General features: G+C 42.0%; 2 protein-coding genes across 4 annotated transcripts; both read left to right on the forward strand.

Annotated features, from left to right (window-relative positions):
- The first annotated feature begins 11,001 nt into the window (after window positions 1-11,001).
- On the forward strand, window positions 11,002-38,389 carry LOC138750464 (microtubule-actin cross-linking factor 1-like). Of its 3 annotated transcripts, none has more exons than XM_069912523.1 (8): window positions 11,002-11,375; window positions 21,758-21,967; window positions 26,187-26,415; window positions 26,648-26,964; window positions 27,826-27,993; window positions 30,672-30,795; window positions 32,322-32,417; window positions 37,175-38,389. In XM_069912523.1, exons 1-8 carry the CDS (start codon window positions 11,178-11,180, stop codon window positions 37,180-37,182), a joined length of 1,350 nt encoding a protein of 449 aa, XP_069768624.1. In that variant the 5' UTR covers window positions 11,002-11,177; the 3' UTR covers window positions 37,183-38,389. The 3 variants fall into 3 exon arrangements, with proteins under 3 accessions (XP_069768624.1, XP_069768626.1, XP_069768627.1); XM_069912525.1 differs by lacking the exon at window positions 11,002-11,375 and adding an exon at window positions 14,029-14,907; XM_069912526.1 differs by lacking the exon at window positions 11,002-11,375 and adding an exon at window positions 16,207-16,263.
- An 11,828-nt stretch (window positions 38,390-50,217) lies between these two features.
- On the forward strand, window positions 50,218-52,548 carry LOC138750460 (uncharacterized). Its single transcript, XM_069912519.1, has 2 exons — window positions 50,218-51,844; window positions 51,950-52,548. The coding sequence occupies exons 1-2, from the start codon at window positions 51,302-51,304 to the stop codon at window positions 52,364-52,366; spliced, it is 960 nt and encodes a 319-aa protein (XP_069768620.1). The 5' UTR covers window positions 50,218-51,301; the 3' UTR covers window positions 52,367-52,548.
- The last annotated feature ends 19,541 nt before the right edge of the window (window positions 52,549-72,089 follow it).

Below are 72,089 nucleotides of genomic sequence, written 5' to 3' on the forward strand. Positions count from 1 at the left end.
TCATCTCCTGTTTTGCAGATTTCTGGGGTGTAGCATTCCCATGTTAATCCTCCAGGCCAGACTATCCTGTTGTTTAGATCTGAAATTAATTCATCCCCAGATATTTCTAATCACCATTCGGTCCCTGTCTGGCCAATTTCTGCTGTTCTCTTTAACACCTCCTCGTGCCTTAATCTTCCTCCTAGACTGGTTTTCCATTCCCTTTGATTCTTGCGGGCCATTCTTTGTTCTGATCTGGCCTGTGTCTCCTGTGCTACTTCCCACCTCCTTCAGTTGAGCATTCCTCCTAAATCGTTTTATGCATATCCTCTCCCTGTATCTTGGGAGCAGCCAATTTTGTTCAGCCAACTTTGCTCCATGCTGTGACAGCCACTTAGCCACATTCCTCTTTCCCTGACTCATGCAGTACAAATAAACTTATTGATTAATCATTTATTTCATACTGTTTTAACCCCTAGATTCCAACAGTCCCCCTTTTGGTCTCATGAAAATGAGACCAACCACCAGTTAACTTATTAGATAGAGAAATCCGGGTTACATGCCAGGGTTGGCATTTCTGATCCCTTGTAATCATTACACTCTTGAGAGGGCAGTAGGGACAAATACATGCCTTGGGGTCTGGGGATGTCTCTCTGTGACAGCGCTCGTTGAATGAGGCACTGGAGGCAGGGAAGGATGCATGGGATCAGAATCAACGCCAAAACCACAAATCCAGCAACTAGCACTATAGTATGTATCCATCCCCAGTCTCCAGAGAACAAATTTCCCAGCCATGCGCTGCCCAAGGGTCGCCAGGTCTGAACCGGGACGTGAGCCAATTTGCGAATACCTGAAGAAATCTCCTTTACTGCTTGCCCATTGTCATCGATTTTTAAACAACAATAAATTCTACCATCAACAGTCCCCGGAGTCCAATATGTTCTTTAAAGGGACCCGTTCAGAAAGTTCTGAGTCCGTAGTTGCTCACAGGTTCTCAGTCGCCGCCGTACGAATCTGTTCCAGTGTCCGTGCTGGTGGGTCCGTGGCTGCACACTGACTCCAATGATACCACGTCTCGCCTTTTCCCTGTAGTCGAACCGCGTGGGACGTCCTCTCCACCCCTCGGTAGGGTCCTGTCCACCTGGGCTCCGACCACTTTCTCTTGATGACCTTTAGCAGAATCCACTCCGCGACTGAAGGTATCGGTGTTTCCCCTTCTCTGTTGGGACTTGTGACCTGTTGTGAAAAATCTGACACCAGAGCCGTTAGTTTATCATAATACAGCTTGCATCCCATTGAACTTACCTCATTCTTCGTAGTCTGACTTCCGGCTCCCGGTCCCGGGAACTGGTGCCCCGTTCGTAGTTCATATGGAGTGAATCCTGTCACAGAACTTACCGAACTCCTTATTGACATTAATGCCAGAGGCAACGCATCCACCCAATTTAGTTTGGTCCGTGCCTGTACTTTCCCGATCTTACCTTTTATTGTTTGGTTCATCCTCTCCACTATTTTCTGCCATGTTAATGCCTTCATGGGTAAACGTAACATTTGGAGCATTCAGGATCTTTTCTAGTCTCGTCTGCCTTAACGAAGTCATTGTAAATGCTGTGGAGCTCACAAATGCTACAATACTATGTGTTGTTAATACTGTCAGGCCATGTCCCATTACTATGTGTGCCACCTTTTGTAGAATCTTTGCTACTCCTGCTGCATGTCTTGTACATGGTGGGTGTCTGTCTTCCGTTGGGTCTAGTGTGATACTCCCATACATGAGCACACATCTTCCACCCCCTTTTTTCTGAAAAAGAACACCATCAATTGTGTGTGCTTTTTCAGAAACATCCAAAAAGAAAGGTAGTTTATAATTTGGAATCGCCAAATCTATAGCTGTGGTAAGAGCTTGCTTCAATAGAATAAAACTCATCTCAGCCTGTGCAGTCCAATCAAGTGTAGCTCCCAGATTCCTCATCCCCTGCTCATTCACCAAAGTTCGCAGTGGATGTGTCAACTCACCATACGATGGGATAAACTGCCTACTATAACCTGACAAACCCAAAAACAAAAGCATCTCCTTTACTGTCTTTGGTTTTGGATGATGTAGAATTAGTGTTTGATGTGCCGGGGAAATCCCTGTGCCTTTCGCTGAGACCATTCTCCCTAAAAAGGTGACCACCTGCCTGCAGCATTGCAGCTTTGAGCGAGAGACTTTAAAGCCTGCCTTAAACAGCTGCACTAGCAGGAGACAGGTGGCCTCCAAACAGGAAGCATGATCAGGTGTTGCTAATAGGATGTCATCTACATACTGGATCAGAACTACCCCACCTGGCAGTGCTAGCCCCCCCAGCTGTTCTTTCAATACCTGATTAAAAATTCCTGGAGATAAGATAAAGCCCTGCGGAAGCCTAGTATACAGCAACTTTCTTCCTCTATACGTGAATGAAAACACATCTCTTAATGGTTCTGCCAGCGGCAAGCAAAAGAAAGCATTCGCTAAATCAATGCAAGAGAACCACTTGTGGTTAGGGGTTAAAGCAGTCATGGCAGTATATGGGTTTGGTACTGGAACTGTGGGTGTTCTCACAATACCATTGATGCGCCTTAAGTCATGGGCCATCCGATATTTGCCCGTGTCTTGTTTAGGAACCGGTAAAATGGGTGTATTCCAACTAGAACGCGAATGTTCCAACACCCCTGAATACATAAGGCCATCAATGGTCTTTGCCAAACCTTCCTCAGCTTCAGGTTTGTGGGGATACTGCATCTGCCAAATAGGGGTGTAATCTGACAGTTCGAAGGTTATGGGATCAACCTGCTGACAAAAACCCACATCTGCTGATCCCACTGACCACAGGTTCTCAGGGAGAGAGTCTAGCATAGGGGCTGAGTCGGGGTGATCCATCTTCTCCCTACCATGAAATCGTTCAATCTGTCTATGCTCAAGGAGGACTTGATCATATGTAATGGACCAAATTCTGTATGCCTGAGCAGATGAGGAGAACTGCACTGTCGGTATTTGGGTGTCAGACCAGTCCCTTAGGGACTTCAAGTTCCGACACATCGGTCCCAAATCTTTTGCCTGATGAGTAGTGCCAATTGCAAGGGTGACATGAGGAATGGCCTCACCTGCCATCTCATACCATTCCAGCTGTTCAGATGTCAGTGCCACCGCAGCGGCCACTCCCTCCTTTCCTATCACTATGTAGTCCGAATTAATTTCCCATTGCCTGCCCTCTACCTCTTCATAAAAGGCATGCTGATACATTTCATCCCCATCCCTATCGTAAAAGAGGGTCATATGGGGAGGGTCCGAGGGAGGGGTATACGGGTGTAACGTCTGGATCCACGGCTTCCATTGATTATAAAGCTTTAACAGCCCTCCCTTCTGTGGGTTCTCTGGTTGCAACAGCCCCCAGTAAATGTCAGCCCATAGTCCCTCCGATGCGGATCCTCCAGCTGCCGCCAACAACATCTGAGAACCGGAATGCAGTGTAGTTACTGAACAGTTCATAGAATATCCATTTGGAAAGGTGACCTCTATTCCGCTGGGTCCACAAAGGATCGATGCTCCGCACTTGACCAACAGGTCTCTGCCCAAGAGATTGGTAGGGCACCTGGCTGACAAAATGTACTGATGTGTAAAAGTCTGTCCTGCCACAGAAGTGACTAGTGGTGTAGAAAACGGCAGATGTTCTGGTGTACCCGAGAACCCTATCAGCTGGACGCTAGAGGATGATGTTTTATCTTGAAACTCAGCGCCAGTGAGTGTTGAAAACCTGGCTCCTGTATCCACTAAAAACGATACTTTCATGTCCATGACTTTCATCTGCAGGAAAGGGTCTGCCAACCTAGCCTGCTCGTGGGTACTCGGGCTCCGTCACTGTGGGCAATATTGCTCCTCCTCTGTCAGCAAAGGGAATTGTCTCCTCGGAGCTAGAGCCGCATAGGGTGCCTGATGTACCGGGGGTGGCACTGACGATCTCTGGGGCTGGACCCAAGGCTCCTGTTGTGGTGGTCCATAGCCCCTTGCCCCCGGGTCCCGAGGCTCCCAAACTAGGGGACAGTCTCTCTTCAAGTGTCCTGGCTGACCGCATCCAAAACATACGGCTGGCTGCCTTCGTGGAGCACTCCGAACTCTCCCTCTTACTCGGAATCCCCCCATTGGACCTCCCATTCTGCCCCCATCGGTGGGACCCGGTGCCCAATATGGGGCCGGGTGCCAATTAGTATCATTCCCTTGTGGTGGCTGCGGTGGCTGCTGAATCATCTGGTTCGCACCCTTTGAGGAAATCTTTTTTTCCTCATTTGCCTTTTGCCTAGCCTCTGCCAATTGAAGCTTAAGGAGTTGCCAGACTCCGTAGTTTGTTTGTCCTCCTTTTGCTTAGCCCTGTAACGTTTCAGGTGATGGGTCAAATATTTTTCCCATTGCTCATTCGAGCAGCCAGGAATATCAGGGTTATTATCTAACGTCTCCCTCACAACAGCTGGCAGTCCGCTTGTTACTGCAGCCCTAAAGAGAGTAGTCTGCAAGGGATCTGCGGCCGGGTGTACTCCTGCTTTATTGGTCCAATTCTCCTTACACTGACTCAAAAAAGTAGAGATCTCCTCATCATCCTTTATGGAAAAAGTCAGGGACTGCATGACACCGGGGGGAACGGGAAACTTATCCCGCATTGCCCTTCCTATTGCCGTAGCATGGTTGGCAAATGGCTCAGCATCGAGGCACCTAGTGATTCCTGCGATCATTTCTACCTGCTGAATCTCCCACAGCCCAAGCTGTTTCCCCAATAATGCTCTCCAATCCCCTATGGCTATCTTATGTCCCATCGTAAATTGGCAGAACTTTCCCATCCACGCTCCACCTCCCTCAGTCGGAGGTGGCATTTTGTCCAAAATACAATTCATGTCAGTGAATGAGAAGGGTTGATACCTTTCCCCAATTTGCGGACCCTCATAAATTAGCGGCATCTGTCTATATCTTTCTGGAAGCCGTACTTCCCCCCTTTCCCGCAACGCATATCCCAAAGGGAAGCGAGGGTTCTCCTGACCCTGTCTTCTGTGTGTGATCATGCTTCCCTCTCTGCTTCTCCTAAGTACAGTAACAGCCGGATTTTTTCAAACCCTCGTGGTACCTTCCCCTGACTCTGCAGCTCTTTCCAAATCTGTTCGTACCGTTCCCTAGCCTGTCCTTCCTCTCCCTTCGGTCATCCTCCCAGTAATTGATTCCTTGTATTTTCCCACTGTCTGTCTACAGATGGGGGAACTCCTCTGTCTTCCCCGAACTCTTGCCCTACATCCCTTATTACTCCTTCCATCTCTGTTCCGATTTTTATCCCTTTAGACCTCGTACTCCCTGGCTCTCTCTCCTGGTAGGATTTTGACACCCTGCACTCTACTTCGCCCCTTTCCACGTTATATAACCACCAGATGACCAGCAGCTCCCTGAAAACAGGTGTTCCCCTTCAGGGATGATCAGAGAGAGAGCCAGCTGGGGGATTATGTGTCTCGTGGTTGTGTGAAGTGTCTATTGTTTGTTTTGCGGTTAGCTTGTTAGTACACTGATGCCTCACTGTGTGACTGCCTATCCCCACTGTGTTTCCCTGATCCGTATTCTAAATACCTTGCCTCTATGCCCTCTCTACCCTGTAAAACAGTACAATCTGTAACCTCTGCTACCCCTTTTTCAGAAGTACTTAAAACATCGAGAGTAATACAGTGATATACACAGCAACAATACCAGCGTGCATGAAAAAACAGTTAAATGCCGAACACCTTATACAGATACTTATTACTATTATGGTACACGATTCTTAAACAAATACTTATTACACACTATAGAAACAAATAACTATAACACAATACACCTTATACGGATACTTATTATACACTACTATGGTACACGATTCTTAAACAAATACTTATTACACACTATAGAAACAAATAACTATAACACAATACACCTTATACGGATACTTATTATACACTACTATGGAACACGATTCTTAAACAAATACTTATTACACACTATAGAAACAAATAACTATAACACAATACACCTTATACGGATACTTATTATACACTACTATGGTACACGATTCTTAAACAAATACTTATTACACACTATAGAAACAAATAACTATCACCCCATACACCTTATACTACTTGGCCAAGTGTCTAAATCTACCTCTCGAGATTGCTACAAGGGGCTCCAACCCCGTTGTACTAGAGGGACCTCAACCTCCTTAGAGGGATTCCAACCGGACCTCAACCTCCTTAGAGGGATTCCAACCTTTTCCTAGAGGGACCTCAACCTCCGTAGAGGGATTCCAACCTCCTTTTCCTAGAGGGACCTCAACCTCCGTAGAGGGATTCCAACCTCCTTTTCCTAGAGGGACCTCAACCTCCGTAGAGGGATTCCAACCTCCTTTTCCTCGAGGGACCTCAACCTCCGTAGAGGGATTCCAACCTCCTTTTCCTAGAGGGACCTCAACCTCCGTAGAGGGATTCCAACCTCCTTTTCCTCGAGGGACCTCAACCTCTGTAGAGGGATTCCAACCTCCTTTTCCTAGAGGGACCTCAACCTCCGTAGAGGGATTCCAACCTCCTTTTCCTAGAGGGACCTCAACCTCCGTAGAGGGATTCCAACCTCCTTTTGTTTTATTCTTGTCTTTAACTAGGTCTTTTGCAGAGTAGTGACAACACACAATTTTATCTTTGCCAATAGCAGAACTTCGTTTGAACAGGCGTCTGCTTACCTCACTCTGTTGAATGGTCACTTGTTGTTATCATCACACCACAATCGACCGGTGTTTCGTATCTTTTCTTCCGTCACTTCTCCATCTTCATCACGTCGGGGTCACCAAATTGTTGGACTCTGGCTTTAATTTATTTACTCTTAATTTAGTCTATGTGTGAACTGAGTCCAGCGCGTTCGTTGAATGAAGTGATAGGAGAAGGTATTCGGTTCAACAGTCAGTTTATTACACCACACAGCACAGCACAGCACAAGAATAAAACTTAACAGAGCTCTGGGTCAGTCTGTTAGTTCATAGGTCACCTGCCAGTGAGCTACTCCCCGAGACTGACCCCTATTGTCCAGTTGGCACAGTTTATATAGGTCAATCTTATCACACAGAACAAAAGTTGTTTTCCCTGCTAGATCTTTTTGCATAAGGGTTATCACAAGTCATCTCCTGTTTTGCAGATTTCTGGGGTGTAGCATTCCCATGTTAATCCTCCAGGCCAGACTATCCTGTTGTTTAGATCTGAAATTAATTCATCCCCAGATATTTCTAATCACCATTCGGTCCCTGTCTGGCCAATTTCTGCTGTTCTCTTTAACACCTCCTCGTGCCTTAATCTTCCTCCTAGACTGGTTTTCCATTCCCTTTGATTCTTGCGCGCCATTCTTTGTTCTGATCTGGCCTGTGTCTCCTGTGCTACTTCCCACCTCCTTCAGTTGAGCATTCCTCCTAAATCGTTTTATGCATATCCTCTCCCTGTATCTTGGGAGCAGCCAATTTTGTTCAGCCAACTTTGCTCCATGCTGTGACAGCCACTTAGCCACATTCCTCTTTCCCTGACTCATGCAGTACAAATAAACTTATTGATTAATCATTTATTTCATACTGTTTTAACCCCTAGATTCCAACAGTACTCGCTCCAGTTCTGTTTGACATTTTCATCTCTGCTCTTCTGCGCCATGCCTTTCCAGAAGCTTCAGGCACAGCGCTGCACACAAGGAGCTCCAGAAAACTTTTTAATCTGTCACGGCTCCGGGCCAGGACATAAATCAGAAGAGTTATGATTTGAGAACTGCTCTATGCAGATGATGCTGCCTTCATGGTTCACTCCCAGCCAGAGCTGCAAGTATTGTGTGATGCATTTGCATCTGCCTGCACTGAATTTGGTCGGAAAATGAGCCTGGGCAAGACGGGCATCTTTAGCCAACAAACCCACGACACTCCATCAGTTACGATCAATGGGTCAGTGCTCGCCAACATAGACAAATTCTGCTACTGAGGCTTCACTGTGACAACAACGAACTCACTTGATGCAGAACTGGACACAAGCCTGGGAAAAGCATCCACTGTCTCCGTGCCCATGTGTGGGAAAACTGCCACCTCTCCACCAAGTTGAAAATCCGAGTCTACGAGGCCTGCGTGCTGAGTATGCTTCTCTACAGCCTTGAATCCTGGGTCACATACATAAAGCATGAACACTGCCTAACGCATTCCATTTCTGCTGCCTCAGATCCATCCTAGGCTACTCATGGCACGACAGAGTCACAAACGTCCAAGTCCTGGAGAAGACTGGAGGTACGGACCTCTACTCAATCATTCGCGCTCACTGCCTGCGGTGGGCTAGCCACATTGTCTGTATGCAGGATGGCCGATTGCCCAAAGATGTCCTCTACGGTGGGCTACCAGATGCTCCCCGCAATGTTGGCCGCCCACGTTTTCACTACAAAGACGTAATCAAGTGCAATCTCCAGTCATTCCATGTCAACCATACTGACTGGGGGGACCTCGCCGAAAAAATCGCACTGCATGGCATTCTGCGATTCGCAGTGGAACATCACAATGTGCCAACGACTACAAAAAGTTCCGTGAGGGCAGAAGAGCGACAAGACACCGTGTTCATGTTCACTTGCGAAGGGATGGGCCACGATGTTGTCAATGAATTGAACAGGAGACTGTGCAGCCGCAGAGGCTGAGGGAGCATAGGAGGAGAATTCACAGACCGTGGCTCTGAACAGAGATTGTTTTGATTCCCTTTCTACTCCAATAGCTCAGTGCTTAGAGCACTGGCCTTGTCAACCATTCCTTGCTGGGGCCTCATTTCTGCAAGGGGAGCTGGACAAAGTGGTGACTCTCCGTCTGCCTAAAATAAAAGGAGTCTTGAACCTTGAACCTCAGTCAGAAGTGAGGAGCTGTTTGGAAAGGCTGGGTGCTGAAGCCTATCAGCTCCTCTCTGAGCGGTGAAATGGATCGGTTCCAATTTGCAATCGTAGCAGTAGGTCTATGGTGGATGCCATCTCACTGGCACTACACAAAGCCCTGGAACTCCTGGACAGCAAAGATGCATACTTCAGGATGCTTTTTATCGACAACAGTTTGCCATTTAACACCATCATTCCCTCAAAATTGATCAGCAAACTCCAAGACCTTGGGACTCAACACCCCACTGTGTAATTGGATGCTGAATTTCCCTCTCCTCCTGTCCACAATCAGTGAGGATCAGTAAGAACATCTCCTCTACAATCTCCACCAGTACCAGAGGGCTGTGTTCTTAGTCCCTGCTTTCTCTCTATAAACTTATGACTGCGTGGCTCAGTACAACAAAGCCAATGCAACTGATGCTACCATGGTAGTGGATTATATATAATGGGGCGATGAGACAGCATACAGGAGGGAGAATGAAAACTTGGCTGAATGGTGCACGAACACCCAACTCCCACTCAATGCCACCAAAACCAAGGAGCTGATTGTGGACGTCAGGAAGGGAAATCCAGAGTTGTATGGTTCAGTGATCATCAGGGGATTAGTGGTGGAGAAGGTGAGCAAATTTCAGATCTTGAGAGTCATTATCTTGGACCCAACACACAAATGCCATTGTGAAGAAAAGACATCGACACCTGTACTTCCTCAGGGATTTGCGGAGGTTTGGTACGACATCAGAAACCCTGGCAAATTTCTACGGAGGTGTGGTAGAAAGTGTGCTGATCGGCTCCATCCCAGTTGGGTATAGGCACATCAATACCTTTGACTGAAAAGCCCTCTGAAAGGAAGTGGATACAGCCCAAGACATCACAGGCAAAACCCTCCTCACCAACGAGAATATCTGGAACTCTGCCATCGGAAAGCAACAGCAATCTTCAAGAATCCACACCACCCAGCACACGCTCAGGAAAGAGGTAGCCACAAGACCCACACCATAAGTTTCAGGAACAGCTGCTACCATCAGACTCCTCAACAACAAACTCAGTCAGGGACTTATGTAAGGAGGGTACTTTTACACTTCATTGATGTTTTTCTCTCTGTATCGTACAGTCGGTTTGTTTAAATTTCTTTATTTGTTTACATCTCAACGTTGAGTCAGTTTTATATGGCATTGCCAAGAAGGTTAATTCTGCATGGCCCGCAGCAAAAACTATTTCAGGGATCGATGTGACGTCATGTATGAACTCTGACAAAAAATCTGAAATCCGAAATCGGAAATGTCAGATGTTTTACACGTCTGGACATGGCAAAAGAAACCTTTCCAATGCACTGTTGCCAAAAGTGACTTTAGTTAGGGAATCTTCTGGGGTTTGGAGCCTTCATAATGTGACAAAGACAAGGCCATTTCCTAACCCCTGTTGATCTAAGTAATGTGAATAAAACATCTGGGATCCTAGCTCCATGAAACAAGCCTTAGAGAAGTTGGGTCACTCTATGGTGCCATGTTCTCCCAGAGTAAATCATGTCTGATACCAAACTTTTTTTCCCCTCCCAGAGCAGTTTAATGATTTTGGGAGATGTAATGGTGTCAAATAAACATTCCATCATCTGGAATCCAATGAAGTGGTTCAACCACATCAGAAATGACCACAGCCAGAGTGAGTTGGGGCGGGGGAGTGAATTTGTCCAATTTGCGAAAACATTCACCACGTGTCATTTTTCTTACAGACAGGCCAGATTGGGCTGTCTTATCACACCCCCTCATAGAGGAGGGTATCAATCACTTCCCCGATCTCCTTATAGCCCCCTGGCACCCGATCCAGGTGGGTGCAGACTACCTGGGAGGGAGGGGCAATGACAAGAGGAGTCCACCTGGCTGCCCCGACAACAATGGTTGGCGGGAGACCCTCAAATATAAACTGCCCCTTGAGTACATTCATTCCGAGAATGTGGGGGGGTTGGGGTCTCATTGTGACATCATAGCGAGAGAGTAAATATTGGGAGATTACCATGGTTTCACTTGTCTTTCTGTATTATTGTGTAACAATAAACCCATTGATGACATCACACAGCCAGCAAACCCAGTTGCTGAGACTGCAGTCGTGTTCATTGTGAGGGTTGAACGTGGTGCGAGCGCGTGGCACAGTCTTTGCCGAATACCAGGGCTTTTTGGCCAAGTGAGGCTCACGGTGGTGACGTATTTGAATTACTACATCACACGTCACTGGAAACACCTCGCGTGTGACTTGCAGGAGAATGGGCAATGCCTTGTGCTGTCTACGAGTGGCACGAGTGGCTGGGGAAGAGGAGCAGAGTAGGAGATCCCTCACTCCTCGGAAAAGAATGACGTGCAACTGCTGCAAGAAGATCAGAGGCAGGTGGTTTCATTCCCGAGTTGCTGCGGAGGAATCGTCAGACTTCAATGTCGACCGCAGGGAAGAAAACACGCAGCAGGTACTCTCGGTCACGTGTGAAACCTTCTATGAGGCAATGTCGAAATGAACATAAGTTGTACTGTGTGCACAAGGTTCATTACTCACGTAAACATCAGACACTCATCCTATAAGGAGAGTTTGGTGTTTCGCAGCTAATTATCTCCAATTCAGTGTTGGTAAATCAGTTATGCTTTGTCTTATCTTTTTCCAAAGCATCTACAGATTGGGTGCTTCATTTATTCTGAAACTTAAACAAGGTCATCAACAAGTGAATCCTACTTGGAATTTATACATTCCTACTTAATAAATGGGTCAAGATAGTCTTATTTTTGTAAATTAAAATGAAAAACATTCTCTTTCCTTTCACAGCACAAAGGATCCCCAAGGTTTAAAGTGTAAATGATAAAACTGGAATTACTGGATATTTCAATAAGAACAGAAAAGGCTGGAAACTCCCAGCAAGTCAGGAGGTGACCAACCTGCTGACTATTTCCAACATTTTCTGTTGTTACATTTGAAGTATAATTATTTTTAATATTTCTTCTGGGAACAATTGGCTGTCAAAGGCAGGAATTAAATTCTCTTTATTGTTTTGGAGTAGGGAGAGTTTAGTGCTTTTTTTAGGAAGGAATATATGGGTTGGCACAACATCAAGGGCTGAAGGGCCTGTACTATGCTGCAGTGTTCTATGTTCTGTGTTTCTGCCATGGTGATTTAAGAGTAAATATTAACCAAGGACCCCCAGAAGAATGTACCCTTTCCTTTGGTTTCTGCCCTGGAAGAAAGACTGATGAAAGACTGGAGTCCTGGTTTTCTGGCTGAAATCAAAACAAGAGTGTTCTTCGTAAAGATGCACCAAGAATCTGTGGTTTGCCTTTCATCAAATTCAAGTCAGAAACCTCAGCCTTGAGTGTATAGGTGTAAAATCTGAATGTCTCTGGGGATTGACCCTGTGCCATGTGTTCAGTTGCAATGCCTTCAGCAACCCTTGAACCAATGTTCATTGGGCCAATCCTGAAAGGTGTTTTGCCTTGCTTTTTCCAGATACTTTTGTTTTGTTCACTGCCATGGTTCACATGATGAAGATAATGCTTTGCAGTGGATTTGAAAATAGTCATTAAGTTTTAACTGTGACTTTTACCTGCAAGACCACATGCTTGTTCTTGGTAAAATGTTTTTATTGAGTTTAACATATAAGCATACATACAGAAATCTGAAAACCACGTGACAATTCATTCCATTACGAGTAAGGACACGCGAAGAAAACAAAGTTAATGAAACTACATTCAGGATGACTTGTTAACCTCCAAAACAATTACACTCCAACTCCAATCATCCAAAATCAGATTCGCTGAAATCCTCATTTATCCAAAAGTTTACAAAAATTCAAATAAATGAAGATATCCAAAACAAATCAGGAATCTTCATTTATCTGAAATATTTTTCAGAGACAAACTAACCTCTCAGGTTGAAAAAAAAATTATTGCACGTGAAATTAGAACATCGATTGTTCTCGTTTCAGGTAACTCCCTCCCCTCTCTTTTTCTATTCCTTCTTTACCTTCCCCTATTGACTTTTCTCTCCAACTCTCCCATCAAACTGCACACCACTCACTCCCAGCAAGTGGTTGGAAGAATTCCTTGTCCTGCCGTCGTCCAGGAGAGCGGCCTCTCGGCAGCAGCCGGTTGATCACAGCCCTTTCAGATAATCGGAGTTGTAATGTAATAAGAAATAATCTATATGGTGAACCCATTTATTGAAATAAATTGTACAAAACAAAAGAATAAAAAGAAAAAGAAAACAACTCGAAAAATTAAATCTAAAAAATACATCTAATCTAATGCCTCTCTCTAATTAAGGTTACCTTGCAGACAGAGTAAAATGGGGATTTTTGTTTAAGGTATTGGAAAAATTTAAATTTGGGCCACTCTTTATTGGTTGGGTGAAGGCCTTATATAAAAATCCATTGGCTAGAGTGGTGACAAATGGACAAGTATCTTCTTCTTTTATATTATCTAGATCAACTTGACAGGGTGTCCTTTGTCACCGGCTTTATTTGCTTTGGTTATTGAACCGTTAGCGCGAATGATTAGACAAGATAGTGATATTAAAGATATTAAGGCGAATGAGGAAGAGTATAAAATGAATTTATTTGCCGATGATGCTTTGATATATTTAACAAATCCTACGCAGTCGTTAGGAAGGTTACATGCAAGGTTGGAACAGTGTGGTGCATTATCAGGATATAAGGTTAATTGGGATAAGAGTGAAATGATGCCTTTGACAAGAATGGATTTTGCAAACTGCAGATATTGTTACATTTAAGCGGTTGGATAAAATTAAGTATTTTGGGATAAATGTAGATGATAATTATAATCATTTATATGAGTTGAATTATAGACTATTATAGCATAAAATTAAATTAGATTTAAATAGGTGGAAAGATTTACTGATAACTTTAATAGGGCGATGTGGCGGCGCAGTCTCCCATGGTGTATAACGCCACATGGCGGAGCAGCCATGGGAAGATGGCGCTGTCAAGGTTTTTTCCCTGCCTCAAGTCACCTGCCCAGCGCACGCCTGGGGCAGCGATTCTGATATCACAATGCACGAGGTGACTGAGCTTAGGCTGCCCTTAAGCGGGCGTGGGCTGAATTTGAATAAAAACGTCATTAATGGCTTTCAATGTGGTGGCTGAGTCTTTCTTGGTTGTGTCCATCACGACAGTGTTTTAAAATGAATGTTTTCCCCCGTATTCAGTATTTTTGTCAATCAATTACATGTGGGATTCCTAAAAGGTTTTAAGGATTTCCATGTGCTGGGAAGATCTTTATTATGAAAAGGTAAATTGGCAAGAGTATCTATACAAAAATTGACTTGGAGTTTTATAATTACCACATTTTCAGGATTATTATGAAGCGGCACAATTCAAGTTTATTAATAGAATGGTTGGATCACAACAATGTTTACGTTGGGCTAAAATCCAAATGGCTCAGCTTCATGAACAAAGAATGATACAGTTTATTTATAAATGGAATGCTCAACTTTTCCAAAATTATCCTTTACCGGTGTTAAAACATTTCATGGAAATATGGTATCGGACCAACGTTGCTATTGGTGCTGAGGGCAAAATTTCGGCTAAAACCCTTTGTATTAAAATAAGCTTTGTATAAAAATAAATCACGTATTCCTGAATATTTGGGAAAAGAAAGGTATTATCTTGGCCGAAGATTGTTATGAAGCTGGAAATTTTGTTTCATATCAATGATGGAATGAAAAATATGGATCAGGTCCATGCTTAGTTACCAACTTTGTTACTAGATAATTTTGGACACAGTTTGAGATTACCTCGAAGGAAGAGATTTGAATGTTCAATTATTGAAGGAGGGGAAAGGGGATTGATTACACAAATGTATGCTTTATTACAAAATAAGATGCCTAAGTCGGATATTTATAAAGTGAGAAGTAAAAGGAAGAAGGATCTGTCGGTTTTAATTTCTCAGGATGATTGGATGACATTATGTGAGGACAGTGTGACTAAGCCAGTAAACGTAAGATAAAGATTCGTTCATTATAATTTTATTCATCAACTTTACTTAACACCTGAGAAGTTGAAGAGGTATAGATTTATCTCTTTGGATATGTGTTTTCAATGTGGGGAATAGATAGGGTCTTTTTTACATTCAGTATGGTTAGGTGATCAGGTGAAACCCTTTCTGAATGGAATTATGGAATTTTTATTGGGACATATGAAGTAAAATGGAGTTTGGAAATGAAATTGGATACATTTCAAATTGCATTTATTCAGTTGGAATAGGCAGTAGCGAGAAAATGTAAAGCTATAACCTGGAAAGATTAAATTGAATTAAGTATTCAGAGATGGCACATGGACTTGCAATCATGTATTCCATTGGAAAAGATAACTTACAATTTACGCCATGCGTCTACCATTTTTGTTAATGTGCGGGTCCCTCTGTGAAATGTATGGGTCTAAATATGTCATGGTTGATTGGTGACATCAAACCCGACTATGATGGTTTGTTTCTTTAGTTTGAGGTTGTAGAGGATGGGAGGGAGCTAAGAGAGGGGGTGGGAGGGGGGTATATATGGGGAAATTTTTGTATGTTAATATGATGTATTTTATTGTGGATTTTGAATTTGATTTTAAATAAAGTATACAAAAAGAAGGTTACTTTGTAGACCACATGCTAATAGTTCCTTTCATTGTTGTTCAATAACATCTGATCCTTTCCTGCTTCTAAACTGTATTTCTGTGAAATCTCCACACAGCGGCTTCTCTGTGTATTTCCGGCACTACCTGATCCAATGCACTAATTGATAAAGTGGTGTCTGCAACCTATCTTAAGGAAGGCTGAGACGACCACAGATCGCTAGTGATTGTTGTTTACTTTCAAGCAAAGTTGGCTCGGCCAAGGTTTCTTCTCAGATCTCTGAATGTGCAGTGTGACAAGAGTTTTAGAGGTAGCTTGGAATGAATTACTCGAGCAGCTTCCACACACACACATTTGAAAAGCCAGAATTTTAGCAGGATTATTGCATCCTGCTTTTTGCAAAGGAGCAACAAAGTATCCACATACAGCTTGCCTAGGAGAGCATGTGGCGTTAGCAGGCAGAGTTAGAACAGCTTTGCTCTCAGAGAGGGAGGGAGTGAGAGAGAAGGAGTCAGAGAAATCTGTTCCAGAGGGACAAGCTGCCAAACTTTGGAAGGCTGCCTGGTCAAAGGAGAAGACTGGTGGTCTGAAAGATGACCTGAAAGAAAAAGGATCATCCGGAGAACCCTGAAGGGGGCAAGATCTGTCAGAAAGACTAATTAAGAAGAAATCAGTTGCAGATGCTCTGGAAATGGAATCTCTCTCTCTGAAAACCAGCAAGAGCCCTTCTGAGTGGTAACCATTTGTCTGTTAAACACCAAAGCTTGGTGAACTTTGTTAATGCTAATGTATGAGCACTGTTGCAAGAATTGCCTGCAACCAGTGAGATTGGACTGTGATCCAAAAAACTTTTCTAATCTTCAATACACATTACACTCACCTGCACTTAGTATTTGAGGGCGGATTAAGTGGGTTAGGTAGGTTAAGTAATAAGTTAAAGTTCAATTCTGTTTTCATGTTCAAATAAAATTCTAAACTACTTTTGTTTAAATAACCCTGTGTTGTCGTGCATATCTATTGCTACTGGTTTTTGGGGTCATCTGGACTCCGTAACATTTTATGGGGGCTCATCCTTTAGGATTTGAACATTGCAGTTTCATGATTTATTAGTTGATTGGGATGTTTTTGCAGGCTATTTTTACAAGCTAACAGAAAGCTTGTGTCTGGAAAAACTGCAGCAATGGATGTTGATACATTTTTGTTACAACCATCACCTGCAGAACTGCAGAAGGTGAGAAAATAGGAACTGATGGCTATTTCTGAGGCATTGAAAATTGTTGAAGTTAAACATTGGATGAGAAAAGTACAAACGTAGAGGATTATAATAGTGAAATATTACATGTGAAGGAAAATTTGTTGAGGAAGACTCACAAAAGGACATTCCAGAATAATAGGCATTTTCAGAGAGCTCATGTGGACCAGATTAATAAACCTGTTCATAAGGTTAGGATGGAGCAGGATAGTAGGGCTGAAATAAAGTCTGGAGAAAATGTTCAGAAAAAAGATGAAGGAAAGGTAGGAAAGGACAGAACTTCTGTATTTATATGCCATTTGTGTAAGAAAGCTGGTCGTGTGACTGTCTAGTCTTGAAACAGAAAAGGTAAAAACAGGTTTAACCAGAACCATGTATACAGAAACAGTGGAATTTAAGGAGAGCAGAGGTGCATAACCTGATCAGTAGGTCATGGATGTTTTCAAGCCTTTTGTGTCAGAGGGCTTTGTCTCAATAAAGGAGGGAGAACCACAGGTTCCAGTTAACATTCTTAGAGATACTGAGGCTGCTCAGTCATTGTTGTTAGAAACCGTTTTAACTGTGGATCAAAGGACAGACACAGAGGAGACAACTTTGATTAAAGGTGTTGGAGATGAGGTAGGGTCAATATTGCTTCACAAGGTTGTGCTAAATTCAGAATTAGTCAAAGGAACTGTTGTAGTAGGAGTTACCCATGCAAGGTGTCTCGTTTTTGCTGGGGAATGATTTGTCAGAGAATAAAGTTGGGTCAGTTTTAAGATTGACAAATTGGCCTAGTAAGGATGTGGTTAGAGAGGATGGTGAGATATATCCTGCATGTGCGGTAACTAGGTCTGTGACTAAGAAAATGATGACAGCTGAAGATGATCCAGTTGGGGGAGTCACGTGATGGAGTAGTGGCCGGTCAGGGAATTCCAGCCCTCTCCGGAAAAGTTTAAAAAAAACGCACAAAACACAAAGGTACAAGATTAAAATTTAAAACAAAGTAAAAATAAAGGTGAGAAGAAAATGGCAGCGAAGAGAGAAAAGTCGAAAACAACGGGAAGAAGAGAAGAAGAAAGAACGTCGGAAGAAGAAGGTGAAGGCCTTACCTGTCCGAGGAGGCCCGCCGCGGAGAGAGAAGCCCGCTCCCTCAGGTCAGTGGAAGTCCCGGGCTCGGGACTACAAAAATGGCTCACAGAGCCGAGTAAAAGTGCGCAACCGCGCAAGAAAAAAAACACACTGACGGGAGGGGGAAACAGCTGCGGAGTCCATCTCCACAGCTGAGAGAGACACCTGCAGCACAGCAGCTGGTGCAGAACAGAGACAATAACGACAACAAGAAAGAAGAAGGTAAAAAGAAAAGAAGGAAACAACAGATAGTCAATCCAGAGGAAGAAGAAGAAGAAGAACAGAAAGAAGTGGAAGACAATGGATGTATCTTTTTTCAAAGAATATATGGAATCAGTGAAAGAATGGCAATTACAAGAATTTAATGAGATAAAAAGAAGAATTAAGAATGCAGAAGAAAATTGAATAAAATAGAAATGGTCATATCAGAGATAGGAAAAAGAGTGGAGAATGTGGAAGAACGAGAAATAATCGTAGAAATGGAAGTAGAGGACAAAAGAGAAATTAGAAGAATCTAATAAAAAAGTTAAAGAGGCACATGAGCTGTAAGCTCAGAAGACAGATATAATGGAAAACTACATTAGAAGAAATAATATAAAGATTGTGGGCCTTAAGGAAGATGAAGAAGGCAAGAATATGAGAGAATTTATAAAAGATTGGATCCCCAGGGTCCTAGGAAGACCAGAATTACAGGAAGAAATGGAAATAGAGAGGGCACATAGAACATTAGCCCCGAAACCACAACCGCAGCAAAAACCAAGGTCCATTTTAGTAAAATTTTTAAGATATACAACAAGAGAAAATATATTGGAGAAAGCAATGAAGAAAATAAGAGAAGACAAAAAGCCACTGGAATACAAAGGTCAAAAATTTTTTTTCTATCCAGACATAAGTTTTGATCTCCTGAAGAAGAGGAAGGAGTTCAATACAGCAAAAACGATCTTATGGAAAAACGGATATAAATTTATGTTAAAGTACCCAGCGGTACTTAAAATAGTTATTCCAGGGCAACAAAACAGACTATTCTCGGATCCAGAGGAAGCACGAAAATTTGCAGAACAACTACAAAACAAGCAGAGAGATGAAGACATGTAATGAGAGTAAAAATGACCACGAACTATATGTATGTGTGTATATGGGTATATGTATGTATATATTATATATATATATAATATATATATATTTTATATATATATATATATATTAATATATATTTATTATATATATATATATATATATGTAGATGTGTATGTATGTGTGTGTATACATGAATGTATACGTATTTAGAGGAAAATATATAGAGTATAGATAAGAATTAATAAGGGAATGAAAGGGAATAGAGGGAATAAGGAGGGAATTAAAAGAGTGACCTTTGTTACATATGAAAATTGAAATCTTTTCCGGTGGGGGGCTGGGTGGGGATGAGTTATGGTCACTGCAAAATCAGTTGACATTTGCGAGTGAATTCGCAAATCCAAATGGAGAGGGGAGATGTGTTTGCCCAACAAGAGATAAAGGGCAACTCAGGAGGGGGAGGGGAGAATGGGGTTAAAGAAGTTTTAAATAGGAGAATAAGGAAAATGTTTGATGTTTTAGAAATGTTGTCTTATAAAGTGTTCAAAACAAGAAAACAGAAATGGATAAGAAGGAAAGATGATGATGGAGAAACGGAAAGGGAAGATAAACAAAGTATGAAATGGCTACGTTGAACTATATGACTTTAAATATTAACGGAATACATAACCAAATCAAAAGGAAGAAACTGCTAAATTTACTGAAAAAAGAAAAAATTGATATAACATTTGTGCAAGAAACACATTTAACTGAATTGGAGCACACGAAATTAAAGAGAGATTGGGTAGGACATGTAACAGCAGCGTCGTATAATTCAAAAGCAAGAGGAGTAGCTATATTAATCAGTAAAAATGTACCAATTAAAATAGAAGAGGAAATAATAGATCCAGCAGGGAGATATGTAATGATAAAATGTCAGATATATTTGGAGTTTTGGTATCTACTCAATGTATATTCACCTAACGAAGAAGATCAAAAGTTTATGCAAGATATTTTTTTGAAGATAGCAGATACGCAAGGGAACATATTAATAGGAGGGGATTTCAACCTTAATTTGGATTCAAATATGGATAAAACTGGGAAAAAAATTAACAGAAAGAACAAAGTAACCAAATTTATAATTAAATCGATGCAAGAAATGCAACTTTTGGATATATGGAGGAAACAACACCCAAAGGAAAAGGAATATTCATATTATTCGGGTAGACATAAAACATACTCAAGAATAGACCTATTTCTGTTATCAGCTCGTAAGCAAGATAGAGTAAGAAAAACAGAATATAAAGCTAGAATATTATTGGACCATTCACCCTTGATATTGACAACAGAGTTAGAGGACATCCCTCCAAGAATGTATAGATGGAAATTAAACTCCATGCTACTTAAAAGGCAGGATTTTAGAGAATTCATTGAAAGACAAATTAAAATGTACTTTGAAATAAATACGAATCAGTGAAAGATAAGTTTATACTATGGGATGCAATGAAAGCGTTCATTAGAGGGCAAATAATAAGTTATGTAACCAAGATGAAGAAGGACTATAATTAGGAAACAGAGCAGTTGGAAAGGAAAATAGTAAATATAGAAAAAGAATTAGCAATGAAGGAAGATACAACTAAAAGAAGAGAATTGGCAGATCAAAAAATAAAATATGAAACACTACAAACATATAAGGTGGAGAAGAACATAATGAAGACAAAACAGAAATATTATGAACTAAGGGAAAAAACGCACAAAATCCTAGCATAGCAGCTTAAGACAGAACAAGCTAAGAAAATGGTATTGGCATCAAGGAAAAAAGACAAACAAATCACATATAATCCAACGGAGATCAATGAAAACTTTAGAGAATTCTATGAACAATTATACCAAACTAAAAACGAAGGGAAAGAAGGCAAAATAGATGAATTTTTAACTAAAATTGAACTACCAAAATCACAAATAGAGGAATAAAATAAATTAACAGAACCATTTGAAATAGTAGAAATACAAGAGATAATAAAAAAAAACTACCAAATAATAAAACACCAGGAGAGGATGAATTCCCAATAGAATTCTATAAAACATTTAAAGATTTATTAATTCCTCCCCTCCTGGAAGTAATCAACCAGATTGACAAAACACAAAGCTTACCAGATTCATGTAAAACAGCAATAATTACAGTAATACCAAAGCAAGGGAAAGATCCACTCGCACCAGCATCATATAGACCAATATCATTACTTAACACAGATTATAAGATAATAGCTAAACTATTAGCAAACAGATGAGCAGATTATGTACCTAAAATGGTAAATCTAGACCAAACTGGATTTATTAAAAAAAGACGCACAACAGACAATATTTGTAAATTTATTAACTTAATTCATGCAGTAGAAGGGAGTAAAGCGCCAACAGTAGCAGTTGCTTTAGACGCAGAGAAGGCCTTTGAAATGAAAGGGGAGGGATTAGACGAAGGGGCCCGAGAAATGAAGGCAGTGTTAGGGAGACATGAGCAGGGAAATGATGAAGCGGAATTCCGTCGATGCCCGTGTGTGTGTGTATAGGAGGCTGGTCTTTAGTATTTTCCATCCTTTTCGTATTGATCCAAGACTGGGCAAGACCACGTGTTGCCCATGTGCATATTCCGATGAAATGGTGTGGAATGGCCCCTGTTTATAAACAGGCATCTTCCACTCAAGTGGTTTCACATCCTCCTCAATCCCAAGGGTTTGCAAATAGATGAGGGAATATGGAATTGCTGCCAGGAAAGTACAACACGTCTTCAAACTAACAGGATTTTGCAATTTGTAGGAAACAACAGAAGATCACCTACAAAAACATAAGAAGACAGTAGGTGATCTTCTGAAATGGTTGGCAGTCGAGGGTCACTATGGAGTTCATATCACCGAAGACGAATTCTACGCATTAGGTGATGGTTTCCAGATGGAGGAAGAGGACGATGCGATGGGGTCATTTGCTGAGATGGGCGAAAGACTGAATGACCACCAGCAAGGCCTGAAGGTATGAACACTTCCAGGTGTTTTGGATAAGTGTATATTCGAACAATTGTAAAAATATTTTGGATTGGACTTTTCATCAGAACCTCTGATCAGTACAGATTTGATGAAAGGCGACTAAATAAATTTCACTTAAATAATGACTAACACAATTTCCAAATAATGTTGAATTGAATTTTGACGATCTTCTCCCAATCCTATTCAAAGATCTAGCAGATCCTCTTTCTAACTCAGTCCTACTTACTGTTCTTTGTTCTGGCCCAGTCACGCAAGTGATGAGAGATGACGGGAATATGATTAACTTACTTGTGAAGGGGCAGTGATTGACGATGGTCACAGAGACCCTTCACTAACAATCTCACCATGGCAGCTTCTTAACAAAAACTCTTCACCTCAGTAATGCTGTATTCACATATAATGTGGATATTGATGTTGTAAAGGGAAGAACCTCCTCCCCTATTTTGATAACTCCAGCACCCACTCATGTGATTAACTCTTTATAACCCATTGAATGGGCCATGCAAGCTATTCACAACCAAAAAGGGTTGAGGAAGCATACACCACCGGAATGAATTCTGGCGTAGCAACGTCACTGTTCGTCCACTCAACCAGGCCAGATCCTTGTGCAGATCTAGGGATTGGTTTGGAAAAGAGAGTGAGTAAGGCTACACCCCCTCACTACCACAATTTTCCTGTTGTTGAAGCAACTGTTGGTGACAGCAGGAGCAGAAAGATCCATCCCATGTTTCTCCAGGGGCTCCCTCAATTCTGATGTGTGGTAGCACCATTGTGCTAAATGGGATAGATTCAGAATAAATTGACAGCTGGAATCACAGTGGCCAAAAGGTACGATGGGCCTTTAACATTTGCAGCAGGAAAGTGTTACTTACCATCGTTAGTTCTCCCATTACAACCAAGACAAGTCATCACCATGGTTTAATGGGGAATTCAGATGCACATGAGGTGCCAGACTGATAATCTTACAACATTGGACAGTGGGCAGGCAATGCAGAAAAAAAAATAACATTCCAAAGACAGAATTAACCGCTGATGAAATTTGAGCTCTGTCGTCATTCCAGCTGGATCATGAACAGTAAACAGGAAAAGAGGGACCAAGGGTCACCTCATTCTCAGTGGAGGTAGGCCTCAGCTTCTGAATAACAAAGTTGGGGTTAAGACACTTTCTAGCATGTTCCATCAGGTTCTTCCGACACCATCACAGAAATCACTTTCACCCCATTTATTTTACTTTGGAACACCAAGTGCAAATAGGACTAGACTGAAGAAGTTCAGTCCAGATTTTTTTGCACCTCTTGTCACAGTTGATGCACTGACATCTTTCTGACAAAGTGGCAAATTCTTCTGGTATCTGGTCCATCTACCAAAAGCAGACACAGCCATACTTTAATAATCAGCTGCCCGATGGAAAGTGTGGCCCACACACTGTGACATAAAGTGGCATTGTTCACCAATAACCTGCATAATGGTACTTCATTTGGGTGTTGTCACATGACTCCAGGTCTCCTTCTCACTGTGGTCCTAACATGGACCAGCCATTTTGAGTACTGTAATAACCAAAGCAGATCAGAGGCTACCTGTCAAGCAGTAGGTGGCGAACCTTTGCTCCGCACTTGACTGGATGAGCACAATTCCCAAAGGGCCCAAGGACCTCAACAGCAGAGCAAAGCAGTTGGCTTGATTGGCCCTCCATTCATTCTCTCCACTGAGGTGGTCCTGTATCCTATCAACGGAGTGAACGACATCTACTCGACTCCAAGAATATGTCCAAAGAGGTGCCACCTGACATGGACAGGGACGTGCGGTAGGTCTGTAGGAACATTACTACCTGCTGATTCCCCTTTACACTCCTATCCCTTCTCAGGGGCTAAATTCAGAACTCCCAACCTTACAACTTTGTAGAAAGACCTTGACAAGTAGCATGACAGCTATTCAAGAAGGTGGTCCATGATGATATTGCCGGCAGTGAGGCAGAACTAATCAGTTTGGGCCCTGGCAGGGACACCTGCATCTTGAAGTACTAATGTGAAAATGATAATAACCCAGAATGTTTTCACTAAAATGGGGATAGATTTTCATGTTTGTCATTCCTTAATATGCAGTGCTCAAGTCAGATTTTCATCGTTAAAAAAGAGCAAAGATCTTTAAACATTTACCAATTGGTGTTATCTTCTTTTCGTAAAGCATTGCTTAACATATATGCAAATTATTGCCCTGTGTGTGCTTGACAGCCTGGTTTGTTTTGGAATAAGGCGACTTGAATAAAGTCTTGTCAAGTCCAAAGGATGTTGAACAAAATGGTAAAGATAAATACAATAAAGTCACCGTTATGTCTCTGTGTGGGAGGCTTCTTAAATAACTTAGAGATGCAAGATTCAAATAGCAGAAGAGATTTTACTTATTGATGCCTTCCACCATGCCAGGAAATGTTCATACTCACATAGACATGCACCCCACATTGGTGCACGACATTTACGACAGTGAGATGGGTGTGTTATCTCGTCAGGATCATGTGAACTCTTTTGTAACTTCCTAGGAATACACCCTTCTCACTGTGGTAACCGTCGTGCACTACTGGGGGGCACCTATACATGAGTATGAGTGTGAACAGTTTCCTGAGATGGTGGAAGGCATCAGTAAGTAAACTCCCTTCTGTTATTTGAATCTTGCATCTTTAAGTTATTTAAGAATCCTCCCAGGTAACACGGAGACAGAACATGTTGGCAGTGGTCGGTAAAGAGAACAAGAATAAAACTATAAAATTGATTGGAAGTGACTGAAATCTGAAGGGGAAGAAGAGAAAAAGTACACCTGGAAATGAATGGCTGGTGCAACAGCAGTTCACCCAGTGATGGACGGGAGGCTGAAGACATTGTTGAATCGTTCAAAACGTTTCAGCAGATGTACAATTTAGTAGTGAAAAGCTATTTTAAAATTGCAACAGCGAGGAGAAGGTTAGTTCTATACATGTCTGGACAGGGGAGCCAGGCCGTGACTTATTTAAAAGCTGAGAGCTTACGGGGTGGAGAAAAATGATCCAGAGCAGATATTTGCAAAGGTTGTTTCTCACCTTGAACTCAGCTCTAATCCTAGACTTGAATGCAATGAATTTCAAGGTTTTGTGTAAGAGACTGATGAGACTGTTACTAACTTCCTTACTACACCAAAAATTAATGCTGCAAAATGCAGATGGAAGGATATAGAGGAAAGATTAGCTGATCCACTAATATGCCCATCCTGAATGCAAAAGTCTCTTATAGGGAAGGATAGCTTGAAACTGGCCAAAGATATAGAAACAGGCAGAGTCTTCGAATCCACGAGGACACAAATGAAATCCCTATCAATGCAGACCTACCCACAGCAAAGAGAAGGAAGGGTTGATGCTATAAAAAATACAATCAGAAAAGTGCCACCCCCAGGACCTGTAGGAAGGGCAGCAGACAACACCCCTCCGTGACCAAAATGATTGTCCCGCATATGGTTCTGAATGTGGAGCCTACGGCATAGCAAACCACTGGGCGAAGATGTGCAAGTCTGGGGTGAAGGAAACAGTGATACCAGTGAAGAAAAAAAGACAAGAAGATCCACCATCTCTTGAAACTGTTCACACACTCATATACATAGACACCCACCCCACAGTGGTGCACGACAGTTACTACAGTCAGAAGGGTGTATTCTTACACAGTTACAAACTAGTTCACATTCTCCTGACTAGATCACAGTCAACTCTAGTTAGATTTCACGTGTTCTCTTTTACATCATGAAACAATATTAAATCCCTGAATAGAAAGATAAGGATGAGATCATTCAAATGACAAAAGTTTAATGTGCTTAAGTTTAAAGTAAGTCTGTTTGATGGGGAAGGGACTGTGTACAAATACTGAAGGAGAGGATTTATTTTCTTGTCAGTCAAATTAAATATGGAATATATTCTATTCCATCTCAGCAGGATTCATCCTTTGACACAAGCAAAGAATTGTAGATCAAGGTAGTTGATTAAACCTCCGAAAGGATAAAACCGTTTAGGTTTCTAGACTTGAAATACGTTTCCTGTGTGTATTTAAGGGTGTTTTGGTACCCTGATTTTTAATAAATTGGGAAACCTGAATATTTTATTTCAATTGCAAATGCAATAAATAGAAATCTTACCTCCCCCAACACAACTTGGAGCAATAAAAATGAACCTAGGATTGTTTCTTTTCTAGGAACATCGCCAAAAGTTGTCCCGGAAAGAGCAAGAGTTGGTTTTGGCCACAGAGGCAGCTCAGACTTTCCTGGAACAAAATGTCCAGGACCCTTTGCGAGACGAGGAAGTTGCACTGCAGGAGAACTTGAATGTCTTGATGGAGGAGTACGAATCCGCTTTATCAAGTGCAGATTCTCAATTAAATGTGATTGAGGATCTGCATCTAGAATTGCAGAAGTTCCGAAAAGGTGAGGGAAAGTATTCATTTATTTTCCAGATTACTATAAAATACTATTTACTGAGAGTTGAAAAGAATTCTAAGTAAGACAACAGAAAGCTACATGTGGTTTGGAATAACCCCAACTTGTAATTATTACAGGATCCTGTCAATGTGTCAAAGTCTAGATAATCTGGTATTTTTTGACCATTCTGAATGCTTTAAAACATTTAAATATTTGACCATTATATTCCTTTAAACAGATCACGATGAATTTGAAACATTCATGATTCATTTGGAGAAGGAACTAACAAATATTAAAGCTGGGGAATTTGACTCCACGTCATTGACATTCAAACTTAAGAAGCAGCAATTCCTCTTCAAAGATCTTCAATTTCACAAAGGGGATCTAAGACACCTCAGACGATCTTGGAAAAGTGTCTTTGATGCTGCCTTTCACTTTGAAATCAGGAATGCAATTGAAAGCTACAAGATCCAAATTGATCCTGATGCCATAAGCCAACATGTGGAGGAGACGGTTGAGAGCGCCGATGCTCGCTTCAACACACTTCGATCAGAAGTATGACATATCTTCATTTTTTTTAGATTAATAGCATTTAAACTCCAATTTTACTTAAGATCAGTAACTTGAGAGCATTTTGATAGACTGAGCAACTTGTGTAAGTTTTAGTCTTAGAAGGGTGGCTCTGGAAAAGGTTTGCGGCTGTTATTAATAATACCCATGAAGAACAGGAACAATGATCAAATCTTTCCAGTATTGTGGAGCTCTCTTGGTGGCCGAACTCACTCAAGTTGGACGGAGACCATTGCAGAAAATAAATCGTGATCTCATTTCCTTTTAATAAAATCAAATGTCGAACAGATCATAACTGGTGAAGATTTTCCAGACTGGCCTCCCACGTGTATTTGTCACTGAACAAGGTGTAATGTGTCCAATCCACAAAGGTCACATCGCTGGTTCAATATTCCTAAACTCAACGGTGAGGCTTGAATGGCATAACAGAAATGCAGCGTGTTCGGCTGGAACAAGCCCAGCCCCAAAAAAATTTCTGTCTAATCTTCACTGACACACTAAATTTGTGAAGGTTTTCAATGCTTCTGATATATTCCTGACAATCAGTTTATTTTGAAAGCAAACTCAAAATATTAATTAAAAGAATTATTGACATAATAAGAAAATGGAACAGTACGGCAGGGTAACAGGCATTTCACCTTTGGTGAGAAGTGAACATTGCCTTTTTGTCTGTGACCCTCAAAAAACTTGATGCAGGGAACAAAAAAATGATAGTTGGCATAAGTAATGGACCAGTAATGTATCGCTTGACCCATTTTGGATCGATTGGACACTCGATATTTGATAGCATCACAAAATCGTACATTTTAAAAATCCACATACTCATTCATTTCTTTCACTCTATAGTGCATTGGACTTGGATCCCGTCTTGGCAAAAAGTTGTTTGAACAATGGCAAGAGAAGGCAGATGAGCTGCGTTTGTGGCTAGAGAGAATTGAAACAGAAAGACGAATGGTTCAGCTGGAGGCCATCTCTAATCCAGAAATCTTGCAGCAAGAACTTGAAAATATCATGGTAAATTAAAGTTGTTATTTCATAAATCACTGTGTAATGTTGCTTATTCTAATTTACGAGTAGAATAATGAATGCTTTGAAATAATGTTAATGTGCACATCCAATAACAGTGGTGAAGGCCACATGGGAGGTTGTAAGTTTGGCACCTGAAATAGGAAGTTGAGCTCCATTCATTCCACCTTGATCAGGTTTTAATGGGAGCCTGATGAAGATCCAACAGCCAATTTGCTTCCAGATGGTGGGGGCAAGATTGGAAACTGTAACAAAGAAGCCAAACAGTTCTGCTCTCATTGTGTGTCTATTTTCAGTATGGGTTTCCTCAGACCTTATCCATGTTTAATGGGGGCCTGGTGACTAAGGGAATGGTGGCAGAATTTTGGACGACCTCCAAGATTATAACAGCAGAGCAAAAAATCTCAGCAAATCATTAATGGAATCATCAGGTGCAGAGACGATAACTCCATAGATGGGGGTTTCAGGAACAGGTGAAGGGAGGTGGGAGGCAAGTGGTGACTTGGAGCACATTTGGAGGTAAGATTTGTTTGCAAAGTGGCAGAGATTGATTTATTTCAAAGAAGTATTCGAACCATAGAACCTTACAATATTACAGAACAGAAACAGGCCCCTTTGGCCCTTCTTGTCTGTTCCGAACCCTTTTTCTGCCGAGGCCCTCTGACACACCCAGTCCATAGCCCTCCATACCTCTCCCATCCATGTACCAGTCCAAATTCTTTTCAAATTAAAAATTGAGCCCACAGTTACCACTTCAACGGACATCTTGCTCCACTCTCCCACCTCTTCACTCTGTGTGAAGACGTTCTCCCTCACCTTCCCCCTACATTTATCCCCTTCACCCTTATCCTATGTCCTCTGGTTTGTATTTCACCTGCTCTCAGTGGAACAAGCCTACCTATATTTACTCTGTCCTCCATATCGTTTTAAATATCTCTCTCAAATCTTCCCTCATTCTACACTCCAGGGAATAAAATCATAACCTGTTTAACCTTTTCCTACAACTCTACTCCTGAAGTCCAGGCTACATCCAAGTCAATCTCTGCACAATTGCCATCCTTCCTGCAGTTAGGTGATCAAAACTGCACACAATAATCCAAATTGGGTCTCACCAATGTCAATTATACTTTATACTTTGATTTATCAAGGTCAATGTGCAAAAAGTTCTCTTTTCAACCCTATCCACATGTGACACCATTTTCAGAGAATGAGGTATCTGTATTCCCAGATCCCTCTGTTCTATCGTACTCCTCACTGCCCGACTGGTTACCATGTATGTCCTTTCTTGGCTTGTCCTTCCAAAATGCAACACCTCACACTCATCTGCATTAAATTCTATCTTCCATTTTTCAGCCCATGTTTCCAACAGGTCCAGATCCCTCTGCAAGCTTTGAAAATCTTCTTTGCTGTCCACAACACCTCCTATCCTAGTGTCACCTGCAAACTTGCTGATCCAATTTACCGCATTATCAACCAGATAGCCTTGCTATCTTCATTGAGGATAACTTCACTGAGGTTTTTTCTTGCATTTTCTATACTCTTCAAGCACCTCATTTGCTCTGTGATGTCTATACCTGCTGCACACCTCTCTACTTCCAAATGATTCCTAAGCCTGTTAATCTTGACAGGAACATGCAAAGTCTGTACTTTCCAAATTTCACCTTTGTAGGTCTTCCACTGACCCCGCACATACTTTTCCAGGTCAACACCTTCTCAATCCTTTCTCATTTCCTCAAAATTGGCCTTTCTGCAATTTAGAACCTCAACCCGAGTCCCAGACCTATCCTTCTCCATCATTAACTAAACTAATGGCATCATGTTGACTGGAGTTGATGTTTGAGGAATTGGAATTTGAATCAGAAAGACAAATCACTAGTTCCAGTTTTGCTTTTCTGAAGTGGAGGGCTTTTCTGCTCATGCAGTCAGAGAAAAGTCGGACCATTTATTGCAGTAAATGGCCTGGGATTGATGGTCATGGAGAAAAGCTGTGGTCCATTAAGTGCTCGTGGGAATAGCAGTTGCAAACGGGTCAGATTGCTGAGGGAGAACACATATTTACTTTTGAAGGATGATGGATTGAGGAGAGGGGTCATCCGGAGTAAAAGTAGACGGACGGGCCGAAAAACGATAATGCAGAATAACCCTCTGCAGCCAAATCTATGTCCATTAGTGGTGAAAAGCCAAATGAGTTCTTCAGCATTATTTTATCAATGCTGATGTAAATCTAAGCATCAGAACATTTTTAAATATTTTCTTGTGACCTTGATGGTTTGCAAGGGGACTTCAGGGCCGGTCAAGAGATGTAGACAAGATAAAGATGATGAGCTCAACAGCATCAGAAAATGCTCAAACATCAGGCGTATTAAATACCTCGAAGTATTAATGAGTAATGAGTAATGATCAATAGAAAGTTTGATCTGGTTGTTTGAGAAAATTCCAATATCCTGTGGTTATTGGGTCCTTGAAAATGTTTGCCTCCTCACCCCAAAGCAGGCCAGAGAGTTGTTGGTATTTATGATAATTTATAGAATCGTCTTCACAGGCTGTTTATCTCCTTGACCCAAAGACAATATCGAAATTAACCAAAGTATCGGCAAATCTAAGATATACAGAAAGAAATATTAATTTTATTGTGAATGAGTCATTGTGTCATTTTGAAATCACAGGTCCTTCAGGGAGAAATTTCTGAACATGAAGATGGTGTCGAAAAGTTACAGGAGGCAGCAAAGTGCCTGCTGTCCTTGAGCATTGACGTTGTTCCAAATGTACTCCAGCTTCGAAAGACCACAGGTACCATTTCAACATTTGCTCCTTAGATCAAAAAATGGTTCTCTAAACAAATACAAGTGATGCTTCCAGCTGGAAAATTAGACATTTTCAAAATGTGCAAATTACCAGTGGGGACCCACCAACCTCTTTGAACTATTCTAAAATATTTCTTGCAATTGATTGGATTTCAAATGTTGAATCATCTTTACCTAGCACGTCATAAATAGGCTATCATTTCATAAACAGCTCTGAAAATGACCATTAACTAAAGAACTGTGCACACTTCAATAAATGTTTTAATAAAATGCAGTATTTAAGAAAGTTCAATAGAACTTTCTCCAGTGAATTGTGGTCAGTGATTCAGACTCGTAGGCCAGAATCACAATAGTATTGCAAAATGTGTGTTTATTGAATGAAATTTCTGCTCGAGTGGTGCATCTTAGAAGTGTTGGGTCTTATAAAATTGTTGCATTGAAGGTACTGAATTAAGAACCATACTTGGAGCATTGGTAATGAAAATGGCGGCAAATGGGAATTCTTGCAGTGAATTCGTTGAAAGTGATGCTCTGCGATTATTTAATAAAGCAGCCAGGCTCCAGTCATGCATACTTGTCCGTGGCTCATCAATTGAAGAGGAGATTGAATGATTGGAAACCAGACAACTTCCAATCATAGAAACAAGACTGGAAATAGGAAACAAATGTTAAAATATGCCAGCAAGGCAGTGAAGTCACGAGCTCCATCGAAATGTTAATGTTGCTTTTCTTTTTTCCAGATGCTCTATCAGCTCATTTATTTTTATACATTTTTGTTTTCTTTCCTAAATCTCAGAAATTCTATATTTTCTGAAGAGTGTGTTTGTCTTGTTGATCAGTTATTAATAGAAATAGAGGGTATGTAGAAATGGTAGAAGGTTAAGCAGCGGCCATTTACCAAGTAGGAACATCTGGCAAACATGCAGCCAAGGAAGTGTTTAGGGCTGTGATGGCTCAAAGACCCCCAATGAGAGGGGATTTCTCGTGCTGTGCTGGGAGGGCACTGAAGATCCATGCATCTGAGCACCCGAAGGGCGGGATACAGTTCTGGTGAGAACGGTTGCAGCTGCTCTCAGAGTCTTCTCTATTCAGCTTTGATTGTTGTTCCTGCTCCTCCCTGGCCCCAGCTCCCCCCCACTTCACCTGCTCCTCTCGATGAGTAAAAGGCCTTGAATTCAACATGTTTTCAACAAAGAGTTGCACAACTGTCCCTCTCTTTCTCTCTCCATTTCCTTTTGCAAATGTCCCTTCCTTTTCACTGTTCCTCATTTCACTCGTCTGCTATTTCACGCTGATTCCCTCCAAACTTTTTTGATTCCTTGCTCACATTTTTGCCCCTACTTTTTGCTCGTCATCTTCTGTTCTGCATTGCTTTAAATATTACTAAACCCACAGTTCTCCTTTCTCGAAAACAAAAAATGTGTTTGTTGGGATGAAAACACCGGAACCTTGTGGTAAACCTTTGAAGAAACTTTTAAATGTATGTGTAACAGAACCTTGTGTTCATTTTAGCTACCATCGAACAGAGATTCCAGCGTTTGCGTGAGGAAACATCAGAGCAGAAGAGGACGTTGGAACGGACAAATGTCCAAGTGGAAGATCTCGAAGGTTTACTTTTACCTGGCACTTCTCACCACTGCGATTTTGGAAATGTTTTATTTCTGGATTGATGAAGCAGGGTCGTTGACCTAGTTGAGAAACATTGCTATTTTGCACACATAACTGGTCCCTAATAGCAATGCAGGAATGACCTTATGATGTTGATTGCAAGATAAATCTTGGCTGGGACAATTACAGTCCGGATACAGGACTTCTCGGCCCCTCGAGTCCACACCGATTTAAGTGAGCTCCTCTAGCCCCACTTACCCGCTCCCTGTCCGTATCCCTCCAATCCCCTCACATCCATGCAGCTATCCAACTTGTTCTGAAATGACACAAGAAGTTACATCCCAGACCCTGGCACCAGGGAGACAAACTACCAATCTGTTTCCTTATTCGTATCCACAGAATCCCCAATTTGTCCTCCTGACCATCGAATCCCCTATAACTATTACCCTCCTCTTCCTTTCCCTACCCTTTTGGGCAACAGAGGCCGACCTTATGCCAGAGATACAGCCATTGATTGCTTCCCCAGCCTGAATGCTCCTCAAGGAGGAGTACAATTTGTTGAGTGCTTCAGTCACAGGGGCCCCCTCCTGTATCTGTCTCTTCCCTTTTCCCTCTCCTAAATGTAATCCACTGATCCTCCTCCTGTGGCCCTGTTGAGACCACCTGGCTATAGCTCCTATCTATGACGGCCTCACTCTCAATGACCAGGTCGAGGTCATTGAGCTGCAGCTCCAATTCCCTAACACGGTCCCTGAGACACTGCAGCTCAGTACACCTAGTGCAATCGTGGATGTCCAGGAGGTCGAAGACTCCAGGACCTTTCACATCTGACACTGAAAAGAGCAAACTGCTCTCACACTCAACCCTTCTCTCTCCCCCTCACCTTAGAAAGAGAAAATAACAAAAAAATATAGTCTTACCTTAATCTAGATACTCGACCTCAGCCCCTATACGGTGAAGCCTCTCGAGCCAAAGCCTCGAAGCCCCACTCTTTCACCAGGCCACTCTCTCATTGGGCCACTCCTCTCTGGCTTCTCCTTTGCCTTTTCCTCCTTTTATTGGCCTTGACCAATTAAACCTGTCACTCTCAACTCGCTCCTCCTCCGAACACTGCCCAAACTCTGGTCTCCGTCTCCTCCGACTCGCTGCTCGAACCGACTAGGCCCGAGGCCGGGTAAAGAACAGAATTTATTGTACGATAGAATCTTGTATGTTCTTTAAAAACCATATAGGATGTGGTTTAAGGTCTCATCCAAACCAATTGCATCCACTCATGCAATTTGATTTCACTACTTCCCCAATGTGCCATTTAGAAATGCACAGAATGACGTGGATGTTGATTCTCTTCACCATCTGAAACAAGTAAATGGGTTCTTACAATTGAAGCTCCTGCCTCGCATGTTCGAAGTTTGAAAAAGATCAAAGCTGGTGCATAGTTTCATGCATCCACAAGTGTATAAAAAATGGGTTGTGGCAAATCAACGGCAATTATCCATGCCTGCTACATCCAGGCATATTTGAAGATTGGAGCACGACTGCAACACCATGTCAACTGTGGCGGATTAACTACCACTCCAGGCTGAGCTTTAGTAAAGCCCCCCTAACCTTGCCTCCCTGCCTCACTCTCTGCTGAATCAAATAAAGTGACATTAAGTTACTTTAAATTACATATTAGGGATCTCCAAAGTGTTCGATATCGACCCTTGGTGAAGGGGTGGGGGGGTGGGTTGGAGAGGCAGCAGCGTGACCCAGATGTGTGGGGGGGGGGGGGGGTGAGACAGCAGCACCACTCACGTGGGAAAGGAGAGTGATAGACGGCAGTTTGACTCGGGTGGATTGGAGAATGGTAAATGGAGTCCCCTTGTTTAAAAAAGGTAATAGGGAGAATCTTGGGAATTAGGGTTAGTCTTACATTATTGGTGAGTAAACTAATGGAAGGGATTCTTAAGGATGGGATCTATGAAGATCTGGAGAAATACACTCTACTCAAGGATAGTCAGCATGTCTTTGTGAAGGCAAGCTTTGGCCTCACAAATCTAACTCAGTCTTTGGAGGAGGTTACAAAAGAAATTAATGAGGGTAGGGTGATAGATGTGGTCTACGAGGATTTTAGCAAGGCATCTGACAAGGTCAGTCACAGGAGACTCCTTCAGAAAGTCCTGAGTCATGGGATGAGCGAAAAATTACCTGCATGAAATAAAAGCTGTCATGTCGGAAGAAAGCAGAGAGTCGTAGTGGAAAGAAAGTATTCTGCCTGGAGGTTGGTGCCGCAGGGATCTGTTCTGCGAACCCTGCTCTTTGTGATTTTCATGTCACCTGGATGAAGAGGCGGATGGATAGGTCAGTAAGTTTGCGGATGTCACGGAGGTTGGTTTGGAGGAGTTGTGGATGGAGATGAAGGCTGTTAAAGGTTACAAAATGATGAAGGTGGGATGCAGAGTTAGGCAGAAAAGTGGTAGATGGATTTCAATCCAGATAAGTGAGAGTTGATGCATTTTGGAAGGACAAACCAGAAGGCTGAGTCCAGAGTTAATGGTCGGTTACTTAAGAGTGTGGATGAACAGAGGAACCTTGGGTTGCAAATCTACACATTTCTCAAGGTTGCCGCACAGTTTGATAGGAGAGTGAACAAGGATTATGGTGTGCTGAGATTCCTTCATAGGGGGTTTGAATTCAGGAGTAGAGTGGTCATGTTACAAATCTATAAATCTTTGGTATGACTCACTTAGAATATTATGTTCAGTTCTGGTCACCTCATTATAGGAAGGAGAGGGGACAGAGGAGATTTACCAGGATGCTGCCTGGATTGGGAAACAATTCTCATGAGGCAAGGTTCGCAGAGCTGGAGTGTAGAAGGATTAGAGGAGACGTGATAGAGGTCTACAAGATCTTCGACATCCTTCCGTGAATTCAGGGACCAGAACACTACGTAATATTCCAAATGCGGCGAACCAAAATTTTATACAGCTGTAACTTGACTCACCAACTTTTAAACTCAGTGCCCCAAATCATGAAATCCAGCAGGCTGGATGTTTCTTTACCATCCTCTCCACCATGTTGTCTCTTTCAGGGAGCAAAGAGCGTTCAGCTCAAAATCCTTCTCTCCATCAATGCTAGAAAGGATATATTGTAGACTTTCCCTTGCATTTGACCTCACCCCTCCCAAATCCAGCACCTCACTCAGGGGAGGGAGAGGGGAAGAGCAGGGAGAGGGGAAGGAGATGGAGAGGAAAAGAGAGGGAGGGAGTGTTGTCGAGGAAGGGGGAGGGATATAGTGAGAGGGTGAAGGGAAGAGGAAAAAGAGAGAGAGTGGGGAAGGAGAGGGAGGGAGAGTTGTCAAGGAAGGTGGTGGGATAGAGGGAGAGAGGGTGAGTGGAAGAGGAGGAGAGGGAAAGGGGAAGGAGAGAGAGGAAGAAATGTCGAGGAAGGGGGGAAGGATACAGGGAGAGTTTGAGGAGAAGGAGAGGAAGTGAAGAAGGAGAGGCAGAGAAAAGGATAGGGAGGGAGAGTTGTAAAGGAAGGGGGAGGAATATAGGGAGAGGGTGAGGGGCATAAGAGAGGGGAAGGAGAGAGAGAAGAACGGAGTGGGAGGTAGAGTTGTCGAAGAAGGGGGTGGGTTAGAGGGGAAGAGGAGAGGGAGAGGCAGGGAGAGTTGTCAAAGAAGGGAAGGGATTGGGGGAGTGGGTGTGGGGAAGAGGAGAAGTAGATGGATAGGGGAAGGAGAGAAAGAGGAAAGAAGAGGGAGGGAGAGTTGTAGAGGAAGGGATAAGGATTTTGGGAGAGGGTGAGGGGAAGAGGAGGAGAGGGAGAGGAAAGGAGAGGGAAGGAGAGTTGTCGAGGAAGGGTAAGGAATATAGGGAGAGGGTGAGGAGAAGGAGAAGGAGAAGGGAAAGAGGATGAGGGATAGTTGTCAAGGAAGGCAGAGGGTTATAGGGAGATTGTGAGGGGAAGGGAAGGAGAGGGAGGGAGGGAGAGTTATCGAGGAAGGGGGAGGGATATAGGGAGAGAGTGGGGGAGGAGAAGAAGATGGAGAGTGGAAGGAATGGGAGAGGGAGGGAGAGTTGTCGAGGAAGGGGAGGGATAGTGGGAGGGTGAGAAGAAAGAGAGGGAGAGAGGAAGGAGATGGAGAGGGAGGGAGACTTGTCGAGGAATGGGGAAGGATATAGGGAAGAGTGTGAGGGTAAGAGGAGAAGGAGAGCGATAAGAGATGGAGAGGGAGAGGAAAGAAGAGAGGGAGAGTTGGTGAGGAAGGGGGAGCGATATAGGCTGAGGGTGAGGGGAAGAGGAGGAGAGGGAAAGGAGAGGGAGAGGAAAGGAGAGTGAGGGAGAGTTTTCGAGGAAGGGGGAATAATAGGGTGAGGGTGAGGCAGAGAAGGAGAGGGAGAGGGGAAGGGGAGGGAGGGGAAGGAGGGGGAAAGGGAGAGGGAGGGAGAGTTGTTGAGGAAGGGATAGGGATTTTGGGAGAGGGTGAGGGGAAGAGGAGGAGAGGGAGAGGAAAGGAGAGTTTTTGAGGATGGGGAGGGATATTCGTAGAGAGTGAGAGGTAGAGGGGAAGGAGAGGGAGTGAGAGGGAGGAAGAGTTGTCGACGAATGGGGAGGGATAGAGGGATAGGGGATTAAAGGGTTTCTATTGTCTCTGAATCTTTACGAAAAAGTGAAGATGATTTTGAGCTGAAGACCATTGGTCATCTTCGCGTGATCTTCCTCAACTCTGTTCATCTCTTCCCTTGAATGACTTTTGTTTCCGTTGCTTGTAGATTCGTGAAGCGCAGAAGGGAGGACAACAACTTGTGGTGGAAGTCGAGCTGGTAGCAGGACCAACAGTCAATAAGGCAGCCACACTTGGAAACACAATCAACATGTTCAGGTATTTCTACATCCAGTCCTGGAGGATCTCAACAAAGTTCAAGCAAGATTTCTGCCAACACCTAAAAATTCTATAACTCCAAAAAAAATGTAGTGAACAGATCCAACCTTTGTACACGTCATTCATCACCCACACCAAAGCCTTTAACTCTGCATCAAGGAAACAACTATAGGACACCCCTTCTAGTATTAGATGAACTGAAATGGAAGTACGGATCCTGAGGCTCTTCAACAAAGGCATATTGGCCACAGTCATGGTCAACATGAGTACTTGGGAGCCTTTTTGCATGAAGTGAAGAGTAAACAAGGATCCGTGTCAGGTCACTCGCCTGAGTGCTACTGGTACCATGTAACCCAGTACTACCTGTCGCATGGTCGAGTGGTCGGCGAGTAAACCGGCTCCCCCACCAGGCTTGCCTGGTGAGGAGGGTGGCTAGACACCCTGCAGGATGAAAAACAAGACCTGTCAAAGGGTGGATGAACCATGGACAGAAAGGTCTGGCAAACCATCATCTGAGAGGGAACAGCAACCTTCAAAGCCAGCAGATGTGCAGAAATAGAAGAAGATGAGAGGAGAGGCCGTAGCAACCCAAGCCTGATCTGCCATCTGGAACAACCTGTCCTGAATGCAGAAGAACTTTCAAAGGCAAGATTGAACACAGAAGCCACTTGATAGCAACGAGGAGGAGAACTTTCTGACAGACAGCGCAGTATTCAAACTGAGGTCCAGTCCTGACCACTGGCCATGTAAAGCCATTGCCCTAACCACTACATCAACCGTGACACCCTGTCGGCTCAGAGAAGCCGGCTGGAATCTCGAGCGTCTGGAGGAATCGATGTGTCAGGCAGCAGTGGGGAGGGGTCGGGGATCAGCGGCGGCAGTGGGGAGGACTCGGGGATCAGCGGCAGTTCCTACCACACCCCCACACACACACATACACACTCGATTCTTTGAAAGATTTTATTTAATATTCTCAAATTACATAAAGAAAATCAAATACACATAAAATAACTGTAAACTACATCCCCTCCCCCTTACTAATACAATAAAAACCAAAAAAAGAAAAAAATAACCAAAATAAAGAAAAAAAAAACAACCTCTCCTCCCCCAAAACCTTAGAGAAATGTATCAAATATTCCCTGATTGGTCTGCCAACATTACAACATTGATTTAATTTCTATAGCCATGTGTTTCAAATATAAACACCACATATAAATAAAAAAGAATAATTACTTACATTATATGTTAATTTTTCTAAATATAGACAAGAGTGCAATCCGTTATGCCATCTTTGCAAGTTTATATTCTTCCATGTGACAGCTATATATTTTCTCGCTACTGCTAACCCAAATCTTAACAAAGCCAAATATGGTTTAGGCATTTTGAATCAACAAATGGAACATTAACATAACCCAACAAACATATTTTTGGATCCATTAAATATCCCTTTGAAACAAATCCCTCAAAAATTTTATAATTTCCTCCCAAAAATGCTTAATTTTCTTTCACGACCAAACTGAATGTACAAAAGTAACTTTCTGCTCTCTACATCTAAAACAGAAATCTGTTAAACTGAATCCATATCTCTTCAATTTCTCAGGGGTTGAATATAATTGATGCAAAAAATTCTAATTGACCATAGTATACCTCACATTAATTAACTTGGTAACACCGTCAACACACAGTTTTGACCATTCCTCCCATGTCAAAATAATATTTAATTCTTTCCCATTTGTCTTTTTCCATTTTCTCCTGCAACAACCTATACATATCAGAAATAAAGCATTTTTCACCTTTATCTGCAATTAATAATTCAAATTTCTTTTGACCTGGTAAATTTATTTCCTTCCCATAATTCTTCTTTAAATAATCTCAAAGTTGGTAATAAACAAAGAATTTGATGCAATACCATATCTTTCCTGCAACCTTTTAAATGAACAAAACCTCCCTGCTTCAAAACAATCTATTACATTCACTAATCCTTTAATTTCCCAATCTTTTAAGTAAGGATTCTATCATGAAAAGGGAATTAATTTATTCTGATATAATGGTGATCTTATCGAAACTATTCCGATAGAATCAAGAATTAAATTGCGATTTTACCAAATATTCATTATATGTCGAAAAACGGATAATTTAAATTCTTGTAACAATAAAGGATTCCATTTATAAATGAAATGATTAATATTATTTTCCAAAATCTGAGCCATCTTTATCTTTGCCCACCTAGGAGATTGTTGATTATCAAATAACCAATTAATAAACTTCATCGGTGCCACCTCATAATAATTATAAAAACAATGTAATTGCAAACCACCCAATTTATAATGCCAAGTCCATTTTTGGAAAGAAACCCTCGATAATTTACCTTTCCATAAGAATAACCCAACTATGCAAGGAATAGATTGAAAAAAGTATTGTACTCGAGCATAAATGTTCATCTTTATGCAATTCACTCTTCCTATTAAGGTCAGTGGTAAATCTTTCCACTTATCTAAATCAATTTTAACCTTATTTAATAAAGGTACATAATGCAAAATAAATAATTCATGATCATTTTTATTTACAACTATTCCTAAATATTTAATTTTATTTGACCATCTAAATTTAGTAATTTGTCTACAATCCATAAAATCTTCTTCTGCTATTGGTAAAACCTCACTCTTTTCCCAATTAATCTCATATCCCGATAATTTACCATACTTATTCAACAAGTCCTGTGATAATTTTAGTGAAGTTTTTGGATTAGTTAAATATACAAAAACATCATGTGTAAATAAGCTAATTTTATTTTCATTTTCTCTCACTTTAAGTCCTCTAACACCAAAATCATGTCAAACAGCCTGAGGTAAAGGTTCTGTCACCAAAGCAAGTAAAGCAGGTGAAAGAGGAAAACCCTGTCTTGTAGAACAAGATAAATTAAAAGATTTTGAAATCTCACCATTCGTTATTACCCTTGTCGTAAGTTCTGCATATAAAGCCCTAACACAACCCCTAAAAAATGGAACAAAATTAAATTTTTCCAATACTTTAAACAAAAACTTCCACTCAACTCGATCAAATGCCTTCTCAGCATCCAAAGATATATCCGTTGGTTGATTATCTTGTTGTTTTTAGCATTAATTAATGAAATCAATTTAACTATATTATCTGATGACAATTTAACTACATTGTCTTTGACAAACCCTACCAGATTGTTACGTAAAAAAATTTGGCAAATAATTCACTAACCTATTATCTGAAACTTTTGACACCAATCTATAATCAACATTTAATAATGATATCGGTCTGTAAGGTGACACTTTTAAAGAGTTCCTTTCTTTTTTTAGGTATAACTGTAATCAATGCTTTTGAGAAAGATTCTGGAAATACATCCATTTTAGTTGCTTGTTTCAAAACATCTTTATATAATGGAAATAATAAATCATTAAATTTTTTATAAAACACCACCTTAAATCCATCCTCTCCAGGAGATTTTCCATCAGGCATCGATTGCAAAGCTTCTCTCAATACTAATTCAGTAAATAAAATATCTAAATTCTTTACCTCAAATTCATTCAACACTGGCAAATTTAAACTAGATAAAAATAAATCAATTTGATCCATTTTTTGATAACCCTCTGACATATATAAATTTTCATTAAATTTTAAAAATTCATCAGTATTCATTTATGTAATTTCTCCATTCTTCCTAATAGCATTAATTGTCCTTGATACTTGCTCAGTTTTATGTTGCCATGCCAAACCATATGCACTCTTTCTCCCAATTGATAATAACATTGTTTAGACTCCAACATCATTTTCTCATATTGATACGTTTGTAAATTATAACGTAATTTCACTTTAGATAAATTTATCCTTTCATCCTCTGTATAATTTTTTAAATTTTTTTTCTCCAAGCCTTCGATTTCCTTTTCCAAATTTAAACTTACGAATAAATAGTTTTTTTCTCTCTTAGTTGTATAGCTAATTATTTGTCCCCTCAAATATGCTTTTAAAGCATCCCACAAAATAAATTTACTTTGAACTGAATTTTCTTTCATTTGTAAATAAAAAATAATTTGATCTCTCATCTACTAAATGAAATCTGGTCTCTTCAATAACTTTTCATTAAACCTCCATCGATAAGCTGTCTCAGTTAATTCAGTCCCTAAACATTTAATGAAGGATATGAGAATAACCTACTTTTATATTCTGCAAAATTAAATCTACTTGTAAATGCACAGAAATCAAAAATACATTTATTCTAGAGAAAGAATTATGCCGAGCTGAATAAAGTGAATAATCTTTCTCAGTTGGATTTAATTTCCTCCAAATTTCCACTAAATTTAAATCCTCCATCATCTTAAACAGTCTTTTTGCCATTTTAGTTCTTTCAACAATTTTTGGAGATTTGTCCAACAAGGGATCCAAACAACAGTTAAAATCTACTCCGACTAACACATTCCCATATGCCTGATTCGAATTTAAAAATGTCGCTGAAAAAAATGTCTGATCATCTTCATTTGGTGCATAAACATACATTAAAGTCCAACTTTCAGAAAAAAATCTTCCAATTAACAATCAGTACTCTTCCAACATTATCAAAAAAAATCCACAGCAAAATGTTTTTTTTTATTAACTAATATCACCACGCCTCTAGTTTTAGAGTTTAATGAAGAAAAAATTACATGTCCTGACCAATCTCTCTTCAACTTCAAATGTTCTTTTTCTGTCAAATGAGTCCTTTGCAAAAATACAATATCTACTTTTAGCTTCTTTAAATTTTTATTTTTTCTGCCTTTTTCTCCTTTGATTGTAATTCAAAAGATACATTTTTACGTATCAAAATAGCTACATCTTTAGCCTTAGAATTAAATGAAGAAGAATATACATGCCCAACCCAGTTCCTTTTTAATTTCACGCTTTCCTTCACATTCAAATGTGTTTCTTGTAAAAAAGCAATATCAATTTTCATTTCCTTAATATATGCCAAGACCCGCTTACGTTTAACCTAACTATTTAATCCTTGAACATTAAAAGTAGCAAACCTCAACTTTGACATATCTACTATTATTACTAAATACCAATAATATCTTTATATAAAAACTCAAATTAATGTATATAGGCCCTCCAATAAAAAAATCACAAATTAAAAACTAAAAAAAAATTAAAAATAAAAAAAATTTAAAAATAAAGAAAAAGAAAAAAAAAAGAAACCCCCCCCCCAAAAAAAAAACTACCAAAAGGTAGTAATCCCCTAAACAAAAATTGGGTGTGGGTCACCCACCAGTGGCTGATGACTAGTAAAGAAAGTCCAAATCTCTCCTTGCCCAGCCAAACAGTCAGTAACATCAAAATATTATAAGAACAAAAGAAAAAATAGAATAAGAAAATTCTTTTAACCCAAAAGACTCCAATCTTGAAAATCCCATTTCAGAAGTTGGACTCTTTCCATTCCTGTTTTTTTCCCATTTTTGCCATTTCTTCCTTTTCCAGAGCTACCAAAGTTTTCTTTAGGAGATAATGCTGGACTATGTGTTTGTCCTCTTATATCTGGCCATGAGTCAGCAAAAATCATTGCTTCACAATCAGTTTCAAAAAACCAAAATTGATAGACTCCGTAAAACACCTTCAACACTGCAGGGTAACGAAAAGTAGACTTATAACCTTTATGTCACAAAACTTCTTTAACTGGATTGAATCGACGTCGACCTGATGCATTTCCAACAATGGAGACATTTTCCTGTGTGCTCCCTCCATTGAAATCAAAAGGCTTTCTACTTCTTGGGAACACGCACCTTCTTCCGGGGAATGGGTAATTCCAGTGCCATCCTTCATTTGGTAGCAATAGATTTTTTTTCACCCCCCACAGGAAATCTTTGGGGTCTAGTCAATGAAGAAATTGAGCCAAGGGCTGTTTCAGGTCGTCTAGGCCCCAGATCCTCAGCACTTTGAAAATGTATATTCTTATGAACTTGAGGTTTAATCTTTTTACCATTAGTGGCCAAAATAATTCCTTGATACTTTAAACTAAAATTTAAAAAGTTTAAACTTGAAAACAAAGGGTTAAAAAACAGGTATTTAAAAATCTGGCCAGAGAGGTCGAGATTACATGTCTAGACTCTACGCTATCTTGCCACGATCCCTACTTTTAGCTTCTTAATATAATCTATCACACATTGCCTTTTTATTGGGTGATTTAAACCCTTAACATTAACAATTGTAAAACTTAAATTACTTATTACAACTTACACAATGGCACCCAATCTTTCACAATTAACTTAAACAAAAATCCTCAAACAACAACAAAAAACACTTAAACCCCCCCCCGAAAAAACTGCAACACACTCGAGACACATACCCCAGACACATACCCCAACAATCACACACCTCCCACACACACACCCTACACACAACCCCCAACACACACGCTCCAGACACTCACTCCACACATACAAGGCCCGACTCACACCCCCCACAATCACACACCTCCCACATGCACACCCCACACACACATACACATCCCAGGAACACACCCTCACGCTCACAAACTCCCACACATACACTCTGCGCACACACACACACACACACACACATATCCCCCATACACATACTCCCCCACACACAACCTCTGACAGATATACACAAACACCCTCCGACATTCATACACACCTTCCACACCCTCACTCCACAAACACCCAATGCACCCACAGTCCCCTTCCCACACACCACACCTACACATATACCCCGACGCACAACCCAGAAACACCGCCCACATACACCCCTCACACACACTTTCACACATGACCACCTCCCACACACAACTCACAAAATCAACTCCCAGCCACACATCCCACACATAAACGCACACTCACACTCACCCGATACAACCCCTGGACAGATAAACCTCCCACACACATACCCGTACACACATCCTCTCACACTCAGTCCCCCCCACACACACCCACCCACACCCCATATATCTCTCACACACACCCCCAAACACACACACACCTTCACACTTGACCACCTCCCACACACAACCAACACAAAATCAACACCCAGCTACACACACACATACACGCACACTCACACAATACAACCCCTACACAGATAAACCTCCCACACACATACCCGTACACACATCCTTTCACACACACAGTCCCCCCCACACACACCCACCCACACCCCATATACCTCTCACACACACACCCAAACACACACACCTTCACACTTGACCACCTCCCACACACAACCAACACAAAATCAACACCCACCTACACACACACATACACGCACACTCACACAATACAACCCTACACATCTGCCCCAAAAAACATGGCCCCAATGGACATCCCCCACTCACTCCCCACATACACACCCCACACAATCATAACCCTACAGACTTCCCCACAAAAACAATAACATACCCGTCCCACACACACCCAACACAAACCACACACACACCCATTCATAGACCTCCACCCATCCCCCAAACACATACCCCACGTACACACCCAGCACATGGACGCCCCTCCATATTCACCACCGCATTCACACCCCTGCACACACAACCCACGCACAAACCCATTCCCAATCATGCCCCCTACACACTCTCTCCCTCGCATGCACTGCCACACTTATTTCTCTGCACACACACCCTTCACACCCTTGACACAAACATTGCCAGACAAATCCCACCATGCACACGCACTAATGCGACCCTGCACAAACACCTTCCCACACAAGTCCCTCACACATGCACTCCCACTCACATGGACCTACACACACATCCCGAACCACATACCCCTACACACACACACAAGCCATAAATACGCCCACACACACACTCCCTCATACAACCCCCTCACACACAAACCCGCAAATCCACCCACCCACACCACCCCACACATATTTCCCCCACACTCATGCGCTCACACACAGACACACACACATTCCCTCCACGTATATCACACACACACACACACACACACACACACACACACACACACACAACCCTCCATATGCAAACCCCACACAAGCCACACATCCCATACCCACACACACACTCTCTATATTCAAATCCCACACACACACAAACCCCACTCATAAACACCACACAAGCACAAAACCCCTAACACACACAAACTCACACACAAAAACACCACACAAACACAAACAACCCCCACACTCAAATCCACCCCACACTCTAACCCACAACACACACTAACCCACCACACATACACACCATACTCACATCCCCAAACATCAGAGACTTACCCAAATTCCCCACACACACAAACCCCAAAATAGCGCCCATGGTGGAAGTGAGGGCATTGGTGCAGTCGCTGACCCATGGGGAGGTGTGGGTGAGGGCATTGGTGCCATCGCTGATGGAGGGAGGGGGTGGTGCCGTCGCTGATGGAGGGAGGGGGGTTGGTGCCGTCGCTGATGGAGGGAGGGGGTGTGGTGCCTTCGCTGATGGAGGGAGGGGGGTTGGTGCTGTCGCTGATGGAGGGAGGGGGTGGTGCCTTCGCTGATGGAGGGAGGGGGGTTGGTGCCGTCGCTGATGGAGGGAGGTGGATTGGTGCCATCGCTGATGGAGGGAGGGGGGTTGGTGCCATCGCTGATGGAGGGAGGGAGGTTGGTGCCATCGCTGATGGAGGGAGGGGGGTGGTACCATCGCTGATGGAGGGAGGGAGGTTGGTGCCATCGCTGATGGAAGGAGGGGGGGTGGTGCCATCGCTGATGGAGGGAGGGAGGTTGGTGCCATCGCTGATGGAGGGAGGGAGGTTGGTGCCATCGCTGATGGAAGGAGGGGGGTGGTGCCATCGCTGATGGAGGGAGGGAGGTTGGTGCTATCGCTGATGGAGGGAGGGAGGTTGGTGCCATCGCTGATGTGTCAAGGGGTGCAAGATGACGTCATCATTGACAAGTATGGGGATGGAAGTAGCGCTGACAAGCAGGGTGGGGGCGCATGCAATGCTTGCCATGTCCTATATACGTTGGTGCCCCACACAGACACTGACACACACACTCACCCTGCCACACACACCCACTCACACATACACACCCCCACACACACCCCAAACCCACACCCCTCACACACTCCCCATACACCCATCCCCCACAAACTCACACCCCTCACAACCACACACACACCCCTCACAAACACCACACATAACCCACACCCACACCCCTCATACACACACCCTCACACATGCCCCACAACACACACCCCTCCACACCATCTCTCCACCCATCCCACACGCTCTCACCCCCCACCCACACATCCACACACTCAGACACCCCCACACTGCCCCCTACACATATTCTCACAAACACACATCTACACACACTTCCCACACACACCCATCCCTCACACACACACCACATTAACACACCATACACACACCCACCCCCACACACCCCACTCCCCACACACCCACTCCCCACAAACACACATCCCTCACAAACACACACCACACATAACCCACACACACTGCCACACACATACCCCACAACACACACCCCTCCACAACACCCACCCACCCATCTCACACACACTCTCACCCCCCACCCACACACTCAGACACCCCCACACAGCCCCTACACTTATCTTCACAAACACTCATCTACACACATTTCCCACACACACCCCTCTCGCACCCATCACTCACACACACACACCCCACACTAACACACTATACACACACCCACCCCCCACATACCCCACTCCCTACACATCCACCCTCCACAAACACACATCCCTCACAAACACACACCACACATAACCCACACCCACACCCCTCATACACACACCCTCACACATGCCCCACAACACACACCCCTCCACACCATCTCTCCACCCATCCCACACACTCTCACCCCCCACCCACACATCCACACACTCAGACACCCCCACACTGCCCCCTACACATATTCTCACAAACACACATCTACACACACTTCCCACACACACCCATCCCTCACACACACACACCACATTAACACACCTTACACACACCCACCCCCACACACCGCACTCCCTACACATCCACCCCCACAAACACACATCCCTCACAAACACACACCACACATAACCCACACACACATACCCCTCATACACACTCCCACACACATACCCCACAACACACTCCCCTCCACACCCCCATCCACCCATCCCACACACTCTCACCCCCCATCCACACACTCAGACACCCCCACACAGCCCCCTACACTAATCCTCACATACAACCCACACACTCCCACTTACACACACCCCACACACACCTCTCACACACACCCACAAACACACTTCCCACACACTCAGACACCTTCCACACTGACTCCACACAACACACAGACCACACACAATTCCCACACACACCCCACACACCCACATACTTACACACACTTCCCACACACACTCCCACTTACACACACACCCCACATCCCCACACTTACCAAACACTCACCCCACACAAACCTCTCACATCCACTTCCTACACACTCAATCCACACACTCAGACAACTCCCACAGTGACCCCACACACACACATCCACACTCCAATAGAATCTCTTTTCTCCCTCTCCCCTTAATCCCGTCTCCGAACCAGATTCTTGTATTTAAAGTAGACTTTGTTCCTAGACGAATATAATATGGGTCTGGAAGTCGGGATTTAGAATGAAAGGTTCTGAAAATCGTTCAGGATAGGTCCCCCCAATTATTTCGGGGCAAATTGGAAGATGTTCTTTTATATCAGCGACATGTTCTATCAGTGAGATAATTTTGTCGAGTTCCTTCCATTTGACGTCGATGTTGTGCTTTGTACAAATGTCTGCATATATTTGTTCACTTATGGAAAATGGAAAGAAGGAAATGCACACACGCACACATACCCACTCCCACACCCTCCCACACGCACACATACATACACACAACCTCCCTCACACCCCTTCTTACACACGCCCACACACATACCTACCCAAAAGGACCCAAGCACATACACTCCACACATATCCACCACACAATCCTACCCACACACCCCACACACAACCCCTCACCCATTCCCTCCATAACCCCACATGCAGACCCCAAACACACACCCCAATCCCACAAAACTCCAGACACACATCCCAATGATTTTGGGGCAAATTGGAAGATGTGCTTTTCTATCAGGGACGTGTTCCATAAGTGAGTTAATTTTGTCGAGTTCCTTCCATTTGACGTCGATGTTGTGCTTTGTGCAAATGTTCTGTATATATTTGATCGTTGATATATTTGTATATATTTGTTCACTGTTCTGTATATATTCTGTATATATTGTATATATTCTGTATATACTTTTTCACTGTAAACAAAAGCCCCACATATCTGCACACACACCCTCACACACACACCCTCCCCCACACCCCTTCTTACACACGCCCACACACATTCCCACCCACAAGCAACCATGCACATATAACCCACACACATCCACCGCACAATCTCACCCACACACACCACACACATCCACTCACACGTTCCATCCAACACCCCAATACCCGAACATGCAGTCCACAAACACACACCCAATTCCACACAACTCCACACACACATCCCAAATCCCACACACAACCCCAACTATTTCGGGGCAAATTGGTAGATGTGCTTTTATATCAGGGACGTGTTCGATAAGTGAGATAATTTTGTCGAGTTCTTTTCATTTGACGTCGATGTTGTGCTTTGTACATATGTTCTGTATATATTTGATCGTTGATATATTTGTATATATTTGTTCACTCTTCTGTATATATTCTAAATATTCTGTATATACTTTTTCACTGTAAATAAAACCCCCACATACATGCACGCACACACACACTACCACACACACCCAAATGCCAACAGACACTCCCACTCCCTCACACACACACACACACACACACACACACACACACACACACTGTCCCTCACACCCCTTCTTACACACGCTCACACATATACCCACCCACAAGCACCCATGCACTTATACCCCACACACATCCACTACACAATCTTAAAAAATCAAACAAAAGATGAGAAACAATAAATCGGACTGACCCGACAGGACGGAGGAACTAAGGTCGTTTGGAATCAGCAGATGCGATAGAATCGGCAATCTCCGTCAGGCCGAGGGACCTTGAAACACCACACAAGTACAAACTAAACTGGATGAGAGGGTCCTTGCAGAGAAATGGATTGGAGTCAATCTACAGAACCCTCAGAGCAACAGAGAGGATCACTGGAGTCTCCCTCTTCCCCATCAGTGTGATCTAGCAGGATCCTTGTCTGAAGAGGCCATGCCAAATCCTGGAGAAGCCCTTTGACCCTGCCCACAGCATCTCTCAGCTGCTCCCATCAAGGAAGAGAAAGGAGGGTCAGAACCAGCATCAGCAGGATGAAGAACAGCTTCTGTGCAGGGGTCGGGAGAAGGTTGAAGCACCAAAGGAACTGCTCCCACTCACCATCCGAGTGCAAACAGAGAGCGCATGTAAAATGTTCAATGATGGGAATGTATGGACATGATACTAAGGGCTGAAAGAGACTTGGAACAGGGTTTTTTGTGGTCGATCATTTATTACGAATAAAGTCTTACACGAAAGGGCAAGAAGCAGCTAAGGTTGTTCTTTCCACACAGATCTACTGTTAGTCCTCTAATTCTATGGGAACTGTCGCAGGGTTGTAGCTCCCAGTTGTTGGGATAGGCTGACACAAAGTGGTAGGTCCAGGTACTAATGAGGATGCCATCAGATGGTTCCCCACCCCCCACTCTCTCCCCACCACCACTGCCAACATCAGTTCTTTGTATTACAAATAAAGATGAGTGAAACACAGAAGTCTGCAGACGCTGTGATTATAATTACAAACACACTGACATGCTGAAGGAACTCAGCTATTCTTTCCAGCATTCAGGCCTGAGCCCTTCTTCAAGGAATAAACAGAATAACCCAGAAGCAGGAAATCTCAGAAAGGCTCAGAATTCTGGTTAGGGGACAAATCCAGCCCAACAAAAGGTGTTAATTGGATGTGATAGGGATGAGGTTTTTCATAGCAGGCCGAGCGACCATGTGGTCAGGCGGGCCGAATCGCTGTCCCAGTCAGTTGGTACAAGATGGCATAGGCCCCCCTTCCCTTCTCATGAGAAGCATGCATTTGGTGACACATGTTGCCTGGGAGATGTCGCCACATCCTGGTTGCAGCAACTCCGCAACGCACTGACATCACTCCCCTAGACCAGCGCACCCCAGAGAGGAATGAGGTCGTCCCCTAAAAGCAGCACGAGAGGTTCATATAAAGGCAGTTACTGGTTCACTTCATGCTGTGTGGAGGTGCTTCATTTCAGTAGCACCACCTTTTGCAGTCACGACAAGACCATGAACAGGCTGTCAGCAAGAGAATGGGATGGGGAATTGAAGCAGGTGGCCACTGGGAGATCCCCACTCTTGTGGCGGACATGGAGAAGTTTGTATTTATAGGATAGCTATAAATTCCGATGAAAATACAACCAGTATAGGTTTTACTCACTCACAGGCTTCCAGAGTGGGTGAGAAAATACAAGTCTTTAGGCCAGCAAATCTTCCAGACAGGGTTCAATGATCAATTCTTCCCAACAGGGTCCCAACCTCCAAAAGGCAGCCCATTCATATATTGGTTTCCCGCCCAAACACAGCTGATTGAGTCTATTACCTATCAGATGTGAATTGTCAAAAGCTACAGTAAGCGTTCAGTAACCTTAACAACACCTTCCAGTGCCAGCTTGAAATTGTTTCTGCTCAGAGGTTTCGCCCACCATTGTTCACAGACGAAGGTGAATGATGCTTGTCAGTGACACATGGGTCTCTCTGGAGGTTGAACTGATCCCAGGGCACTGAGTTCTGGAGAAATGACCACACCAAATTTGATGTTGCTGAATGGAGGAAACACTTTCGTATGTCGCATGGCACCTTTCACTTCGTGCTGGAACTCTAAGAACCTCACCTGAAGCCGCATAGACCAGGCGCAGCAACCATGGAGCCGGGATTTCGATTAGCTGTGGCTCTGCGCTGGTATGCCACCCCTTGTGAGTATCGATCCATCAGTCCCATCTTTGGAATAGGCATCAGCACCGTGTGCATGGTGGTGCAGGTGGTGACGGCCGCCTGGACGAAGTTCCTCGGTAAACGTCTCATGTCCCTGCCCATTGGAACACGTCTCCAGGAGACCAATGACAGCTTGGTGCAAAGGGGTACCCAATGTGTGCCGGTGCCATTGATGGATCACATATTCCCATTATTGCCCCCAGCTTGCATGCTGCAGCCTACTACAATCGCAAAGGCTGACATTCAATGGTTCTGCAAGCGGTGGTCGACCACAGATTCTGGTGAGCTAAGCCTTTATTGGTCTTTATCACATCACATCTCAATGTCTATCACTTCACTGTGCTTTCCATTCACGTTACAGCTTCTCAGATGTGTTTGTTGGCCGGGCAGTACCCATGATGCCCGAGTGCTTACCAACTCTCCTCTGTATAGAAAGGAAGAGGACCAGGGCGGATACCACTTCCCACCTGACGTGAGTGTTCACCCTACAAAGCTCCATGTGTCAATCTTATGTATGCTTATTGTGTCAACGGTCATGTGTATGAATTAACAACATTCTCCATTGTTGTGCCTGCAGGTGTCCAAGGATGTTAATGGAGTGGAGGTTCCAGCGCATCTTGTGGGTCATCTGGCATATCCACTACGAAATTGGCTGATGAAGGGGTTCACACAGCACCAAGGACTGGATCTGGATCAGCAAAGATTTAACAAGGCCCTTAATTCTGCAAGGATAGTGGTGGAACATGCATATTGCCGTCTAAATGGCTGCCGGTGGTGCCTGTCCAACCGTCTGGATATCTCTACCACCTTAGTCCCAGGTGTTGTGTTTGCTCGCTGTGTCCTGCACAATATATGTGAGATTAACAAGGAAGACTTTCTGTCAGAGTGGACGTTGGTTGAAGCAGATGGTCCTGCACCCATTAGCACAGATTGTCACAATCAGCAGGCCCATGGGCACCAGGCCATCCATTCTGCCATTTTGTCCATCCTGTAAGGGTATGACCCTGCCACCTAGCTCCTAATTTCCACAACTTGTTCCCCCCTCCACCCTCCCCACCCAATGCGACAACATGAGCCTACTGCCTGGCATGTTATGTGTTCTCATGAAGTAATGGTTGCATATAAATGAGACTTGTGTGCTTGTCAAAAATGTAATAAAAAACATTTTTTGAGAAATCTTATTGCTTCATAAATATCTGAGTTCGATATAGCAATGTAAACATTTCACATTATGTTTAAACTAGATGTAAACCATGGAACGGACAAATCACATTGCAAATACACTCCACACTTGAACACCGCAGAACAAAAACAAAAATGGTAAACACAACAAACACCTCCACCCGGCACCACAGCATTTCTGTGTTGTGCCGATTATACCTCTCGGAGGAGGGTTACCAAGTTCATTTGGCAGGCACATCCTGCGCATTCAGGTGGCCTTCCGGCAGCCCATATTGCCATTATATGCGGCTTTACAAGTGGGGCATTTGGCCACCTGAAAGTGCCTTTTCTAAGAGTTCCTGTATCTGGCTCATTCCTTGAAGAAGGGCTCAGGACTGAAATGTTGGGAATATATCTTGATCTCCTATGGACACTGAAAATCCGGGCTCTGCTTCCTGACCTGCTTTTTCCAGCAGTTTTGTATAACTTATATTCCAGCAGTTTTGTATAACTTATATTCCAGCAGTTGCTGTGGTTGAACTTTTACTGATTTAATGAATTGTTTTCATCAGAATCTAAATGTGCTTGAGTCCACGGTCAGCCATGTAAGCATTGAAATGGGTGGCCACTGGGAGATCCACCCTGTTGCAGCAGACAGAGTTGAAGTGCATTAAATGCACCCAATGATTTGGTCACTGCAGCCACCAGTTAAAAAATTCAAGAGGTTCTGCAGTCTGTGTGTCAAGAAATCCCTCTGCACCTCTGTTTTTAGTGGGAATCCTTCAACCCTGAAGTTGTGCTCTCTCGTCCTTGACTCCTCTAACATGGGAGATAATTTTACCACATCTACTGTATCCAGGTTTCTCAACATTCGAAGTGCTTCTTAGGACCCCTACCACTCATCATTCTTCTGAACACCAAGGAGTATAGTCCAAGATCCATCAAACCTTCCTCATATATTAATCCTTTCATTCCAGGAATCATTCTTGTGAATCTTCTGCAATGCCAGCACATCCTTTCTTCAATAAGGAGCCCAAAACTCTCTCCGCTACTGCAGGTGCTGCCTCGCCAGTGCCTTCTTAAGCCTCAACATCACATCCCTGCTCTTATATCCTATTATTTGCGATATGAATACCAACATTCCAATCAGCTGATTGACCACCAACATGGAAGTTAACCTATTGGGCATCCTGCACGGCGATGCCAAGGTCCATCTCCCCCAGAATTTTGAATGTTCACCCTATGCAATAATAATCTGCCCTTTTATTCCTTCTCCCAAAGTTCATGACCAGACATTTTCCTACTTTGGAATTCACTGGCCTCTTCTTTTTCCATTCTCCTAATCTATCTGTCTCTCTGCAGCCTTGCTGTTTTCTCCCAGCTACCTGCTGCTCTGTAACGGGTGAAGAAAAAGAGATGGCCCCCAGAATTGTTTCCCAGCATTTCTGCACACCTGCAGAAAGCCACATAACACAGCAATTGCCTTCTGGTCGTTCCCCCTGATAGTACAGATTCTAACACCAATGTGTATCTGTCCAGAGTGTACTGTAGGATGACTGTGATTGGCTGAGAGTGTAGCCACACCTACTGGCAGGTCTTAAAGGATTTCTCCTAGCCAGACCAGGTCATTCTGGACTGGTCGACCCACTTATGATATGCTCCAGTCTTTTAGTTAATAAAAGTCTTGGTTTGGATCAACAAGTGTTTGGTTCTTTCGACGCACTCTGCAATGTTCCCCCTTCCTGCACCTTTGCTCTCTGAGATGTGTCACCAGCAGTGTCATTTCCTTCTGTTCCTCAAAATAGATACTTTATTTTCATATTTCAATATGTGCGCAACTCGGAGTTCACAATATTAGCCAAGAGCTGTTAAAATTCCCGGGAAAACATTGCAAATTATAAAATCTTCTCAAACAATGAAAAACCATGTACAAAAGTGAAAACAGTGACTCCTGGTGGGCCAGGTAAAAACTATCGGGAGATACATAAAAAGGTGCCTTTTTAGAATCTTTTTCTGCTCATGTAGAGAGGGTTTTGAAGGTTAATTGGAAACTATTTTCAGAGGCTTGGACTTGGATGAATTTGTACGGACTGAATGAAGATGATGTTCACTTTGTTCCTGATGCATTTTTATATTTGAATCAATCAATGAGAATATTATGGTTGGAGGAGATTTTAATTGTTGTTTGGATCCGTTGTTGATTAAATCTCGAAAAATTGTGAAAAAAAAACAAAATGGCGAAAAGAATAACTGAGTTGATGGGGGATTTAAATTTAGTGGAAATATGGGAACAGAGGAATCCGACCGAAAAGGATTTTTCCTTTTATTCTCACGTCATGATTCGGTTTCAAGAATAGTTTTTTTTTGGTATCAGCCCATTTGCAGGGTCGAATCAGACAGGCTGAGTATAAGAGTAGGATTCTGTCAGATCACTCATTATTGTTAATTTCACGTAGTATCGCAGAGATGGTGGAAACCTGTTATTGTTGGTGATTTAATGAAATGTTGTTAAAAAAAACCTGAAATTATTACGCTTGTAAGAGATCAGATTAGGTTTTTTTAGAAACGAATAAGGGATCAGTTCAAAGTAATTTTATGTTATGGGATACTTTAAAAAAGATATTTACGAGGTCAAACTATTACTTACACAGCAAAAGTGAAGAAACAATATATAGCAGAAATTCAGGACTTAGAGAAAGAAATTGCAACATTAGAGAAGACATTTCAGAAAAATTCAACTGAGGATAATAAAATACAGTTGTCCAAATTGAAGCTTTGTTATAATACAATTGTGAAAAAATAATTCAATGATGGAAACAGCTCTACTATGAGTTGAGGGACAGAGCACATACGGTTTTAACTTAGCAATTGGAAACTGAACAAGTGCCTAGAATGCAGTTAGGAGAAATTCAGAGATAACATAAACCACAGGATATTAATGATGAATTTTGTACATTTCATCGGGACTTTATCTGAAGGGAATTCGGATATGGAGCAGATTGATTGTTTTTTGTCGAATTTAAATTTACCTTTATTAGAGGAAGAGGATATTAAGACTTTGGATGGTTCATTTACTGATTTGGAACTTAAGGAGGCGTTACAATCTATGCCAAGTGGAAAATCACCTGGAGAAGATGGATTTACATTGGAATTTTAGAGAAATTTTTATGATTTGTTATTTCCGGAATATTCTGATGTACTGAAGCTCGCCACTGATACAGGTTTATTTCCAGAATCGTTTTCAAGGGCATTAATAACACTCATCCCAAAGAAAGACAGAGATCCATTAAAAGTTGTGTCATACAGACTAATATTAATAAATAATAATATTGAATGTAGATTACAAAATTGTAGCAAAGGTTTTAGCAAACAGATTGGCTAACCTTTTACCGCAATTAGTACATGTGGATCAAGCAGGATTTATCAAGGACAGGTATTCAGCTGATAATATTACTAAATTAATTACAATAATTAATGCTTCAAGACAACTCAACCAGACAATGATATTAGCGCTAGACGTGGAAATGGCTTTCCACAGTGTGGAGTGGAATTTTTATTTAAGGTGTTAGAAAAATATAAATTTGGACCACTCTTTACCAGTTGGGTTAAGGCATTATATACTAATACTCCTGCTCGGGTGGTGACAAATGGACAGATTTTGCAGGCATTCAATTTGTTTAGATCCACTAGACAGGGTCGTCCGCTGTCACTAGCCTTATTTGCATTAGTTATAGAACCAAGCAATTAGGCAAGAAATGAATATTAAGGGAATTACAATTGGTGGGCAAGAGTATAAAATTAATCTGTTTGCAGATGATGTGTTGATATATTTGTCTCAACCTAAGAATTCTTTCGAACCATTACAAAATTTGTTGAAAAGATACGGGGTAATGTCAGGCTATAAAGTAAAGTGAGATATTACTAATATCAGATGGAGATTATTCAGATTGTAAACAACTTATGAAGTTTAAATGGTCAAATAAAATTATTTGGGCATAATAATGGATAAAGAGTATCAAAATTTATACAGCTTAAATTATGTACCATTATTAAATAAGATTAACTTTGATTTAAATAGATGGAAGGAGTCACTGTTAACACGGGTAAATTGTATTAAAATGAGTATATATCCACGCATTCAGTATTTGTTTCAATCTATTCTGAGTGTTATACCGGGAAAGTTCTTTCAGGAATTAAATAAAGCAGATTGTTTCTTTCTATGGAAAGGTAAGTTGTCTAGAGTCTCTATGCAAATGTTGACATGGAGGTATGTTTTGGGAGGTCATCAATTCCACATTTTCAAAATTATTATCAAGTAGCACAATTAAAGTTTATGAATAGATTGTTTGATATTGACCAACCTCCGATGTGGGTGAATGTGGAGATGGATGAAATACAAGAAAGAACAATACATTATTTTATATATAAATGGAATCCTCTGCTTTTGCAGTAGTATCAACTGACAGTATTGAAACATTTGATAGGAGAATGGTATAAATGGAATCAGTTTATAGGATCGAAAGGTAAGATTTCAGCTAAGACACCATTATATCAGAATCAGACAATTTCATTTTCTATGAATAATTCTTATTTGAAAGATTGGGAATCAAAAGAAGTGATATTATTGGAGGACTGTTTTGAAGTAGATTCACTTCTTTGGTTTAATAGACAGAGAGAAATTTGGAATATCACAAAATACTTTATTTGCTTACTATCAAGTACAAGATTTATTATTAGAATGCTTTGGTAGAAATTTTAGTATAACCTGGTCAAATGAAATTTGAGAGATTAATTGTTGATAAGGGGAAAGAAGGGATTTGTTTCTGAAATATGTTATTACAAGAAAAGATGAAAAAGGTAGATATATTTAAAATAAAGGATAAATGGGAGAAGGATTTATGTGTTCCTATTTCTGTGGATGAGTGGTCTTACATGTGTTTGGTTAGTGTTATGAAATTAATTAATGTACGATATAGTTTAGTTAGTTATAACTTTCTGCATCAGTTATATTGAACTCCTGAAAAACTGACAAAATATGGATTTAGTGGGTCAGATTTGTGTCTTTGATTTGGTGATCAGACAGGTACTTTTTTTATACTCAGCGTGGGAATGTTTAAAGTTGAAGCCCTTTTGGTAAAAAGTGATTAAATTTTTGCGAGTTCTTTTCAAATAGATTTATATGTGGATCCATGGGTATGATTACTGGGATACATGAATACAATTATGGCAAATTTACGCTTGGAGAAACCTCAAATTGCATATATTCGTTTAGAATTAGCAGTGGCTAGAAAATGTATAGCTGCAACTTGGAAAAATGATGTCGAATTGAGTATTTATAGATGACACAATGAAATTCAATCATGTATTTACTTAGAGAAAATAACGTATAATTTGCAAAATAATTATTCTTTTTTTATAAAGATGTGAAGTTGGTATTTGGAATGTATGGGTTGAGATGTTAAGTAAAAGCCTTATACGTGTTGCAAGATGTAAATGGATGTCACACCGTAACAGTCTGTTATGAGACGATGCTATTGAGTTTTTTAATATAAGCTTCGTAGGGGTGAGGGTTATAGGGGCTGGGATAGATTAGAAGGGGGAGGAGGGAGGTGGGAGGTAGTAGAGGGTAGTTTTAGATTAAACTTTGTATTTTTTCTTGGTTGTGTAAAATTCTTAAATAAACTTCCAAAAAAACTGCATCGAGATAAATGTCGAGCCAGGCTCATCCATTGAACAGAAGACAACATAACACATCAATTGCCTTCTGGTTTTTCATCCACTCTACTCCAAACCTTACAATTTTGACTCCATGGGTTTCCTCTGGGTACTGATGTCCTCTCACATCCCTCAGGTAGGTGTAAATGGCAGCTTGATGATTGATGTGGATTGTTTTATATTTTAAATACAACATCTATATTGTACATGTAATGGCAATATCATTCAAAGAATTAGACTCCACTACAAAACTGGGAGGAAGGATGTGAACCTGAAAGATTTAGTTATGGTCACTGATTCTTAAACAATTTGGTGAGAGGACACACACATGGATATCGGGATGAACCCAGGCATGAGAGGTTTCAGAAAGGAGTAGAGACTGTTCTTGATCAATCAAGACATTTTAGAGATCACCCAGTAAATGTTATGAGAAGGCACATGAGCGCGCGATGCCATAAAATGAGTTACGTTTATATTGCATATTCGGTTAATTTTTAACTTAGACATACAGCACGGTAGCAGAACATCTCATGCCCTGAAGCCATGCTGCCCAATTTACACCCCATTGACCTACACCCCCTGCACATTTTGAATGGATGGAGGAAACCAGAGCCCCTGAGGAAAACCCACGCAGATACAGGGAAGACTTTCAAACTCTTTATAGACAGTGCAGGACCCGAACCCAGGTCCGGTCCCAACCATTGGTGCTGTAAAGGTGTTGTGCTAATTTCCACACCAACCATGTCATCCTTTAGATGCCATCTTATTCAGAATAAAGAGTGTTTACTCTTTCTCTCCTTTAACCATCTTGAACACAATGGCAAACTGTTTCATTAACCTCAAAAACAATTGATCAGAAATAATCTATAGAACACCGTCAAACCCATTAACTGAAATAAATTAAATAGAAGGAAAAAAGAAAAAAAATTAACTGCTAAAATGAAAAAAACCTAAAAATTAGGTCTAATCCAACCTCTCCCTCTAATCAAAGTTACCTTATGTAGTGAAGAAAAGAAGAATAGTGTAGAACCACTGGTAGCCCCCAGAGAACAGGCGATGAATGGCCAAACCACACATTTAGTTCCTCCAATTGTAGAAAAATTCTAGGAATGTGCCCCATTATTTCATCAATTGGAACTTTCTATCTTTAATATAAGATATGATTGTCTCTAAACTTAAAAGGACATTACATCATGTAATCACAGTGTATGAGTCGGGGAAGAATCATCTTTCCATTTCAATAACATTGCTCATCTGGCTATTAACGTAGCAAAAGCTCAAAATTTTTTCTGAGCTGCCGACGATGGTTTATCTGGATCACGAGAAAAACCAAACAGAGCAATTTAACGGACAAGTTCAAAACTGATCTTAAGAACCATTGATAAAGTTTGAAAAATGTCTTTCCTGAAATTCTCTAAGTTTGGGCATTCCCAAAACAGAGGAATTAAAGAGACTTGGAAAATTTTAAATTTCTCACATAGTGAATCAACATCTGCATACAAGCGAGATAGTTTCAGTTTGGACATATGTATTCCTGTACCACCTTAAATTGTAAAAATCAATGCCTAGCATAAAGTGAAGAGTCATTAATACAATTGAGAATAGAATACCCAGCTACTTCTGGAAATTTTATATTTAAATCTCATTCACAACTGCTCTTAATCTTGGATTTTAAACCCAATACATTATTATAAATACATGCTATTAATCCACCATGAACATAAAGCCGTAAATTTAAAAAAATAGATGAAGAATATTAGTCTTAGAAATTCACGGAAAATCCAAAATCTTAGATTGAAGAAAATGTCTAATTTTTCAATGTCAAAAAAGAGTGATTACTAAGTTCAAAATTTAGTTGATAATTGTTTGAACGTGGCAAAATTAACTGAAATAAAGGGGTAATTGAAACTTTGAATACCTATTCTATAACATCCTTGAAATCTACATCCAACAAGGATGGTGGTAAAAGATGGTTATCTATCATAGGGTTGCCCAATGAAAAACCATTTAGCCCAAAACAGTTCCTAAATTGGCCAAAATTCTCAATCAGTTTTTCAATCATGGATTATGTGTCAAATTTGGAAAATGGTAATATTGTAGAACTTTTTTGGAAAACTGTAATTCCGTCATGGCCCATGAAGGGCGATTCACTGATTTTTCCAAAATTATCTAAAGCAAGCCTGATCCAAATGCTATACTCTTTCCATTTATTACATTCCCAGCAGAAGTTGGGGAATTACAACTAGTAACAAGGAACTGGCTCTGTTATCCCCTCTTCACACAGGCCGTAAAGTTCATAGTTGGAGCAAAGGTCTATCTTGGATCAAATGAACCGATAAAAACAGGATCCAAGGCAAGATTTAATTTGTTATTTTGGCCCAGTATTTAATGGCAGAATCTTGCTGAGCAGAGAGGGCTTTTATAATAGATAGATAATATTGAAATATTACAGACCTGAAGGGCTTTTATGTATTCATTAAATAAACAGAAAAGGGTTTAAAATAATCAGACAATAGTCCAATTTTATAAATTAGATCAGGGTATTATATTATAAGCCCAAAGTTAGGGTTGTACCTAATGGACAAATGTCCTCAGCATTCCCATGAACCAGGTGTAGTGGGCAGGGATGCCCATTATCTCCAGCTCCCTTCGTTTTGATTCGAGAACCGTTGGTGGAAGATATTCACTGAGATCCAGACATTAAAGGATCGTGGGTAAATAAACCAGGAAGAAGATGAGATTAATCTATTTGCAGATGATGTCCTGATATGTTTGACAGACCCAGCAATTTCATTGGTAACACTACACTCTAAACTGGAAGATCATGGGAAGATCTTGTGATATAAAAGGACCAAAATAATCAACTTCCACGTATGTAAAAGGGAATTAATCAGGTGAAACTCTGGCCTGTGGTAAATCTGACATTTGTTGTTGTCCAGGTTTTCATTCTCTCTCTGTAAGTCACAAAGATATGAACCCTCATGATTTCATTATTAATATATTTAAGCACTGATGTACTATCAGGCCAAAACTCAGAATCTGCTAACTCCATCTGTAATTCTCTTCTTAACATAGTGTCCATTTTGCTCACCGTAGTAGCAGCAGTCAATTCCATTCAAGGTCTGGTGACTGACTTTAATGGAGTAACTCTGGCTTTTCCCATTACAAATCCACCATGTACTCACACTTGGTTTTCACAGGACTCAGTAACTGACAGGATCAAAATCACCTTCACTACATCAGCAAAATGGTGTAACAGCAAACGTGGCCAATCCAAAGTCTGTTGACTTCAAACGTCCAAGTATTTGAAGACACTCAATCCAATTTCTCCAATCTTGTGCGATGGATTCTGGGATAGTTTCATCCCATCCAAATTTTCTTCTGCAAAATTCTTGAAGAATTTTCTTTCATTGAATATTTTATTTAAATCAACATATATATGAAAGGTATAACAATTAAAATCAAATCACAATGTTACAGAGCTTACAAATATATGTTGATAATATATAAAAAAGAAAAGAAAGGAAAAGAAACTAAGATACTACTGTAGCGGCAGCTACAACCAGACAGGTTGAGTTCAGTGAGCAAAAATTCCTTTATTCAGGTTTGCATGGCTGGTCTTATGCTCCCAGCCCAGACTTGGCTGAGAAGCGTACCGGGGGGTCACGTGGGCCGCAGTTCACGGGCTTCTGAGCCTGGTGCCGAGGTAGGGGAGAAACCCGCGACGGTGCCATTTTGGACGGCTGCCCCACCGCATGCATGACATGAGGGGCTGGATCACATGCCTAATGGCATGCCGCCACACAGCCCCCCCAGAACCGGTGCCAATGGCCTTTTTTGTCGGGCAGCCTCGCTTCTTGGGTTGAGCCGCGACCACTGGCTCATTGGGGTTGAGGTGTGCTGGCTTTAATCTGTCCACAGTAAACAGTTCCCTCTTACATTAATGTCTGGTGTGAAGGTGGATCCTGAATGCTGGATGACTCTGTACAGCCCTTCATACAGTCTTTGAAGGGGTGCTGTGAAGGGTCTCATCTGATAAAAACATACTCTGCGGAATACAGCTCACTGGGCTGGTAAGAGGCGCGTGTGCCATGTCTGGGCGGTGGTGGGGGTGTGAATGACTCCAACTGGGCCCGGAGATGGGAAGTAAACCATGCGGTGCCTGTTGCAAGTTGTGAGGTGCATTGATAAACTCACCAGGCAGGGCTAGTGGTGCACCATAGACCAGCTCAGCCGATAACGCCTGCAGACCTTTTTGGGTGTCGAGTAGATGCCCAGGAGGACCCAAGGCAGGTCATGCACCCAGTTGGGGCCGGTGAGGCGGGCCATAAGTGCCGACTTCAGGTGGCAATGCAATCGCTCGACCAGTCCCAGTCTGTTGGTGAGCTGTGCCCAGAGTGAAGAGGTGAACTGCGTGCCACGTTTGCTGGTGAGGTGGGTCAGCATGCCGAACCAGGCAATACAATCGGTCAAAAGTGCTCGGGAGCAGGAGTCTGTGGAGGCTTCTCGATAACCTCAGGCCAATGAGTGGTGCAGTCTACCACCGTGAAAAGTTAACGGTTACTTCGGGAAACGGGTAAAGGGCTGACAATGTCCACATGTATGTGGCTGAACCATTCTCGGACGTGTTCAAAATCCTGCACGGGCACTCTGGTGTTCCTGTGTACCTTGTAAAGCTGGCAATGGATGCAGGTTCTGGCCCAGTCTGCAATCTGCTTTTGAAGCCCGTGCCAAATGAAGCATTCTGCCACCATATGAACCTTGGACCTGATGGAACGGTGGGAAAGGTCGTGGATATGGTGGAAGACATGCCTGCACCACTGCTGGGGAACCACTGGTCATGGGGTGCTCATGAAGACATCGCACAGGATGGTATAATCACCGAGAAGAATCGGGAGGACCTGGAACTGCTGGCCCGTGATGGCCGTCCTGAAGGCTTGCATCTCATCATCGGACTACTGCTCCGGGGCAAGCTGGTCATAGTCTAGGCAGCGTGTCAGCGACCACATTGTCTTTCTCCGCCTTGTGCCAAATGTTGATGGTGAACTCCAACACAAAGGACAGGTGATGCTGTTGGCAGGCCGACCAGGGATCTCTAGCCATAGCGAGAGCCTGAGTGAGGGGTTTGGGGTGGGTATAAATGGTGAAAGGCCTCCTCTCCAAGAAATAGTGCAAATGAGGCACAGCAAGGTACATGCCCAGCAACTCATGGTTGAAAGCACTATACGTGTTCTGGCGGACGATGAAGTTGGCTAAAGAATTCCAGTGGTTTTCACTGTCCATTAACCTGCTGCTGCAGGGTGGCACCAACGGAGGTGGCAGAGGCATCGACGGAGAGCAACATAGGAAGGTCGGTGTGTGGGGACACGAGTAGGGTAGCCTTCACGAGGGCAACTTTCGTGGCCTCTGGAGTCCAGGCGTATCTTGTTCTTGGCCGCGATAAGAGCGAAGAGTGGCTGCATGATGTGTGCAGCGGCTGGAATGAATCGGTTATAGAAGTTGACCATACCTGCAAACTCTTGTAGCTCCTTGAGGTTGTTTGGGCGTGGAAACTCTCTGATTACAGTGACCATAGCAGCTGGTGTAGCTCTTTCGGTCGTGATGGTATGGCCCGGGAACTGCATGGACTCTTTTCCGAACTAGCATTTGGCTGGGTTGATCATTAGGCCGAATTTGGCAGTTGGGAGAAGAGGGTGTGCAGGTGAGACTTGTGTTGTGCCCAGTCTCTGCTGGCGTCAAGAATGTCATCCAGATAAATGAACACAAAATTAAAATCCCTGCGCACCATATCCATGAGGTGCTGGAAGCTCTGGGCGGTTTTCTTGAGCCCAAATGGGATGCATAGAATTTGAACAAGCTGAAGGGGGTGATGATGGTCGTTTTGGGGATGTCCTTGGGTGCAATGGGATTTGATGATACACGCGCACCAGGTCGACCTTGATGAATACCCTCGCGTCATGCAGATTGGCTGTAAAGTCCTGAATGTGAGGGATGGGGTAACGGTCAGGTACTGTCATGTCATTAAGCCATTGATAATCTCTGCAGAGATGCCAGCCACAGGAGGCTTTCGTGACCAGGTGGAGCAGTGAAGCCCAAGGACTGTCGGAGCGTCGAATGATCCCCAGTTCCTGCAGATGCGAGAACTACTCTTTCGCTATCTGGAGCTTATCCGGCGGGTTTAACAGTAATGTACAATAAACTGTATCAGATTCTGTGACACCAGGTTCACAATGGGGAGAATATTTAACAGTGATATACGGTAGACTTTGGTAGATAGTGTGACACCGTGTTCACAGTACTGAGAAGGTTTAACAGAGATGTACGGTAGAATAAGGCAGATTCTGTGACTCCGGGTTTACAGTAGTGAGAAGGTTTAAAAATGATCTATTGGAAAATATGGAAAGAATGGGAAAAAAGTTGAATTGACGCAAAGTCTTCTCGATATTGAAGATCCGGAACAATCATTGGGACTGGAATCACTGGGTTGAATGTTTTTGTTTCAATACTTTGTGAAAGTCTGACTGGGGGAGTGGCTGACACTGAGTCCTTTAGTCACCTGCCACTTGTGGACTTTACCACACCCAGATTTTTAAGGAGCTACTACTTTTGAGTAGCTCGTTTGGGGATTGATTTTTCTCTTTTTTTTGGAATCTTTTAAATAGGTGGGGATTAGAATACTGTGAGATTTAGAAGGGGAGCATTATTTTATAATAGGATTCACATTCGTGGGAAGGTTTAACAGTGATATACTATGAAATGTGTCAGATACTGTAACACCAGGTTCACATGGGAATAAGGTTTAACGGTGATGTATGGTATGTTGAGGTATATAATGTGACACCAGGAGTACAGTGGGGAGAATGTTTAATGGTGATGTATGGTATGTTGAGGTAGATAATGTGACACCAGGTGTACAGTGGGGAGAAGGTTTAACGGTGATGTATGGTATGTTGAGGTAGATAATGTGACACCAGGAGTACAGTGGGGAGAAGGTTTAACGGTGATGTATGGTATGTTGAGGTAGATAATGTGACACCAGGAGTACAGTGGGGAGAAGGTTTAACGGTGATGTATGGTATGTTGAGGTAGATAATGTGACACCAGGTGTACAGTGGGGAGAAGGTTTACCGGTGATGTATGGTATGTTGAGGTAGATAATGTGACACCAGGTGTACAGTAGGTAGAAGGTTTAACAGTGATGTAAGGTAGGGCTGAGGCAGATACAGTGACACCAGGTTCACAGTTGGGAGAAAATTTAATGGTCATGTACGGAAGACTGAGGCAGATACAGTGACACCATGTTCACAGTTGGAGAAGGTGCAAAGATGATGTACGGGAGAGTGAGACACTTATTGTGACACTGGGTTCACAGCAGTGAGAACGTTGAACAGTAATGTCCAATAAACTGTGTCAGAAACTGTGACACCAGGTTCACAGTGGGGAGAAAATTTATTGGTCATGTACATTAGACTTTGGCAGATACTGTGACACCGAGTTTACAGTAGTGAGAAGGTTTAACAGTGATATACTATAAACTGTGTCAGATACTGTGACACTAGGTGCACAGTGGGTATAAGGTTTAACATTGATGTACGGTAGACTGAGTCAGATTCTGTTACTCCGCATTTTCAGTAATGAGATGGTTTAAAAATGATATACAATAAACTGCGGCAGACACTGTGAAACCAGGTTTACTGTGGGAATATGGTTTAATGGTGATTAAAAAAATGAACTTTGGCAGATAAAGTGACACTAGATTCACAGTGGGTAGAGGTTTAATGCTGATGTATGGAAGACTGAGGAAGATATTGTGACACTGGGTTCACAATGGGGAGAAGGTTTATCAGTGATGTACGATAAGCTGTGGGAGATACTGTGACACATGGTTCACAGTAAGAAGAAGTTTTAATGGTGATGTAAAATAAACTGTGGGAGATAAAGTGACATCAGGTTCACATTGGGGAGAGGTTTAATGGTGATGTACGGAAGACTGAGGCAGATACTGTGACACCAGATTCACAATGGGGAGAAGGTTTAACAGTGATGTACGATAAATTCTGGTATATACTTTGACATCGGTTCATATTGGGGAGTACTTTTAACGGTAATGTATGGTAGAGTGAGGAAGATACTGTGACACCATGCTCATTGTATTGTTCATTTATCTTAATTACAATATCTAATTTATATGCTCATTTCTTTTTGTGGCAACTTCTAAACATTCCATAAACTTCAATTCCAATCAGATTTTGTTCATTTAAATAGGTCACCATTAAAAGCCCAAATCATTTGGTCTCTAAAGTACGCCTCACAAAATTAAATTCTTTACTTGGGTTTGGTTGCAACAGCTCTTCAGTTTGCTTCATTATTTTTTCAGTCCCTCGTTTTGTGTTTTCTTTTTTGCCTGTTCAGCTTCACCAAATGGGCATCCAACTCTCTCTTCTCAGCTTGACCCAACGTCTCCTCTGTAAACTTAAGCAAACCAAGGAGACCAAAGTTAAAATTTTCATATTTGCATTTTCAAAAACAAAAATGGCGCTGTGACTTGCAGTTTCACATCATAACCCCACTTGCTAAACTTGCAAGCAACTGCACCTCATCCTACAGCTGGAAAATTGCAATAGAACTGCTTGCTTCAAGCAAAGTTATTATTTGACTCTTTAATAATTTTTTGTAAATTTCAACAGACATAATATCATTTAACTGTTGTTTATGTGTCGTTGGAAAATTACCTTTCCATTCAATCAGATTTAGAGTTTTGAGTGCCGTATTTGAGAAAAGATGTGCTCCTGTTGGGGACAGTTCAGAGATGATTTACTGGAATGATATCAGGAATGAAAGGGTTAGTGTATGAGGAACATTTGTCGACTCTTTGACTGTACTGGTTGGAGTACAGAAGGATAAGGGGGACCTCAGAGGCATTTCAAATGCTGGATGGCCTGGGCAGAGTACATATGGCAACGATGTTTCCCATGGTAGGGGATTCTAGAACAAGAGAGCATAATTTCAGGATAAAAGGGTGTTGATTTAAAACAAATTTTGTCAGTGGGTTGTGAATCTGTGGAACTGAGGTCATTGGGTTTATTTAAGGCAGAAATTGACAGGTATTTGATTAATCAAGTAATCAAGGGTTAAGGGGAGAAAGCTGGGCAGTGGGGCTGAGTGGAAGAATGGTGGAACAGACTAAATGGGCCTACTTCTGCTCCTATATCTTGTGATCTATAACCTGCGGAAGACAAAGACAACCTCTTCTGCATCATGGTTTTATGTTATGTGAACCCATTTCCAATTGAATCCCATGTTACAAGTGGCCCACACTCCTCCGGAATGTTTGCTCTCATGTTATGCCATTTTAGCCAATTCAATAAGATCGCTAAAGACCGCTGCGTTTCTCTCAATGCAAATTCTACATTGACAGGACTACAGCTACCTCATTTTAAAAATTAGTATCGAGCAGCTCAAATGATATTTCTTGGTTCTTTTTTGAAAGGGTTAAAATAGAATCAAATAAAATAGGAGAGTGAAAAGCAGAAGAATTTATATACAAGTGGGAATCGAAATTAATGGTTGGTGATAAAGATACACCATTGTTGAAACATTTAATTAATATATGGAATAAAATAAATGATGAAATTGGTGTAAGTGGATGTACATCACTCAGAATAGCTTTGATTCAAAATCATCGTATCTTTTTCAAAGGATCATCAATTTCTGGATAGATGGTTTCGTAAGGGGATTAGAAATGTGGAAGATTGTTATGAAAGGGGTCAATTAATGTCATTTGAGCAACTGAGAAATAAATATTGTATAACTCATAGCAATCATTTTTTCTATTTCCAACAAAGAGCATATTTGAAGGATAAGTTAGGACCAACCATGTTGTACTGAAATAGAAATTCCTTCTTGAGGAATTGTTAAAAAAATTACTTCTATGATGTCCTGTTTATTACAATTAGGAACTTTTAAATGAGGAGTTCATGAGTCAAGACAAAGGTGGGAAATGGATCTGAATATTGTATATGATAGGCTAATATGGGCAGATCCATATAAGGATCTCAATGTAAGATATAAATTAGTTCAGTATAATTCTTTATACATCAGTCATATATCAGATGTCAGCAAGGATTTTATCTGAAAGCAGCACCTGGAGTCAGGTGACTCAGGCAGTTGGATTTGAAAAGCTCTACAGGAAGCTGATTTGGCAATAGAGATCATGTGATCCAGGGGAGTTTATTCATTCACTTCAACTCAGAAGTCTGGAACTATTGACTAGAGTTCCACACTGCAGCAGTGAGGAAGGAATTCACAACTAGTTTTTCTTCTACAGCTACTTCTTACACAAGAGAAAATGAATAGAATAAAATCAGAATTATCAGACCAATGTTTTAGGTGTGGTAAAGGTGTAGCAACTTTCTTGCATTCAACTTAGCTTTGTCCTAATGCAAGATCTTTTTGAGGAGAATTACAGATTACAGAACAAATTACAGGAGTTGTTTTTCCGCAAAAATCCAACTTTCTATTCATTAGGAAATATTGAAGGAACAAGGCCCAAATTAAAACTATTCATATATCAATTGAAATTTGTTAAATTAATATTAGTAGTGATGAGGAGACGTATTGCACTTACTTGGAGATCAGATATATTTTTAGGGATGCCAAGATGACATTCAAAAATTCAAAGTTCTGTTCCTTTAGAAAAAAATTACATATAGCTTCAGAAATGTATACTCTATGCTTTTGCAAATTTGTCACCTGAATATTCAAATATTAGGCTTCAATTTGTAATAAGGTCTTTTCCATCCCTCTAGTCATGTGAGATTCTCCTCTAAGTTGTAAAATTTTTATTTAGATGTGTTAGATTTCCTCGCCACCGCAAACTCTGGGAAAGCGGAGGACTGGCACAGGGCACCAGAAAACAAGACCACACCCCACCAACATCTGAGAAGCAGAGGATTCAATCCACAGGTCGGTGACCATGGAAGCAGACCAGCGAGACGTTCTGCAGCTGAAGGACCCACATAGGTGGCAAGCTGTTGGTGACTTGAGGAGAGTAACACACGCAGGCTGTGGGGTTCTGGGGAAAGCAGTCAAGGAACTCACACCAGGCCGTTGATTGCAAGAGATTGGTTGAACTGGCTAAAAGAGTGTCAGGTTTCAGCCCTGGGATACGAGTGGGTGCGAAAGAGTTCCTAATTGTGTCAGAAGTTCAAAACTGGAGCTCGCATTGCCAATAACTTGGATTGGTCTGTGAGCATTGAAAGAGAATCCACAGACCCTCAGTGACTTGGCCCAGGGTTCAGGGTGGTGGGGGTGGGTGGGGGGAGAGCACGACTCTCTTTTGCTTCTTTCTCTGAGTGCAAGAGGCATTTCAAGCAATTTCTTACAATGGCGAATCTGTCTGCCTCACAGCAGGAAAAAAGCAATTTTGTGTGAAATGACACTTTTTCATTACATGACAGTAAATTGTCTCCTGAAATAGAGAGAGAGGTTCAAGTTTCAAACTATTACAAACTCCACTCACCAGACCTACCTGGATTATATCTCTTCCCACTTTATTTTTGCAAGGACGCCACTGATTTTATCACAACTCCTCTGCTCGATCTGTCCTGTGACAGACTATATATTTTACATTGTATTTTGATATGTTTTTGAAAGAGATGGATTGTAGGAGTCGTGTCGGTCACAAACAAACACAAACACTTCACAACACAGCTTTTAATTAAAATGCAAGAGCATTGCTGAGAGTGAGTCATGCAGACGCCAAGACCCTTGGCAAAGGCAAAACAAGGAGACTGTTTTGCAAAATAATTTCAAAAGCAGATGTTTTTTGAAATTATTGTTTTTAAAGCAACAGATGAATGGACTCAGAAGTTTGGGTGCGGTGCAGTAATCTGGCTGGTTCCAGTTTGCTGTTCTAAGAAGGCCATGTGGTCTTGCAATCAGAGGGGAGAGACCAAATAGGCTTGAGAGAGAGAGAGAGAGAGAGAGACAGAGAGACAGAGAGATGGCAAGCTGGCATCTTGTTGAAACCCCATTTTGAAAACGGGTTGTGAGTTCTCAGTTCAGCCTGTTGAAAAACCTTGTTGTCCATTCAAGAGGAAATGGCTGGCTAGAAATTATGTTTCACCTGATATAAGGGAAATAAAAGGAACTCAATGGTGATCTGCAGAAGTAGTTATCATTTGGAAAACCCTGATGGGGCAAGTTTCTTCGGCAAGATACCAAAGTGGCTGATCAGAGGGAATCAGTTTTTGTGTGTCCAATGAGCAAGAACCCTCTCTGAAACCAACAAGAGACTTCCTGAGGGGCAACCATTTACTTTTAAGCACCAGAGCTTGGTGATAGACACCAGTGAACTTGTAGGAGTGTCAAAGATCTTTATACACTTTAAATACACCTGCGCTTAGAATTAGAAGCTGTTAGGCTGTTACATTAATAGTGATGTTTGATCCTGTTTTTGTTTAAAGAAAATTAAAAATGATGTTTGTTTAAGTATCCTTTGTCTTGGTGATTTTCTATTGCTGCTTAATTTTGGGGTCCTCTGGGCCTGTAAAAGTCCCAAGGAGGTTTTCTACTCCAGAACAGCCAAAATGTCTTCAACAAATGCAGATTCCCCCATACTGTAATTGATAAAGTCTGCACCCATATCTCCAATTCTCTTTCTGCCCTTACTCCACCTCCCCTCCAGCAGAACAAGGACAGAATCTCTCAGGTTTCTCAGTTACCACCCATCATCTGCCACATCTGACACATTATCCTTGGACACTTCCAACTTCAGCACCATCCTCTAAACTTCTAACCCACTCCACTAATATCCTCTTTTCACATGGGCACGTCTTTCTGTGACTCCCTCAATGGCACTTCCCTCTCCACTCACCACTACCTGACACACTCCCCATTGGAACCGCAGAAATTTCCAAACTTCCATTAATCTCCACTCACTTACATCCAAGGCCACAATCAGATCTTCCAGTTGAGGCAGAGTTTCCCATGCACCCCATCCAACCTGACCTCCTACATTTGGTAGACTCAGTTGACCTTGATATCACCAAGACCAAATACATTTTGCTAAATAGCTGTGCTCTGTGGATCTAAACATGAGCTTCCTGTGGTCTACCATATCAATTCTCTAACCCTGTCTGTTGTCCCCATCCTTCGCCAGGGTGAGGGCACACAAACTTCAAGAAAACACATTATATTCCTCCTGGGTAGCCTTTAACTCTATAGCATGAACACAAATGTTTCTCATTTTAAGCAGTCACTCACCTGTGTCTGATTTCACTGTTACCAGCTCTTGATCTACTGCCCATTTGAATATAATTACTCCTTTAAGGTAGAAGAGTTGACAGTGGTGTTTTCCCCATGTCGCTTGCCATTGAACAACTGGCAAAATTAAGTGCCAGTTGTTGCAGAATGAATGGTGTTATTGTTCAAAATCTGCCTGAGATCGAAAGTATTCTTGTACTGAATAGACATCTGGGCCAAATGCTATTTAAGGAGAATCTGTACCTGACTGGACATCCTGAAGTACAATGACTACTTCTATCCACTAAAGCACACATGTCAAACTCTGGCCCGCGGGCCAAGATATAATTATATTTGGCCTGCAAGATCATATCAAAAATGTATTAGAGGTGGCCAGCTGGCCGCCGCGCCAGTATAGCGAATGCACAGTAACCGCTGTGTCCCAGGGTGAGAGAGAGAGAGAAAAATCCTGGTTCTTGAAAAGTAATGGTGGGTGGTTTTATAAACACGCTGTCATGTCCCCCCGCCCACCCCCCCACCGCAGCACGGCCTGGCCGGTGTCAGGGGAATCCAAGGCCGCTTCCCAGCTTCCGGAA

Source organism: Narcine bancroftii, unplaced genomic scaffold, assembly GCF_036971445.1.
Source record: "Narcine bancroftii isolate sNarBan1 unplaced genomic scaffold, sNarBan1.hap1 Scaffold_152, whole genome shotgun sequence".
Classification (NCBI taxonomy): Eukaryota; Metazoa; Chordata; class Chondrichthyes; order Torpediniformes; family Narcinidae; genus Narcine; species Narcine bancroftii.

What these genes read in the sequence shown, in the direction of transcription:
- LOC138750460 (XM_069912519.1), top strand. Translation starts at nt 51,302, where the DNA reads ATGGAGCCGGGATTTCGATTAGCTGTGGCTCTGCGCTGGTATGCCACC. An exon ending in GATACCACTTCCCACCTGAC is followed by an intron (nt 51,845 to 51,949) that starts GTGAGTGTTCAC and finishes TTGTGCCTGCAG; the next exon opens with GTGTCCAAGGATGTTAATGG.
- LOC138750464 (XM_069912523.1), top strand. Translation starts at nt 11,178, where the DNA reads ATGGGCAATGCCTTGTGCTGTCTACGAGTGGCACGAGTGGCTGGGGAA. An exon ending in ATTGCAGAAGTTCCGAAAAG is followed by an intron (nt 26,416 to 26,647) that starts GTGAGGGAAAGT and finishes TCCTTTAAACAG; the next exon opens with ATCACGATGAATTTGAAACA. An exon ending in TCAACACACTTCGATCAGAA is followed by an intron (nt 26,965 to 27,825) that starts GTATGACATATC and finishes TTCACTCTATAG; the next exon opens with TGCATTGGACTTGGATCCCG.